The 72,089-nt window shown below is 43.7% G+C and overlaps 1 long non-coding RNA gene across 1 annotated transcript; it reads left to right on the forward strand.

Moving 5' to 3' along the window:
- Positions 1–11,574: 11,574 nt before the first annotated feature.
- Positions 11,575–55,324, forward strand: LOC132210058 (uncharacterized). The gene is made up of 3 exons (XR_009446237.1): positions 11,575–11,747; positions 39,526–39,679; positions 52,300–55,324. It is a non-coding gene; the product is annotated as an uncharacterized LOC132210058 (long non-coding RNA).
- Positions 55,325–72,089: the final 16,765 nt, after the last annotated feature.

Genomic DNA, 72,089 nt, shown 5'->3' on the forward strand with positions numbered 1-72,089 from the left:
TGCTCTGTTCGTGACAAATGACAACATCTTCCGGTCCCAAACCATTTCAACTGTCCCTCCCACCCCCTGGGTGACATGTCCATCATGGGCACCGTCTGGTGTCACAATGACACTACACATGAACTGGAGAAGCAGCACCTCATATTCCGCCTCGGGAGCCTAATACCCACTGATCTCAATGTGGACTTTACCAATTTCAAAATCTTCCCACCCCCGACCTCATTCCATGACCAACCCTTCCTCTCATCCCCGTCTCCTTGACCTGCCCATCTTCTCTCCCACCTATCCACTCCTCCTACATCACTGTCCAATGCCCACCACCCCCTACCTGTGCTCACCTATCACCTTCCCACCTACCTTCCCCAGCCCCATCCCTCTTCTCGATTTATTTCAGAGCTCCCTTACCCCTCCCCATTTCTGAAGAAGGGTCCTGATCCGAAATGTCAACTTTCCTTTTCGTCTGATGCTGCCTGGCCTGCTGTGTTCCTCCAGCTCCACGCTGTGTTCTCTCTGGTGCTGCCTGGCCTGCTGTGTCCCTCCAGCTCCACACTGTGTTCGCTCTGATGCTGCCTGGCCTGCTGTGTTCCTCCAGCTCCACGCTATGTTCTCTCTGATCCTGCCTGGCCTGCTGTGTTCCTCCAGTTCCACACTGTGTTCTCTCTGATGCTGCCTGGCCTGCTGTGTTCCTCCTGCTCCACACTGTGTTCCCTCTGACTGTAGCATCAGCAGCTTTTACGATCCCAAAATGACAAAATATCTGTTTTTAGTTGTGGCAGCCGAGGGATAAATATCAGCGAGGATGTGAGGAAGAACTCCTTAGTTCTTTTACAGAATAATGTGAGTGGATCTTTTACATCCACTCGAGAGAGGAGACGGAACGTCAGATTAATGTCTCATCTGAACACCATATCACTGAGAGTGCAGCACTTCCTCAGCACTACACTGGTGTATTTGCGCTTTCACCAAGAAAGTGGCAGCGGGAGAGGCAGTGCTCAGGCTCCTGAGCCCCGGTCTCGTCCACTCCTTTCTTCTGTCTGCTTCTCTTTGCCTTTTCTACCCTTTCTCAATCTTTTCTTTTACTTTTCCTGTCTTCTTTTGATGGGTTCGGCTGCAGCAGCAGTGAGGTGGGCCCAGCAGCAGGGCACACCTCATGGTGGCTGCAGTGGTAGAACATTGGTAGGCCTGGCGCATAACTCATGGTGGCAGCGTCGCCGAATGGGCAGCGGGGACTCAGGCCTGGCCGATTGCTTTGTGCTGGTGAGCTCAGTGTTGTTGTGGGCGTTGGGTTAGGGCTCGACCCATGGCTAGCTCTGGCTCAGGTGAAGTCATGGTAGAGGACACCTGGAGGAGGTGATGATCGTATTTGAGACCCAAACCGCATTCCAAAGATCCCAGAACCTGAAACAAAAAGGAAATGTAAAGATGAACTCTATTGCGACGTTTTTTAGCTTTACATTCTGTGTTTTGGTCTATTTTCTGTATTTCAAGATGGTGCCGAACAGTGGTGACACTGAACAGCACTTTTCACTAATTTGTAATACACAGTAATTAAATCTACATAAAAGAAGTCTAAATCACTGGGAATGTCAGCCTGGATTCCAAGATTCAGTACTGGGGGAAGGATTTATCATTGTGACCTCAGCCTCAGAGGTGAAGATGGTATCAACTGGTCTCATTGAACCTTTTAACATCAGGGATATAAATGTAGATAAGTGACATCTCGTTACCTGATGAGAATTGAACCAAGAGCAGGATCAAAATTATTTAGCTCCCTTGTCATACTGGCTATCTGTATCTGTTAAGATCAATATTGACACTACAGTAAGAGAATGAAAATGAAGTTCAGTGCCATGATCTCATTGAATGGTGGAGTGGACTCCTTGGCTTAATTCTATTCTTCACCTTACTATCAATATTTTTCTGAGACCACAGTATTTCTTTTTGTTTTACGAACAGAACAAGGCATCTTTCCCAGCACCTGTATGCGAGGGACATCAAATATGCCATGGGTTTGACAAACAGAGTCAGAGTAGCAGACAAACAGAGATGGTTGACAGAAATTGTTGGTGGATCTAATGACCTTGCTGCAATGCTATTAGACATGGTCCCGAGCAGTGCTGTCAGCCAGAAGTACTGACAACCTCACCGCATATCCGCTCCATTCCCACTTGAAATGAAGTGGAGAATGAGGGATATTTTTTGTTTGCTAATGGCTGTGTCTTTGAGGTCTTGACTTCTGACTGGACTGACCCTTGTGCGGAGGTATATGAGCTTCAGCGGTTTTCTGATTGAAATAGGTACCTGGAAGTGATTACTTTTGACAGTGACGGATGATTGATGCCACCAATGCACTCACTTAAATATAATATTATATTGCAGTGTTTTTAAAGAAAAATACATCCCTTTGGTGCACTAGCCAAAAGATAAATGTCCTAGTGTACACTTTTACACTCACAGTAAAAACATTCATCAATTGTAGTTATCCACAGCCATTCATCTATATTCCAACCACAATTTCACAGCAAGCCTGTAGTGGGGAATGAATTAACTACCTTCTTCAGAGTATGTCTTCAGCCTTCACTTCAACTTTATTTTCTTAACTGTAAGTGTTTATTCAAGCTTTGAGACCGAGCTACCAGTGTTGAGGATGGTGCAACTTTCCCACTTCTGGCAAGAGCCATACAAAGTTGACCTTACACCCCACCCCCCCAACTCCCCGCTGCTGTCTGTGTTGGAACTCGTATGATTCCCGTGCACCCATCTCCCCCTCAGCTCGGTAACCGAGATTAAGCCCCGGCTCGGCCGCATGTCAGTTTTAAATTTCGCGACCTTGTTTCCAAATCGCTCCATGGCCAGTAATATTCATGAGAACAGAAGCTTGCTATATCTGTCCTAATGTGTGCAAGAATGGGCAGTAAGAAAGGGGTCACTTCTATATTGCGTTTTTCACAATGTCAGGACAGCATAAATGAGGTATTTCTCTGAGGTGTAGCCACTGTCGGTTAAGCACATTTGTACACAGCAAGATCCTGCAAACAGCAGTGAGGTGGAGATCAGTTCGATGCAGTTTGAAGGTGTGTCTGTTCCAGCCTTTCCCTCCTTCTACGCATCTGCATCACTGATTGATAACCATCAGAACCTGCTGCCTGTATTCTAACTTGCAACAAAGATTGTTTAACTGATGACCCGAAGATCTGCACTGGATCCAGCTACATTGCAGATTTAAACTCCTTATCCATGATTCCAAATCACTGTAAGGAGGGAGCCCTTCTTCTCACTTTGATCTTCCTAGCTCTGCAGAGTTCTGCAATTTCTGGCTACTTCTGCATCCATTGTTTCACCTTTGAAAGCCATGTATTTAGTAAGTTCTGGACGTTAAATGCTTGAATCTCCCCTATTTCTGTCTCCTCCTTTAAAGCACTCCTTAAAACACATTGACCAAACCTATGGTCACTCCTGGACGAAGAGCTTCTTCCGTGGTGTCGACATTGAACCTTATTTGATAACAGAGTGAAATGTTGTATGTACAAAATCGTGGCCATTATTGACACATGGGAGACGGTGCTTAGAATTATTTGTTTTAAAAATTAAATTTTAAGTAAAAAGATCAGTAGATGAAGGTTTTCTTTTTGAGAATATCACAGTGATAAAGGAAGATAACAGCTTTGCTTCGTATGAGATGCCTTGTATTCGATCAGACAGCCTATTAAATCAAGACTATGCTAATGTGATTAAAATAAGAAACAATTGATCAAACTGAAATATGTAACAGTAAATGCCATAAGAAAGACCCTTTCGAAAATTGGGATTTTGAGTTGACTTTATCTTTCAGCAGATGTGCACCATTCCTTTTTGTGTATTTCTCCAGATGCATTCAAATTCCACATTTCTAAGCGAGTGTCAAAAATTCTAAAAACAAAAGTCGACAAGAAGATAAATTGCTTTTATAAACATGACTTTGTTCCGACTAATCAGCCTTTCTTTCATTTCCAAATGGAATGAAATCTTGTCACATATATGTTCAAATCAAATTGGAATCGGTCTGTAATCTCTGCTTCATGACTGCAGAATTTTAACCCTACTTGTTTCAGATCTAATCTGAACTGAGAATGCAAAGTGCTCCAAATTTGTGGGAGTTAAAATGTTGCCTAACTTCAGATGAGCATCCATTTGCTCATCTGCACTGTTTGCTAAAACTTCTATTTCTACCTGTGTGTCATCACCCAGCTTCTGCTCTATCTCAGTCCATCTCCTGCTGAAACTCTTGTTCTTGTCTTCAATGCCTTTAGACTTGACTATTCCAATGCGCTCTTGGCAAGTCTGCCACATTCGCCCCTCCAAAATTGTTTGGTCTTCCAAAGCCCTACAGCCCCACATCCTTAATCAATCTTCAAGCCTTGTTCCCCAATCATTTCACACTGATTTGCACTAACTGGTTCCCTCTCAATCAACACCCTCTTTGTAAAATTTTCTTCAAGACTCTCCTCACCCTGGTTTGGTTTACCCACAAGTCGTTCTGATTCTGATTCTCTGAACATTTCAGCTTGGTGTACTCCGAAGCACTCATTGTGCACAGTGACCTGGCAAAGAGTATAAGCTCTTCAGTGCTGAAGTGTAAAGGTGGTTGGCAAAAGAATTGGCAATGACATGAGGGTAAACACCTTTAAGATAGCGAGTGGTTAGGATTGGGAGTGGCACAGTCTGACAGCTGGGTGAAGGCAGATTCACTTGCAGTTTTCACTTGGGATGAATCATTATTTGAGCAGGACTATTTACAGGGTGAAGATGAGGGAACTTGTTGCATGGTTGTTGGGGAGAGCTGGCATAGATGTGATAGGTCAAACCACTCCTTCTGTGCTGTAACTATTCTGTTTCTATAACCTCCTCCAGCCCCAAATGCCTCCAACATATCTGTTAGTATCTATACAGGCCTTGAGACTATCCACCAATGATAGCCATGCCTTGACCCAGATTTGTGGAATTCCCTCCATAATTCTTTCCACCTCTCTCCCTTGCTTTTTTCTTTAAGACACTGCTTAAAATCTTTCTGACTGAATCTTTGGCCATTTGGCCTCATATCCTCCAATATGGCCGGGTGTGAAATTTTCTTTTCTCACCATCTTGTGAAGCTGTTTTATCAGGTTATAGGGGCTACGTAGACGTAACTTTGTGATTGTTGAGCAAGTTGAAATTGTGCAAGTTGACCTCAATTTTCTATCAAGGGTTTCTGGCTGATACGTAAAAGGATGGTATAAATTGATAGGCAATAGAGATGGGTAAGGGTGAAGTAATGCCCTCTGGCAGGCCATGGTGAAGCGACAAAATGTGTGCTTCGATGACAGCACAGCCTGCTCCTCCACGTTGTCTGTTTTAAAAATGTGCCTTGCAGGATGTAGCTTTTAGGTAGGTGTGCATTCTTCTTGGCACCCTTAAGGCCAGCTCCTCCAGGGAAAACCCTCCTTGCACTGGGGTCTTGACAGATTCAGCAGATGCAAAGGAGGGGCGCACGCGTGTATGAGCTGTGGACAGGATGGCTCGTAGCATACTTCCGCAAGGTGAGGAACGTGTGATATCACAGCCCTAGAAGGCTGTGCCCTATCTGAGTGACCAAGCCAGCATACACTCTCATTGCAAGCCCAACGCAGGACTCTAGCATCATCTCCACTAATATCATTTGTATTCCTCACATACTGTGGGCACTGGAGGAGAAAGGAGGTATTATCTTCTCCTCTATCCATCACCGAGCCGCCTCCCCCTCTCTCCCTATTTATTTCAGAACCCTGTCCCCAAACCCCTCTCTGATGAAGGGTCTAGGCCCGAAACATCAGCTTTTGTGCTCCTGAGACGCTGCTTGGCCTGCTGTGTTCATCCAGCTCCACATTTTGGTATCTATTTCCAACGTGGTTGTCTCAATGTGAAGGGAGGCTCTTAGGTCTAAACACTTATAGCCCAGCTTTCAGTGTCTGTCTGCACACATGCTGTCTATTAGCTCTACCTCCTAACCCACACAAGTGAGGGGGAAATGTTCAACTGTAATTGCTAGGTTAAGGGGCAGTCACCACACACTTGGTAGATTGACTGCTGCAGTCATTACCAGAAGCTGTCATAGAGCAGGGGAGGTGAGCACGTGTTTACTACTGTACATAGTAGCCTTGCACTATGGCAATTACATAATCTATCCTGTGCTTCTGCCAGACCCACTGTTTGCCCTTCATGTTGCACAATATTGGCAGCCTAAAGTAAGAGGAAAATACTTACATTGATAGAGCACCTTTCACAACCGGGGCATGTTTTGAAGAATTTTTCAACCTATCAAGTATCCTTTTTGATGTGTACCTATTGTAATGCAGGGAATGTGCCAACCAAATGATATACAACTAACCCCACAAGCATCGCCATGGTAACACACAGATAACCTGACTTTTTCAAGTGATGTTCACGAGGGATAAATATTGACCAGGACAAAATCTCCTTCCCGATCTTCCCATTGGATCTTTTATGTTAACTTGAAAGGACAGCAGGCCTCCTCAGATAAGTAAAACAGTGAAACTTGCGAATGACATTTCCTGGTTCAACTCAACTCAGCATGTGAATAGCTAAGAGTAGGAGAGTACAAAACTCGGGGGGGCATAGGTTTAAGGTGAGAGGGGAAATCTTTAAAAGGGACCTAAGAGGCAACATCTTCACGCAGAGGGTGGTGCATGTGTGGAATGAGCTGCCAGTGGAAGTGGTGGAGGCTGGTACATTTACAGCATTTAAAAGGTATCTGGATGGGGACATGGATAGGAAGAGTTTAGAGGAAAATGGGCCAAATGCTGGCAAATGGGACTTAGATTATCTGGTCAGCATGGACAAGTTGGACCGAAGGGTCTGTTTTTGTGCTGTATAACCCGATGACTCGATGCCTCATATAATACTGAATGACACTCCAGTAGGAGCCTGTTGATTTTTCACTGAGGGTCAGTTTCTCATTTTGTCTGACACGTCAGCACTCCCTCAGTACTGCTGTGGACCATCTGTTCAGATGTTAACGCACAGGCCTCTGGAGTGAGACTTGAACTCACAAGTTTCAGATTCCAGACTGTAACCAACTGCACCACAGCTGACACAGTCCTATCAAGATTCTCCTGAACCTTACCTACCTCTTCACCTCATCCCTCTCTCCTGAGGTGCCCTTATGTGGCTCAGTGCCAAATCTGTTTGATTACACTCTTGGAAATCAAGAAGGGCTGTACAAACATAATTTATTGTTTTTGAGTTCCATAAATGATACAGAATTCACTTCCTGATGAATTCCCACTGACGGTGCAGCCATTTCTATTTGCTTTGGGGTTTTGGTCCGAAATTGGGTGGAAGGAGACTTGGAGTCACAATGTCTGCCCAAGTCAATGGGATTAGAATGGGTTATTTATCCCTTGACTCTGTTCCACTTTACATAGAAACATTGAAAACTTTCGGACTCTTGGCCCAGCACCTCCTTAAAAGATTTAAGCTGTATTTTGGTATCAAATTTTATTTGATCACTGTTCCTGAGGTGTAATTGGAGAGTGTACTTTACGAAACAATTGCATAAATCCACAAGGTTGCACTGGACACAGATCAACTTGACCTCATCCGCTCTAACCGCACTTCTTTTCTTCTTTCTTTCTCTTGTCTTTTTCTTCGCCTTTGTGCTTTTTTTTTCTTCTTCCTCTCCTTCATTTCTTTCCCCCTGACTCCTGGCCTCCAGTGACCTCTGGTGAGGTGTGATGATCCCTGGCCTCTGGCGATGGCTCCCAGCCTGGCACAGCAGCCTCCCGGCATGGTGTGCCACCGGCGCTGTGTGGAACCAGGGCCTGGTGCAGACTGGAAGCTAAGTGCCAGTGTGGTCTGCTGTACTGAACTGTTCTCTGCAACTCTGGGCTGTTACTTTCTGTATCATATAAAATCTTGTAACGAAAGAAGCTATACCGAGGTACTTTTAGCCTAAGTTGGTGCTGTAATTGACCACATATAAACTTTTCACTATACTCATTGAGTGCATGTGGTAGTAAGGGCTATTCTATTCTGTTCTAGTCTATCTCATTGCATAGTTTTGCAACTTAGCTCATTCCTTGACCCAGAGAGTGGTGAGTCCGTGGGATTCCCTGCAACAGAAAGTGGCCAAGGCAAAAACATTGAATGCTTTCAGGAAAGAGTTATACGTAGCTATTAGGACTAAACAGAATCACGGGGAGAAAGCGGGAACAGGGGACTGAGTTGGATGATCAGCCATGATCATATTGAATGGTGGAGTGGGCTGGAAGGGCCAATTTGAGGAGTTTACCCAATATCAGAGGGGCTATCTTCTCAAAGAACATATACACTGAAGACCCATTTCATCTCTCAGCATCAAGCAACGTTTGATGTGGAACTTTTTGATGAAAGGCTGGGGAATTCTGTGATCAGCATTTATCCCTCATCCAGCATCATAGAATCCCTATAGTACAGAGGCAGCCCATTGGGTCCACACCAACCCTCCAAAGAGCATCCAACCCAGACCTAGATAACAAAGTGTGAAGCTGGATGAACACAGCAGGCCAAGCAGCATCTCAGGAGCACAAATGCAGTTCCCATTATCTCTCTCCAACCCAGACCTACCATGTTTCTGTAACCCTGTATTTCCCATGGCTGACCCATCTATCCTGCACATCCCTGGAACACTGAGCGGAAATTTAGCATGGCCAACTCACCAAAACTGCACATTAGACCGTGGGAGGAAACCCACACAGGCACAGAGAGAATGTGCAAACTCTACGCAGACAGTGACCTAAGAGTGAAATTGAACCCAGGCCCCTGACACTGCGCAGCAACAGTGCTAACCACTGAGCCATTGTGCCACCCCCGCATTCACTTGACAGCAGATTATCTGCTCATTGTTTTCATTTTGTTTGGGAATGCTTTTTGTGTGCATGGTGTCTCCTGCATTTCTGAATATTACAGAAGGAACTATGTTTGTGTTGTGCTTTAGGATATCCTAAAGGAAAGGTAATTAAAATGACTAAATAGATACAAGTTATTTCCTTATAAGATTTAAATCAGCAGAGTGACCTCTTAAAAGCATTACTGAAAACCAACATAAACGTTTTGTATTTATTAAGCACAGTCCCACACTGTAGCCACTCTATAATCACCTCCAAATTGTTGGGCGATCTTCAAAGTCAGTGATATTGCGTGCCTTGAAAGGTTGCTGGTTTGATGTAGAGTCTCAATTACTTCATTCCTGTATAGTTCCTACAGTATACAAGAAGCCTGTTTTTTTTTATTAGTTACCTTGACTTTCTGATCAACAGAAACATACTGGCAGTGTGAAGTGATGCTTGAAGGGTTTGTTTCATCTGCTAGTTGACAGAATGCAGAAAACAGGCTTTTGCTTAAATTGACTCCTCAATCATTGGAGGGAAAATAGAAGGAACTTAAGAAAGAAATGCAATTCGCATCCAACTCTCCAAAGCTAAAGTGACACAGGAGTACTTGAAAGTCCTTGCTGAAATTTCATACAGATTAATTACACTCATTACAGGTACAAAATGGAAAGGAAATTCTATTGAAAAGGTTTTGGTGATTTAAAAGTGCCCCACGAGGTCAGTAAAGGTTTGCAACTTCGCTCAAAAATGCACTGTGGCTGAGTAAACAGTAAGTGGCCGGCGTTGCCCTCTGGCCTGAGTCCGATCTTGTTTCCTGTTCTAGAGGCAAAGACAGGGGGAGAACCCCTGGCACTCAGAGGGCACAGACCTGAGACGATTTGTGAAAGAGCCAAAGAGGATCGAGGGGACAATTTTCTTGTTTTGCCCAGTGAGATGTTATGATCTGGATTCAGCCGCAGCTAGCAGATTCAATGATAAGTTTCGGGGAGGAATTGGATGAAAATGTGATAAACGAAATGCCTTGCAGGTGTCCAGGGAAAGGATGGAGGGGTGGGATTAGTGGTATGGCTCTTTACAACAAGCTAGCATGGCCACAATGAGCTGAATGGCCTCCTTCTGTGTTGGGTCAACTGCTTATCATTTGGACTTTATTGGAATTCAATGTGGACAGTGGTAAAACATTCCACGCTGTGGAATTTGAGATCTTGTGGAGAAGGGCTGGGCATTGGGGAAGATGTTAAGAAGTGGGTGTCACACCTCATTCTTAGCTGCTGCATCCCCCAGGATGGATGGAGAGCCGGGGGTAAAGATTTCTGTCTGGTAGTTGCAAGGGACCTCAGTGCAGAGAATTACCATGAGCGGAGTTTACTTAAAACGTAGAGGCTACCTACAGAGGAGCATGGCCAGCGACTAGGGGTTTTTATGCCTTCCCCACCTCATTGACAGGGGAGGGTTTGCAGGATGCAAGAAAGTGGAACACAGAGAATGAGGAAATCAACAACTGCTGGATTGGAATAACTATATTTAAAAGAAAACACTGGAATATCAATCAAAGGTATTAAATCAAGGGGAAAAAAGAGAGAGCCTTCAAAATCAGACCAGCAATTATTTTTGAAAAAGAAAACTATTCCAGCCTTATAAACAATTGGTGCATTTTCAAGTAAACAGCCCGAGGAAGTGAGGACAATGCAGTGCTGGCAGAATTTTACACCGTTTCTCTTTAATGGGGCTTGAAAAAAAATCATTGCAGTGTACGGATGAGATGGTCATGGCCCAGGAGCTTCAGTTCGGAAACATTTAAATGAGTTTCACTTTCGTCTGTGATTTTTTTTGCTGTTGTTTGGACAGTTTTGAATGCCAAGCTATGTAAATCAGTAACTGAGTTTTGCCTTGCGAGAAGTTTACTTTACATAGAACATAGAACATAGAACAGTACAGCACAGAACAGGCCCTTCAGCCCACAATGTTGTGCCGACCATTGATCCTCATGGATGCACCCTCAAATTTCTGTGACCATATGCATGTCCAGCAGTCTCTTAAATGACCCCAATGACCTTGCTTCCACAACTGCTGCCGGCAACGCATTCCATGCTCTCACAACTCTCTGCGTAAAGAACCTGCCTCTGACATCCCCTCTATACTTTCCACCAACCAGCTTAAAACTATGACCCCTCGTGCTAGCCATTTCTGCCCTGGGAAATAGTCTCTGGCTATCGACTCTATCTATGCCTCTCATTATCTTGTATACCTCAATTAGGTCCCCTCTCCTCCTCCTTTTCTCCAATGAAAAGAGACCGAGCTCAGTCAACCTCTCTTCATAAGATAAGCCCTCCAGTCCAGGCAGCATCCTGGTAAACCTCCTCTGAACCCTCTCCAAAGCATCCACATCTTTCCTATAATAGGGCGCCCAGAACTGGACGCAGTATTCCAAGTGCGGTCTAACCAAAGTTTTATAGAGCTGCAACAAGATCTCACGACTCTTAAACTCAATCCCCCTGTTAATGAAAGCCAAAACACCATATGCTTTCTTAACAACCCTGTCCACTTGGGTGGCCATTTTAAGGGATCTATGTATCTGCACACCAAGATCCCTCTGTTCCTCCACGCTGCCAAGAATCCTATCCTTAATCCTGTACTCAGCTTTCAAATTCGACCTTCCAAAATGCATCACTTCGCATTTATCCTTTGATACCGTGAATTGACTTATGAGTATTGTATAGAACATGCAAATCACATTCCCTAAAAAAATGATTTACGTCAATGATGATGTACTGTAGACGTGAGGCTGGAAAATTCTTACTTCTTGCCATTCTTCATGCAGTCAAAATGTCTTTAAAAATATGCAGGAATTTGATCCAGAAGGTAAGATGCGATTTGCTGGTGTGAACATTATTTCAAACTACATCGATGTGAAACCATAGCAAGCATTCAATGGCATAGCCTTTGGTTTCTCCTTGTATTGTGGTGATTCGATGGGGCAGGCTCAGTGGCTTAGTGATTAGCACTGCTGCCTCACAGCGCCAGGGACCTGGGTTCAATTCCATCCTTGGGTGACTGTCCATTTGGAGTTTGCACATTCTCTCTGTGTCAGTGTGGGTTTCCTCCAGGTGCTGCAGTTTCCCCCCACAGCTCAAAGATGTGCAGTCTAGGTGGGGTTGGCCATGCTCGAATTGTCCAGGGATGTGCAATCCAGGTGCGTGGGAAATAACATGTTTAAGCAGTGGGTGGGATGCTCTTTAGAGGGCCAGTATGGGCTCACTGGGCCAAATAGACTGCTCCCTGCTTAAATATATGTTAATATGGATTATAGATCAAAAGATGTGCAGCAGATTGTAGGGGAAGGTCTGCATCTGCGAGCTTCTGTCCATTATCGCACACATACCATCCTGACTTGGAAACATATCAGCTTTTCATTCGTTGATGCTGGGTAAGAAACCTAGAACTTAATTGTGGAGACTGTAGGCACACTAATAAGCAAGTATTTCATATTTGCTGTGGAGAAGGATATGGAGCCGAGAGAGCTTGGAGAAATAAGTAGTGATATCTTGGAAAGTGTCCACTTTACAGAGGATATGTTCTGTAAGCCTTAAAACACATATAGGTGGATAAATCCCCGGGGTCTGAACGGGTGTATCCCAGAACTCTGTGGGAAGCTGGGGAAGTGATTGCTGGGCCCCTTGCTGAGATATTTGTATCATTGATAGCCACGGGTGAGTTGCTGGAAGATTGGAGGATGCAATCAGTGTCACATCACAGTTACCAATGTACCACAATGGTCACAACTGTGGTACTATCTCTTAGAGAACTGCCAGGAGTCACACTTTCAAACATCAGAGGAGCTAGAACGCTCAGGAGCACCATTAGCTCACTGACCTATCATTGCAACCAGGAGAATGTGTACACCCGAAAGCTTCTCACCAATGGCTGGCAAGTGGCAATGTCACATAACCCTCCCTCCCCCCTCCCCTATCTGAGACACACCCCATTTTGAATTCTGTCCTGGAGAGTATGAGGCTTTTGGACAGGTTTATTAGCTAACAACCCCTAACAAACAAACACAGAAAATAGAGCAGACCATTCAGCCCTTCAAGCCTGCTCCACTGTGTAGTACAATCATGATTGATCATCCAACAAGAACGTTGCATGCCCAAACCTCATGAATGATGGCCTCTGTCTCCACACTGAAGTGGTGTATTCAGCTGGCAGGACTGGAACTGTTTCCGTTTTAGCAAAGTTCTTTGAATTTACTGGATGCTATTTTTTTCACTTCGTGTCTTTCCCCAGTAAAATGCTAACTCAGCTCACTATTACTTCTGATCATGGGTTCCTGAAACTGATGTTTTCAATAGTATTGTAGGATGTCTTCCTGTCTGAAATCTCCATGCCTCCTTCCTGTGCTTCCAGGCAACTCAGGACTTCTCCCCTTCAGACCTGACTGTTTTAGAGACTTCTAAACCATCAGCACCTCTGCTGTTGCAGACTTTTTGTCACAGTGCCCATGATCCTTTATGTCTTGCAGCCCAACTCTCTTTCTCTCTCTGGGTTGTAAAACTCAAATCAGCAAGTATCTTAGCAACTGCTGGAAAAGCTCAGCAAGTCTGGCAGCATCTGTGAAGAAAGAAATGTCAGAGTTAATGTTTCAGGTTCGATGACCCTTAGAGCGTTTTGAGGAAGGGTCACTGGACCTGAAACATTAACTCTGACTTTTTACCTCACAGACAAATCTGTTTTTGTTCCAAATTTACAGCATTCGCAGTACTTTCAGTTTTTAGTTAGCATCTTAGCAACTACCTCTTTTTTGGGCCTGTTAGTTATTTAGTTAAAATAACGTGATTTCTTGGAAATGCTGCCTTGGGCTTACTGTTCAAAATGGCTTTCTGAGCATTTGTTTGAAACAAAAGAGCCAGACCTTAGGAAAGCTAACAATAAAAATCTGCCGATGCTGGAGAATCTGAGATAACAAGGTGCAGAGCTGGATGAACACAGCAGGCCAAGCAGCATCAGAGGAGCAGGAAAGCTGACGTTTTGCGTCTCGACTGCTGTGTTCAATAAAAATCTGTTACACTTCCACTTTAGAGTTCCCAAATGCTGTAATAATAAAAATATAATTAACCTTAATCAAACCTGTAAATAACCTTAAAAAACAGATGTGACAAGCTATATTGAATTTTCAGCTTTCGCCATTCAGCCCATACTATAAACTGGTCACAATGTACATGCTCAGTTTGAAAAAAAAGTCAGTTATATTCATACTGAGCCATTCACATCTCAAAACTCTTTATCAGCCAACCAACTGCTTTCTGCAATAGAGTAGACTAAGTCAGAATACTGATCAGAGATAATGGGAACTGCAGATGATGGAGATAACAAGGTGTGGAGCTGGATGAACACAGCAGGCCAAGCAGCATCTCAGGAGCACAAAAGCTGACGTTTCGGGCCTCGACCCTTCATCAGAGAGCAATAAGTCAGAATACTGAATCTCAGAGCCAGAATCATACAGCTTTTGTTATTAGGAATGGAAGATTATCAGGGAAATGCAGGAAAATAGAGTTGAGTTTAAAATCAGATCGGCCACGATATTATTGAATGATGGTGCAGTCTAGTAGGGTCAAATGGCCTAGTCCAGTTCCTTGTTTGTGTGTCTCATTTTGATTAGAATTAGAATTAACTTTATGGTCACATGTACTCACATGAGTATAGTGAAAAGTTCACAGGTCGCCAGTAATGGCACCGTCTTAAGTACGAAGATACCCAGGTACAGATTCTTCAATACAAGTTCTTAGGGAAAAAAAAAATCAGAAAAGTAAAGAAATGAAAGGTCCAGCATTACAGATCATAGGAATAATTTCTAAAATAGATCAATAAATACATCAGAAAACATTCCTTCCAACCCAGTCCATACTGGCTCTTGGCCTCCAGGCTGTGCTGGACTTCACCTCGAGGCTCTTGAGGTTGGGAAAACCCTCTGGAATCATCTCAAGGGTGGAAGCCCATGCTGAAGCCGCACTGGGCAAGAGAGACCCACCTACACCGGGCCGAGGAAGATCCCCAGACTGGGCTGAGAAAGACCACCACACCGGGCCAAGAGAGACCCCTACGCTGATGCAGGAGGATGCCACACTGGCCCGAGAGACCCCCCACCACACTGGGCTGAGACACCCCCACACCGGGCCGAGAGAGACCCCCACACCGGGCTGAGTGACTCCCACACCGGGCTGGGCGACTCCCACAGCGGGCCGAGAGAGACCCCCACACTGGGCTGAGAGACACTCCACACTGGGCTGAGCGACCCCCACACCGGGATGAGAGAGACTCCCACACCTGGCCAGGAGAATGCCACACCGGGCCGAGAGAGACCCCCACACCAGGCCAAGAGAGACCGCCACACCGGGCCGAGAGAGACCCCCACACCGGCCCGAGAGAGACCCCCACACCGGGCCAGGAGAATGCCACACCAGGTCCATGCTGAAGCCAGGAGCCTGAGTCACTTTGAGGCCGAGAATTCAGGATATCCCCAAGAAGAAAGAAGGAAAAAAAAAGGAAAAACGAAGGTCAGAGCAGATGAACTCTGGCTAATGAGTCCACTAATGTGTGTACCTTTGAACGCCCTCAATTAATAAAGTCACTTTTAAAATCCAGTCTGGGCTGCACACAACGTTATCAACGTTACCCAGAGCACAAGCCTGAATCCTAATTCTCGCCGAGCTCTGTTCACTCACCCTGTGCTTGCTGGCCTGTTGAGTCCCTTTGCTTTGAAATGCTTGCCTCTCATTCTCGTTGACCTCCGTGGCCTTTCCCCTCTTTACCTCTGTCATCCCCTACAACTCCCTGAGATCTCTGTGCTCGTCTCCTTCTGGCCTCTTACACCTCCTGAGTCATAACGTCCCCAGCGACGGCTGTGACTTCAGCTGTCTGGGCTGCAAGCTCTGGGATTCTCTCTCTAAATTTCTGAAACCCTCTCCTTCTCCCTTGACGCTGCTCCTTAAAAGCTCCCTCATTCACCAAACTGTGCTTGTGGCTCCTTCTGTAGCTCAGCAATGAGTATGTAGCTAAAGTTGCCATAATCTTATCAAACCACAGGGCTGCTTTCTCATTAGAGAGAGATGACTGGTGGTGGTTTAACCTGAGGATCACCACGCCTCAGGTCAGGGGAGAAGTTGAGACGGAGAGTCCCTCATTATAATCTTGGCAGATACAGCAATTTAACCCTCACCATTAACTACAGTGGCAAACCAGTTGTCCAACCAACTGAGCTAATCAGCCCCAATTTTATTTAACATTTAGTAATACTCCTGTGAAGCTGCTTTGGGATGTTTTATGCATTAAAAGTGCTACACCACTCTTTGAGGGATTGCTAGGTGCATGGACTAATCGTTTAACACAAAAAGGTGTTAAAAAATCATAGATAATCTATGGCTGAAAATTTTGCAATGTTCCAGTATAGTTATAAACATTATGTTGTATATTGCCAAAACATCTTTGCAACTGGAAGCGGTATCCAAACATTACAATTATGCTGCTTAGTAATAAATTGCCTGTGTATTACTAGCTGCCAGTCAAGGCTGTTGAAAATACGGTTTCTCATATGAACACAAGCTATTTCTTATTCAGCAACAGTGGAGAAAGAGGTGAAACAGAATATTGAAATCATCAAATGGGTTGTTTGTCCTTTTTTTTGGTAGACAGGACATTCCTGGGCAATATTCCAACTTGTTGGGTGGATGCCGGTGTTGGTACTGTACTAGAACTATAGCTAGAGATAGAGATATCTACATCTTCATTCTGACACACTCCCATGTTATCAGACTGTTTCTGCTAGAGCTATTGAAGGTGGGTCAAATGTTTTGACTCACCTTGGGGGGAATGCCCACAATAACCTAGTCTAATGGGTAGCCCAGTTTAGACTGAGAAGAGGAGGATTTTCCGCAGGAGGGTGGTGAATCTTTGGAATTCTCTACCACAAGGTGCTGAGGAAGCTCAATCATTGAGCAGCTTCAAGTCAAAAATTAATAGATTTTGGGAGACTGGTGTCATGAAGGAATATAGAGATAGTGGGAAAGTGGCGTAGAGCTTTACGATCAGTCATGATTTCTTTTAGTTCAAACACAGGATGTGGGTATCATTGGCTAGGCCAATATTTATTGCTTGTTCCTAGTCACCCTTGAGAAGGTGGTGGTGAGTTGCCTTCTTGAACTGCTGCAGTCCGTGTGTTGTAAGTAGCTAATACCATTAAGGACAAAGTTTCAGGATTCTGAACCAGCAACACTGAAGGTACAGAATATATTTCCAAGCTGGGATGTTCAGTGGCTTGGAGAGTTTCCAGTGTCTAGGTTGATGCTGGTGGCCTGTCTGTTCTTTCTTTATACTTTGTAGCAGTTTTTGAAACAATTTCTAGCTCGCTAGGCCATTTCAGAGGTCAGTTAAAAGCTAATCACATCGCCGTGGGTCTGGAGTCATATGTAGACCAAACCAGATAAGGATAGCAGATTTCCTTCCCTAAAAGACACAAATGAACCAGATAGGTATTTACAGCAATTGAGACATGGTCACTATTAGATTAGATTCTAATTTCCGACTTATTAATTGAATTCATATTTCACTGTGCTGGGATTTGAAACCCAACAACAGTGCATAGTCTGGAGTTTCTGGATTACTATAATCCCTGCACTACCATCTCTGCTATGTTTGAAGGGCCAAAAGACCTACTGCTACTCCAAGTGAGATAGAAAGGCAGCTATATGTTCCCCTGATAACATAGAATGTGATTGTTTTCAAGTCACAATGGTAATAGAGTCACACAGCGTGGAAACAGACCCTTCAGTCGAACTCGCCCATGCCAGCCAGGTCTCTCAAACCAAATTAGTTCCATTTGCCTGTGTGCTTCCCATATTTCTGTAAACCTTTCCCAATTCGTGTAACTCTCCAAATGTCTTTTAAATGTTGTAACTGCACCTGCATCTACCACTTCCTCTGGCTGTTCATTCACATATGAATCACCCTTTGCGTTCCACTCCCTCTATAGAGAGAGAGAGACAACTAGTGGTGAGCTTAACCTAGGGGTCAACACACCTCAGGAGAAGGTAACCTCATCCTTCATGGTAACCTCAGCAGGAATTGAATCCGCACTGTTAGCATCGTGCTATATCAGAGATCAGCTGTCCAGCCAACTGAACCAATGGACCTCCAATGAATTTTGTTAAGCATTTATTGAGAAGGGGTTCATGTGCCTGATCACAGGTGGAGTGATATGATGCTGGTAAAAAAAGCAAATAAGATATCCCAGTAACTTGTAGAATAGGCAGAAGCCCTCTTCATATCAGTGCCTTTGGAAAACAAAACATCTACTAACTATGTAGAATGCCAGAAGGCAAATTGTATGCACAGAGGTGCAGTGTTAGCGCAGGCATTTTATCATGGTTTAACTGTAAAGAAAATAAACAGTTTGTATTGCCTCTGGATTTGAGCATTGCATCTAGAAGGACAGACTCTTTTTGCTGGGTAAGTAGTGAATACTGTTCCCTAGTCATTTCATTTATTGTCAATCTGGGAAGAGCCCATTGTGTTAGAAAGTTCTCGGTTGTCATAATATTGGCCCAGAATTTGCTGAAGGGAAAGTCCCCCTGAATTGTACCTTTTTCACCCCAACACCGCACTCCACTCCCTCTCAACCTTACCCTGCAGTTATCAAACAGAATTAATACCAAACCGTGTGAGGGAATGTGAGGTTGGCTGAACTTGGTTTCAGCCCCTCTGTTTCTTGCAGTCTGTTTCAGCCCCTCTGTTTCACGCTTGGTCAGAGAGGTCAATATTCAGGAGTACCTTAAAGAAGGAGAGAGAGGTAGTCAGATAGAGAACCTGAGGGAGGGAATTTCCAGAACTTAGGGTTCAGGTAGCTGAAGGCACCAATACTGAATGGTGGGCATTTACAACTGGAGATGGATGTGGAACATGAGCCAATTAAGTCGACACCTTCAAGGATTATACTGCAGGAGAAGGTTATAGAGGGACAGATGGGGTGGGACCACGGTAGAATTGGAAAAGGATGCAAATTTGAAAGTCGTTGTTGGAACCAGAATCAATGTAAATCAGTGAATATAGGAGGTGGGGCTGACAGTTGACTCAGTGCTAGTTAGGCGTATTTTGCACGGTTAACCCATTCATTACAAATAGGTCAGCATCACTGACAGGGAAGTTGAGGGACCCAACACCTAGAACAAGACACCTAGCAGATGTCCATTTTGGGACCTTCTGGTTGTAGTAAAGATGAAGTCACCATAGTTGCAGAGGACTGCATTCTCAGTAGAGAGAGATGACTGGGGATGGTCTAACCTAGAGGGTGCCAAACCTCAGCTGAGGGGGTGAGGTCGAGAAGGCAGGATCTTCTTGATAACCTCGGTTGGTACAGGAATCGAACCTGGCTGTTGGCATCATTCTGCACTGTAAAGTAACCTCCAGATGACTGAACTGATCCACCCATGGTCAGGTGCCATTGCAAAGACATACAGTCCCGGCCCAACATTGCACCAGATGTCAAAAAATATATTTTCAATCAATCTCTTTGGATATTTCACAACAAATCTTCCAGGGCAGATAGAACTTGACCCAGATCTAGATGTAGGGACAATACCACTGCACTGCAAGTCCTCCAGAGAGCAATGGATGATCACGAATATATCATTCTGTGGATTGTGAGCCCAATCCTCCTCCTCAGTTATGGTTGGGCTCTATTTAGGCACCTCCTTGCACATTCTCCCATTTCGCCATCTCCCTGGAAGCCATCGTCAGTGCTGCCAACTGTAAATCATTGTGTTGGAAAAGAAATGCTTCCATTTCACAAGCAATGAGCTCATTTTAGTGTCAAAATAATTCTTAATTCCTCATGACACCTTTTAACTTTAAATCTCTTGTCGAAGAGGTATGATAATTACCAAAGCTGTACTTGACAGAAAATGTGTCAGATTCCATTAGGACTTTAAAATGTCAAATAAAGACGTGAGTGTCACAGCTCCTAGCAGTCTGCGAGGCTGCTGATGGAATGTTTCGTCTGCAATTACTAATAAGTAACATTTTTGCTGTAAAAGTTTCCAGACAAGAAATGGCATTTCCTTTATGAAAGATGACATTGGACTTCTGGGAATTACATTTCTATCTTAAAAAAGTAGAAGAATTCAATTTTCTTTTGGCTCATAGTGCATCAAAATGGTTCACCTGCCTGAAAAGTGCAAATGTGCCTCAATTGACATCTGGGAAGAAGGAGACACTGAAGGATGAATGAATCATTGACCTCTGAAGAGCTTGGATTCAGTTTGCAAATAAGGTGCAGGATTAGTTTATTCACCAGAGGAACGTCTCTCAATGACTATCTCCAAAGTGGCAATATATTGAGTGTCGTCCTCTTGCAGGCAGGTGACAATAGCACCACCAATCCCCACCAAACTTTCAGTTCATGGAGCTGAGGAATGTAATAGACTATTCCATTCTATAATCATACGAGTTATTTGAACACAGCCGTGACAGATAACTTGTCCCTCTCTACAAGCAGTAATTTCAGTGAAGTCATTTTGTCATATTGAAGTCCAAAATAGTATTTGATCTTAGTGCCGCTCCCAAGGATGTTACAAATTGAATGCACTGATAGGACACTGCCTCAAGGATACTTAAGACAAAATATTTTACTTTGAAAGGAGGATATTTTGAAATAGTGGCACTGAAAGTCAGTAGGAATGTAAATCGGCCAATAGCATTGCTTCCATCTCTTGTGCTGTCATCTCCCAAGTCCCTTAATCACCTGTCCGTGATGTCCTTCTGTTCCTTGTCTGTATGTTGTCCCGATTGAGACATCAGTCTCAGGCATAATTGTCAGTGTGTTAGGGTGGTGGTACTCAACAACACTGTTACCTCCTCAGCTGCCTCTGTGCATGTATAACCTTGGATTAAAACATACAAACTGGGAGCAGGAACAGGCCATCCAGTCCTTCGATATGATCCTTTATCTCAACGCCTTGATCCTGCTTTCTCTCCATGCTGCTCGATGGGAGCTACCACTGATTCCTGCTTCATCCCCCACCTTAAACATTCCCTCCCTCCACCACCAGCGCACAGCAGCTACACTGTTAACCATTTACAAGATGCACTGGAGCAACTTGCAAAGGCAGCCTCACCAGCACCTTGCAAACCTGTGACTTCCATCGCTTAGAGTCACAAGGGCGGCTAACACATAGGAATGCCACCACCAGCAACCTTCCAAATGTGACTGAATCCTTGTTCCGTCATCAGCAAAATCCTGGCTGCTGGGTGTACTTGTGCCTTACAGTGGTTTAACATACCACAACCTTCTCTAGGGTAACTAGCCATGGCCAATAACTGCTGGCCTTGCCAGTGTTGCCAAACTACCACGTGTAATCAAAATAATTACCAAAACATTAACAAGATTGAAGCTACCATCACCGATCCCGTTCCTTACCTTTTTACTGACCCACACTCTCGGTGCTGATTCAATCACCTCCCTCCCAACTTGTTGGGTCTACCTCAGTTTATCCAGATTCCCCAGGTCCACTGCACTATGATTTATTCAAATTACCCAGATCCATTGAACTATGCTTTATCCTGATTCCCCAGACCCATTACACTGCAATTTATTCAGATTCCCCAGATCCACGGCAGTACAATTTATTTAGATTCCCCAGGTCCACTGCACTGTGTTTTATTCATATTCCCCAGATCCACTGCACTACGGTTTATTCAGATTCCCCAGATCCACTGCACAGTGTTTTACACAGGTTCCCCTGATTGACTGCACTACGATTTATTCAGATTCCCCAGATCCACTGCACTATAATTTATTCAGATTCCCCAGATCCACTGTACTATGTTTTCTTCAGATTCCCCAGATCCACTGCACTATGATTGACCCTTCATTACTCCCAAGAGCAATGAGGGAGAGCTTGGCCAGCTGTGAGCGCATCGCATGAAATGAGTGAAAAGAGAGGATGAAAACTTCTCTAGGATTGCTGTCTTATTTGAGGAAGTCATTCTTTCAGCAGTTCAAATGTTATCTCCCCCAAAGTGCCTGTTATGAATTTCTGGCCTAAGTGAGCCCATGTTGAGGGGAAACTAGATGGAGGAGGAAGGAACAGAAGCTTACAGTGTTAGGGTGAGATGAAATAAGGGGCAAGCCAGCAGACTTGAATGGAGCATAATCACAGCATGGGTGAATGGGCTGAATGGCCTGTAGCTGTGCTGTAAGACTCAGTGTAGTGCAATGTCAAAGACCTGTGCTGTAAGAATGAATAGTTCACAGTTCTGTGCTAAGTGTTTTGGGAACCATGTCGCGACTAGGGGAAAAAAAACACAGATGAACAAAGCAAGCTGTCTTCAAGTTTTTTACTGCAGCGGCCAGATATAAAAGTGTTTAACATTTATTAGATAACATCAGTATATTGGATTTACATTGAACAGAGCACATCTGCTTTCAAATTTTAAGGGTCCCTTTTGTCCTCATAAAAAAACTATCTTTAAAAGTTGTTTACAATTGCATCCTCATCATGAACAGCTAAAGGGATCTCGACCATATTAAGGTCGTTGCCATGGTGACACGGATTTTATTTCAGCCCAAATGAAAGCCCTTTTTATTAAATCAAGATTGAGTTTTGGAAAAGGGAGGGAACCTGTTTGAACGTGTGGGCAGGAGGCTTCGGCTTGTGTTTTACAGATAGTCAGAGTCTTTACACCATTGAAATTCAACCTGGGCTCTGAAGGCAATCGAATGTAAATGTTTTAAATAGTGCAGGCTGCCAATATTTTCTTAAACTTAGCTTGCCTTGTCTTCAGAATCTGAAACAGCTAAAAGTACCTTAATACACTGAGCTAAATCCTGTTACTGTACTTCAGGCTTGTGCTTTCAATTTCAAAATTGAGCCTCATGAATTCAATCTGACTTGCTTTGTATCTATCTGTCTGTCGGATATGAGAGAGAGAGAGAGTGTGTGTGTGTGTGTGTGTGTGTGTGTGTGTGTGTCTGTGTGAGTGTGTTGGATCTGTGACTGTGTTTGTGCTGGTTTGGTGTGTGTTTGTGTGTGTGTATGTGCGTGTTAGATCTGTGTCTACGGACATGTTCATGCCTGCGTGTGCATGAATGTGTGTGTGTCTGTGTGTGTGTGTGTGTGTGTGTGTGTGTGTGTGTGTGTCTTTGTGTGAATGTGTGTGTATAAATGTGTGTGTCTGAGTGTATGAATATATGAGTGTATCCTTATGTGTGTCGTACAACAGGCAATTAAGATGGTTTACTGGTTCTCTTGCTCCCTGTATTTTTTTCTGCGAGCTTGAGGAGTCTGTGTTTCATGTAGACACTGTGCAGGCTGGACTGCAATCCTGTTTCATTTTCTAAGGGGTCTGCTCCTGGAATTTGGGGTGTACTTCAGGACCATGACCCTGATTTTTCACCACCAAGGGCGGAGAAGCTTGGGCAGATGGGAGGATAGGTCTTTGGCTTGGCCTAATCAAGGCGGATATAAACAGGCCTAGACCGTGGAGGGGGCTTTTCGAACAGACTGTCTGCTCTACCTCAATGGTTGCATCCGCATGGAGAGAACTGCTAGCACCACTTGAACCTTGTTGCCTTCACCCGAAACAACATTTCAATGCAATTTCAAAATTGTTATATATGTTTTAAGTTTTGTTACAATGTACCTGTAAGGGACACTTATCCTTTAATTTAGTTTAACTTGATTGATTTTGGTTATTTTAATTAAATTGATTAATTTTTAAAAAGTTTAGGCGAGACTAAAACTCTGGTTGTCGGATTTGGAGGTACCTGCTTGTAATTTGTGTTTTTGTCAATAAAAACATATTGAGAATGCAAAAACTAGGCTCTAGATTTATCCTTCATTGCCTGGCTATATGCAACAGTCTGAAGGACTGTTAAAATTTTATTGCCCTTTATTCCTTTATAGCCTAGCTTTTGCTTACATCTTTTGCTTGCGTCAGAAATAGGTATCACAGATAAGCATTGAGCTGAACTGATATAAGGCGTGTGAATTGCATACATTTTAAAACCACTAATTTTTCAGTTTGGATTTTTGAATTTGAACTAGTCTGTTTTATGTGCATCTGAAGAGGTTTAATGCTTGTCTTGTAAGTATGTTTGTAGCCATGGTGATAGCCTTGAAAAGAAAACCGAGGAAGTTATTATGAGAGGATAATGGGAATTTGTTTACATTGGGAGAACTTATAAGTGAACAGGCCAGACATTAAGCTTTTAGATAGCTCTAGAATAGTCTTTTAGGCTTAAAGAAAGCAGCCATGACTTGGGAAAATTAGGAAAATGGTTCTTTTTTAGTTTCAGCCCAGGGAGTTCTGCAGAAGTTTTGATTGAAATTGGATGTATAAAGCAGTTACCCATGAGAAAGGGAGAAGATAGTTTAGAATTGTCAAAATGCATTCCCTCAGTGTAGCAGCTGGGTGTAAATATTCCTGACCAGAAGTGTATTGTTAACCCATGGAGGAGTTATGTAAGGATGAAAATGTCTGGGCTCAGTTAGATAACAAATCAAGGAAGAGGTTGTTTATTACACAAACTGGGAGTTGAAATCAGGCTTAAATTACTCTTTTGAGGTGACAGAGGAGAATCTCTGGTGTGTAGTGTAATGTAAGGGACTACTTTTTGGGATTAATAGCATTATATGTTACAGGTTGGTTCAAAATCTTTAAACTTGTGTGATATGCATCTCATTTAGTTTATTCTCTTTCATCTTCATTTCTTCTGTGGAATAAACTTCTGTGTTACTGTTAAACCAAATCTGCAATATGTTTCAGTGAGAGACCGCCACATCAACACCAAAAACTCCACAAAATATGATCTGCAGATTTCAACCTGCATCTTATTTACCCAATAATAACATCAACTGAGATTATAATACTGGTAACATTTCTCATTCTGAATCCCTTCAAGATGATCTATACCTGTCAATACTTACAGTTGCAATATCATTCTCGTTGCCAGAAATTTAAAATAATCAGTCTAAATTGCAGTTGAAGCATCATCCAATGAACTTCCTATGTCCGAACAACATAACAATATGCCCCTTTCTTGAAAATAAAACCACTTTCGATAAAAGACTTCCAATCATTATCTGTTTCGTTCTAACTAAGGAAGACTAAGGTAAAAATTTTCTTCTTTTCTTCAAACCCGGTCATTATCCCACCTCTCCCTCTCTGTGTGTCACTTTCAGGCTGATCTTCGTCATCTCATAGCCTCCTGAATATCGCAGATTTAAATTGCTTTCCCTTTGGTGGCTGTGCCTATGCTGTGGAACTTCCTGTCTGCATCTCTCCAACTCTCCCTCTCTCCCTCAATACCTCCTCAGCAGGCTTTCTGCCAAGATTCTCTTTATTACCACTCCTGAAACTCACTCCTTTGTGAAAAGAAATAGAAGCCGCCCATTTAAGACAGAGATCAGGAGAATTTCTTTCTCACAGAGGGACGTGATTATTTGGAACTCTCTGCCTCAAGCAGCGTTGGAAGCAGAGCCTTTGAATTTGGTTAAGGCAGAGGTAGAAGGATTCCCAAGAAGCAAGAGGATGAAATGTTATGTGGGATATTGGTGCATGTGGAATAATCAGATTAGTCATGAATATATTGAATGATAGAGAGGGGACAAGAGCCCTACTCTTGCTCCGTCTTTGTCTGTTTGCATGAAGCACTAGGGAATGTTCTACTGTATTAAAGAGACAGCTTATCTTCACATTCCTGAGGGCAGTTAGGGATGGGCAATAAATGCTGGTCTCCCATGAATGTGAAAAAAGGAAATAAAAATACAGGATGTATTTATTATCACTGAACATAAAGCGAACATCCCTCCACAGGAGTTTCTTCTCTCAGAAGGCTGGGGGGCTTTGGAACTCTTTGCCACAGAGAGCTGTGGGGACTGAGTCCTTGGGTATATTTAAGGCTGATGCTGATAGATTCTCGATCAGTTGGGGAATCATAGGTTTTGGGGGAAAGGCAAGTGGGCATGAGGAATGTAGATCAGCCAGGATCCTATTCAATGGTAACACAGGCTTGAGGGGCTGAATGGCCTGCTTCTGTTCCCATTTCTTATACTCTAATGGTCTTTAGGATGTGGCCAAGCTATTTCCTTGAAGTATTGTTTGGTCCATGCTAAGTAAAAACTTGACTATTTCCCCAATTAATCCTTAATTACCAAAGATTTCCGATGCCCAGGTTGTCACACAGAGGGCACAGAAGGCCAAGATTCTCCACACCGACTGCCAATCCTTGTCTGGTTTGCTGAGCCCTGAGGTATTAATGTTATTCACGTCCTGTGCTATATTCTGAAATACCTCGCTTTCTAAGGACAGAGTAGGTACACCAAACACTTCAGAAATAAAAGGTCAAGGGATGAGAATAGGCAAGTGGAAATGTTGGACCAAGATAAAAAGCAAATGGTTCAGACCTGTGGAGACCAAAGCAGAGTTAAACTTTTCAAGTCCAATATGACTCTGTCTTCAGCAATATCCCTGGTTCTGAAGAAGTCACATCGGACTCAAAATGCTGGCTCTATTTCACTGTTCGCTGGTGTTGCCAGACCTACTGACTTGGACCAGCCTGTTCTGATTTTGTTCATTTTATTTGCTTATGAGTATACTGGCTGGGCCTGGAGAAGGCCAGGCTGTCTGCCTGAACCACTGAAGTCCTTGGGGTGTAGTTTGGCTCACAATGCTGTTAGGCCGGGAGTTTCAAGATTTTGACCCAGTAATTCTTAATGAACAGTGATATATTTCCAAGTCAGGATGGTGAACAGTTTGGAGGGCAACTTGTGGGGGTGGTGGGCTTCCCATGTATCTGCTGCCTTTGACCTTCTAGATGGAAGTATTCCTGGGTTTGGAAGGATATTCGTAAACATTGTGTCTAGCACTGACACATCATGGGGTGTAAGGATACCCACGACGTTGTTAGAGAGTGCGTTCCAATGTTTTTGACCCAGTGACAGTGAAGAAGCAGCAATGTAGTTCAATCATTTATATAAAAAGAAAGTATTTGGACTTCGGCAATGGTTTTCACCATTTCAGATGCCTCAAAGCATTCCTTCAGCCAATGAAGGGAGTTTACACTTCCATTTAAAGGGGTCATTTTTTTGGGAATAGATGGAGGATATTAGATTAGACTCCCTACAGGGTGGAAACAGGCCCTTCGGCCCAACAGGTCCATATCGCCCCTTGGAGCATCCCACCCAGACCCATTCCCCTATAACCCACACACCCTTGAACACTGCGGGCAATTTAGCATGGCCGATCCACCTAGCCTGCACATCTTTGGACTGTGGGAGGAAACCGGAGCACCCGGAGGAAACCCACACAGACACGGGGAGAATGTGCAAACTCCACACAGTCACCCGAGGCTGGAATTGAACCCGGGTCCCTGGTGCTGTGAGACTGCAGTGCTAACCACGGAGCCACCGCCCATTATTGAAATTCATCCCCCAGAGTTGTGGGTGTTTCCATCTCAAGGGCAGGACTTATTCCCATTCCTAGTCTCTTGGAGGGAGTCTGATGTCAAATTGCCTTCTTGAACCCACTGTCAGCATTTTCAGGTGCTTTGTGTGTTTTAATTCCACTCCATAGAAGCCCAGAAAGATTATATTGGCACAAATGGCCATCCATTACCAGAGGTAATGACAGAGGAATGTAAGAACAGGAGTAGGCCATTCATCCTATCAAATCTGCTCTGATATTTAAACAGATCTTGACTGACCATCTACCTCTACACCAGTTCTCTCACACTATCCTCATAGTCCTGATTTTTGCCTTGGATCTGATCAATGATCGAGCTTCCAAAGTTGTCTCAGGTACAGAATTCCAACAATGCTTGCTCTGAGTTAAAGAACAAAGAAAATTACAGCGCAAGTACAGCCTGCGCCAACCCAGATCCTCTATCTAAACCAGCCGCCTATTTTCCAAGGATCTGTATCCCTTTGCTCCCTGCCCGTATATGTATTCATCTAGATACATCTTAAATGATGCTATCGTGCCCGCCTCTACCACCTCCGCTGGCAATGCATTCCAGGCACCCACCACCCTCTGCGTCAATAACTTTCCACGCATATCACCCTTAAACTTTTCCCCTCTCACCTTGAAGTCATGACCCCTAGTAATTAAGTCCCCCACTCTGGGAAAAAGCCTCTTGCTATCCACCCTGTCTACACCTCTCATGATTTTGTAGACCTCAATCAGGTCCCTCCTCAACCTCCGTCTTTCTAAAGTAAATAGTTTGGCGGCACGGTGGCTCAGTGGTTAGCACTGCAGCCTCACAGTGCCAGTGACCCAGGTTCAATTCCAGCCTCAGGTAACTGTCCGTGCAGAGTTTGCACATTCTACCTGTGTCTGCGTGGGTTTCCTCCACGTGCTCTGGTTTCCTCCCGCAGTCCAAAGATGTGCAGGCTAGGTGGATTGGCCATGCTAAATTGCCCATTGTGTTTAGGGGTGTGTGGGTTATAGGGGGATGGGTCTGGGTGGGATGCTTCAAGGGGCAGTGTGGACTTGTAGGGCCGAAGGGCCTGTTTCCACACTGTGGGGAATCAAATCTAATCTAATCTAAATAATCCTAATCTACTCAACCTCTCTTCATAGCTACCGCCCTCCATACCGGCAACATCCTGGTGAACCTCCTCTGCACCCTCTCCAAAAGATCCACATCCTATTGGTAATGTGGCAACCAGAACGGTACGCAGTAAAGAAACTGTTCCTCATTGAAGTCCTAAATGGGCTGGAATTCCAGCGGCCTGGACTAATGCTCTTGGGAAAAGAGTTCAAATCCCACTTTTTGGTAACTGGTAGAATTTAAATTCCAAGCCACTGTACATTTCAAACTCTCCGCACCCTTATTTGTTTGTCTGTACAGTCTTTTCAGCCAAACCCGTGTTTGTGGCAAAGATTAATTCTCTGAAATCAAACTCCAAATCTAAGAAGGGAAGCTATAGAAGCAGGAGGAGGCCATTTGGTCCTTTGATCCTGTTCGATATGATCATGGCTGATCGTCGATCTTAGTCCCATTTATCCTTAGACTATGACCCCTGGCTCTGGACCCTCCTGTCATCAAAAACATCCTTTCTGCATCTAACCTGTCGAGTTCTGTCAGAATTTTACAGGTTTCCCTGAAATTCCCCCTTTATTCTTCTAAACTCCCAACTGATCCAGCCTTTTCTGCTACCTCATTCCTACATCAGGAATACATCTGATAAACGTTTGTTACAACTCTCTCAATAGCCAGAACATCGTTCCTTAGATAAAAAGAATGAAACTGCACATTATACTCTAGGTGAGCTTTTAAAAATGCTCAATATACTTCGAGCAAGACATCCCTGCTCCTGTACTGGAGTCCTCTTGCTATGAAAGCCAACATACCACTGGCCTTCTTCACTACCCACTGCAACTGCATGCTTACCCTCAGTATGAGGGCTCCCAGGTCTTGTTGCATACATCTCCCCTTTCCCAATCTATCACCATTCTGACAGTAAACCTGCCTGCCTGTTTTTGCAACCAAAGTGGATAACTTGCATTAATCCACATTGCATCTTGTACCATGTCTTTGCACCCTCACCTAAATATCCCAAATCTTACCTGTAACTTCTTTGTAACCTCTTCACAGCTAGCCGTCCCACCCAGCTGTGTCTTAAAAGGATGGCAGTGGATGCTGGATCAGTTGTTAGTTTTAAATCTGAGATTATGTTAAGCAAAGCCATAAACGAGTATGGGCTAATGATAGGTAGATGGATATTCAAGCCACAGATCAACCATGATCTTGTTGAACGGGGGAACAGGTTCAAGGGGCTGAATGGCCTACTCCTGTTCCGAGGTATTGTTTGCAAATTCGGAGATATGACACGTAGTTTCCTAATAAAGGCAGCCGCATTTTGGCTGATTAGCCTTTTGTTTTCTTAATGCAATAGACTTCTGGGTGAGTGAATGGAAACTTTATAAAAACACAAGAACATAAGAAATAGGAGCAGGAGTAGGCCAGAGATAGTAGGAACTGCCAATGCTGGACATTCTGAGATAACAAGGTGTGGAGTTGGAGGAACGCAGCATCAGAGGAGCTGGAAAGCTGACGTTTCGGGTCTGGATCTTTCTTCAGAAGAGTTGGCCATCTGGCTCATCGAGTCTGCTTTGCCATTCATTTAAGATCATGGCTGATATTTTAGTGTGCTCTGCTCGACTTACCCGCCCGCTCACCACAATCTTTAATTCCTTTACAGTTCAAAAAGCCTATCTGTCTTTGCCTTAAAAACATTCAATGAGGAAGCCTCAACTGCTTCACTGCGCAGGTAATTCCACAGATTCACAATCTTCTGGGTGAAGAAGTTTCTCCTCAATGACAAAAACAGAAGTTGTTGGAAAAGCTCAGCAAATCTGGCAACACCTGGGTAGAAAAAGTCAGAGTTAATATTTCAGGTCCGATGACCCTTCCTCAGAACAGAAGCTTCTCCTCAACTCAGTCCTCAATCTGCTCCCCCTTATTTTGATGCTATGCCCCCTGGTTCTAGTTTCATCCTCCAGTGTGGTGTAGCGCGCAATGCAACTGATTTTCTGATTTATATTTGCAACAAAATAGTAGCTGGGATTTTTCGTAGTGCCATTTTCTAGTTCAGTGAAAGAGGGTTGAGAAAGTTGCATTCAGATGAACTGAGCTGGAGGACCACAGACCCTGGCACTATGAGGGAGATGAAATGATGCACAACTAAATTTGCAGCACTTTGGGTTGATGTCTGTATTTCTGCTTATTTTAATTCATTGCTGTCAGAATGTCGTGGTCAGTAACACCCCACTCCAGACTAATACCCTACTCATGATGTCATAGGAACTTCTGAATGAAATATCAGAAATATTAAAATAAAAGTAATGATGTGAATGTTGATAATAATCGGCTGTAACATTTTGATTTTTGAAAGGTATCCTGATGCTGATACATTCTCGAAGTTAATGTTCTGTGTTTATCTTTCTCTGACAGTCCATGCATGAGTAAAATGATTAGAAATTTGAAGAATTGACACGTGATTTTTCATGACACATCCAAGCGTTAAAGTATCGATTGTGCGATTTGAGGTTCCTATGGTGTTATTCTTGGGGTGCATGTGAAATATCAGAAGAGTCACTGACCCTCTCTGCGCACTGTGGCCGAAGGTGGCAATGAGAATTAAGGTCAAAGATCAGCCATAACATTAATGAATGGTGGAGGAGGCTCGAGAGACCATGTGTTTTACTCCACCCCCTTCTCCTCAAGTTCTTACAGACCTCACCAAGTCTGGTAAGGTCATGCAACAGCAGATTGAACATGATCTAATAGAGACAGGTCATCAACAAGACAACACAAGGCAGTAGATGAACATCTGACCAGGTTTTGCTACCATCCTGTCGTTCTTGGAAAGCCTAATGAACAATCCACTGATATTTGCTGCAGAAGTCTGTGTTGTATAACCTTTCAAATCAACTTTGGGTTTAAAAATCACTTCTGTAGTACTTGCACTCGTATAGCACCATTCACAACATCAGGATGTCCTGAACCTCTACAGCATTCAGTAGAGATAGTAAAACCTGCCGATGCTGGATTCTGAGATAACACAGTATGGAGCTGGAGGAACACAGCAGGCCAGACAGCAGCAGAGGAACAGGAAAGCTGATGTTTCAGGTCGGGACCCTTCTTCAGAAAGCAAAACGTCAGTTTTCCTGCTCCTCTGATGCTGCCTGGCCTGCTGTGTTCCTCCAGTTCCACACTGTGTTATTACAGCATTCAGTATTTGACTTTACATCTGGTCTTTGGCAGCTAATAACCAGATAAATAAACATCATACAGCACAGAAAAGACTCTTTGGCCCATCCAGTCTCTGATGACCTATGTACACTAATCCCACTTTCCAACACTTGGCCCACAGCCTTTTAGCAATGACATTTCAAGGTCACTTGGTCTAGGTTGCCACAGAGATAAATATCAGCCAGGACACCACAGCTCTTCTTCAACGTGATGCCACGGGATCTTTTGGATGTGCCTAAGAGGGCCCTTGGGTTGAAATCTCACCTGAAACGCAGTGCAGCACCTACTCAGTATGGCGCTGGGAATGTCAGCCAGTGCCTAACTTCCCGAGCTCAAGCTGGCTTGTCTAAGAGGTGGGAACACTCCACAGAGCCAAGCTGGAAACTCAAATTGCGTTTCCAAGAAGTTATTTATTTCTGCTTGCTTTGCTCAGTTGCATACTGGGTGCAAAAATAAGAAAATTGAAGACAGCTCATCTTGGTGTTACACAGGGAGAAAGGCAGCAGCTCATATGTAATAGATATGCAGCACTGTCCCTGCGGGCATGTAGCCTTTACTTTAGACTAATGGATGGTAATGTGAGAAAAGAGAAACAAAAGGCAAACACTGGGAAAGCAAAGCAATATATTCATGTGGGAGAAATTAGTAAATGCAATGTGCATTAAAGAAAACATCAACAGAACCTAATAAAATGGCAATAAAGGACCAATAACCACTAGAACCTAATGGAAATTTTTAAAATAATAAATGTTAATATCTTAAGAAACCCTAAGCAATCTAACAACTGGATGAACACACGCAACACAAATGGGCTCAGTGTGGGGGTTTTTTTATTTAAAATATTCATTTCTCTGGTTGTGGAAACTTGCATTTCTGCCTGTTTTGAGATCCCTGTTGTTAACTCTGAGGGTAGATCTGTTTTATGTTCTCTGGGGCGTGTTCTCTATTCTCCGTGTCTGATCACGACCCCAACCCTTTCAGCAGCTGAGGGTCATCAGGCAGTAATGTGAGAGGCTCCGTGCGCTGGCAATGTCTATTAGGCGAGATGGTGAAAAACACATGTCAGAGCTGTGCCCCAGATGCTACATCGTACTTCACCCCCAAATTCCCTTCATTTACATCATCCATTCACTTTGCTTTCTTTATGCATTCAGCTTCAAGTGTAACCAGCAGAGCAAAATCCTTCTGTAAAATAGCTGCGTAGCACCCGTGTTCTGCTCCCTGGAATATATCTAGCCCTAGTTTCACCCTTTCACTTGTGTACTGTTGAAACGAGTACCACATCGCTGCCACTTTTCACCTTGCATCCATCAGGACAAATGCAAGAATGCCAAATTTCAAATAAACACAACAATTTATTCTGCAGGAGAAAAGGGTGCTGACTGGTTGGCAGATGAACTCTAATAGGCCAAGGTTTTCTGTGGAGAAAGCAAAGGGGTGCTACTGGCTTTCCAGGCTCCTGTGTTACTTAAATGACATGCAAGGCTGGAATGTACTCCTTTTGCTTCATGTATAATGAGAAAGACATGACACCAGCTACAAACATGTGCTTGAGAGATAATGGGAACTGCAGATGCTGGAGAATTCCAAGATAATAAAATGTGAGGCTGGATGAACACAGCAGGCCAAGCAGCATCTCAGGAGCACAAAAGCTGACGTTTCGGGCCTAGACCCTTCATCAGAGTGCTTGATGTGTCCTCAGAAGGAGTATAGCTCTCACCTAATGTTGCTCTTCTGCCTGTCATCACATTAAAAGGTAGAAAATTCTTGGAGAGATTGATAGGATTTATGCTGAGAATCTGCAAAGTCCTGAGGCCACCACAGCCTCAGGGTAATGTACTGGTAATTTAGGACTGAGCTGATGAGAAATTTCTTTGCTTAGGAGCTTGGGAACCTTTGGAATTCTCAATCCCAGAAGTTTGTGAATACTCAGGAGTTGACTCTATTCGAGATTGAGTTTGGGTGTTGAGGGAAACGTTGGATGTAGGGATTGGCAGAGCGTGTGTCAAATTGGCCAAGGATTAGCCGTGGGTGCAGTATTTAGCAAAGCAGGATTAATGGGGTCTGTTGCCACCTCCTGACCTAATGCTTGTATTTCCTGCAACTGGGACACACTGAAATCAGTTTCTGTGGTTTATTCAGGCTGCGATGTGCTTTCACAGCTGACTGAGACCACTTCTGACTGTACACAGACTGTCCCCAGCTAAAGCATTGACTTTCAGAAAGGACACTGAGGGGCCCCATTAGACAAGAGTATACATAATTAATTGGAAATGAAATATGTGTGGTGCTTATACCATAAGCTGCGATTCCTTGCATCACTCAGTGATAAGGTTTCCATAAACCACAGCAAACTGATGTGTACCCAGCACTCAATAACTAGATAATAAGTTGTTTGTTTGCAGCTGCTGTGGATGGTACTGCTTTAAAAAGAAAACAGTGTTGTGTGTGCAGATGATGGGAACTTGGTGAGAAAGTAGTTCAGAATGCTTCAAGCCAGCTGTCAGCTAAAGAATAATTGTACTCGGCCATGTTTCCAAGTCTGTAATGGGCTAGTTGATGGAATAGTGCGGGATTTATGCTTGCACTTCATCAGGTGTCTTGCTGCTAATGATAATCCTGCTTGTGAAAACATAAACAATGAAACACCATTTTGGGTGATAAGCATGGAACAGAATCAGAATTGGACCTCAGTTTACCCATCCAGTGTGTTGTGATTCCTCTTGCAAGAAAATTATTCCAAGGAACGATTTTGCAGGATTAAACTTGCTAGTAACTAATTACCACTGCTCAATCCTTCAAAGAGTTCTGATGACAGAATTCCCTCCTTTAAAATATTTATTATCAGCCCCTCTGTAGACAGCTCCTCTCCACTCATTTGCTTGATGGTAGAATATTCCATTTAAATTATATCTACCTGACAAGGAAATGTGCAACATGAAATCTGTGGATGCAGTCAGGTGATAAAAGTGATTGTTGAACAACCACTGAAGCATTTACACAATATTAAGAGCGTTTGGGACTCAGAATTCTGATAGAATTTTCTGAGGACTGAGATAGGTGGAGTGTTCTGCTTCTTTTGTGAAAAAAACTCCTGCATTCTGAAGAAAAGAAATTAACTTCTGCAGTAGGATTGATGATCTGCTTTGCATTTCATGATTAACAGCATACTGATATCATACAGATGTCAACACAGAAACGCGGCTTACTCTCTGATGTAGGTTATATTTCCATTGTCGCAGGTTCAGGGAATACAGGGTCAAACTCACTTGACAACCTCCACCACTTTGGTTCTAATTGATCATGAGGTCTTTAATCCTGTGATCATGTTTTCGAGAATTTCTGCCTTTTATATTTAGTATTGTTTTAACCATTAACCTTGTTCTGTTTCCTGTACATGAATCAGTTATGAGTGATTAAGCTCAGTTATATTTTACGAATGATGCAATTGCCTGAGGTGAAAGTTTATGTTTGTACTTATGCCTGTTTCTTTTGCAGTTTTGTGTACACAACCTATATGATTTTCACATATCTGGGTATCATTTAAAACGCATGGAATCATAGAAGCTAGCAGTGCATGTTGGGGCTGTTTGGATTGTGTTGGATCTTTGAAAGAGCTGTTTAATTTGGTTCCAACATCTTGCCCAGAAGCCTGCAAATTAATTTTCTTCAAATAATTGCCTTTCAAAACTTCCTATGAAATCTGATGGCACTACATTCATGCTCCCGTTTATTTGCCACATTATTTTGGATCTGCTTGCTGACTCTCTTAGCAGCTGGAAACAATTTTTCCATATGTGCTGTCTCGGAACTCCCCACAACTTTGAATATCTCCATTTAGGTCTCCCTTTACTCTCTTTGCTGTACAATCCCACTTTGTACTCTGTGAGCGAACTGCGATGTGCAGTCAGCCATTCAAGGGTAATCATTGAAATGCAAGGTAACTCTTTTGCTGATTGACGTAATCAGGGCTGGTAACATAGCCAATCCAAACATTTGGGCTCTCTCATATACTGCTTTGAGCACAGCTTAATTGTGTGCATGGATCATCCACATGCATTTTCCAGTGTCATATTATTCCTGAGGAGAAGGTTTCTTCTGATACTGGCGTTTTGTTGAATTTGGAATAGAGTGTATCTAAAAGGCTGTTTAATTGTGGTCCCAAGGGATTTAGAATTTAACAAATTTGTGCTAATAATGCAACACTGGCCTCTTAGACTTGTGTTCCATTTTCCCCAAAGACTGAGAATTTGGCAGGCACGTGAAAAGATTTGCATAGGTTGTTTCTTTACCCTGCGTAACACTCATCCTGTTGATTCTCCTCATTTCTCATCTAGCTTATTCACTACTTAGTCTAGATTTGGCAACTTGTTCGGGGCCTCTACAGCACACAAGCCTCACTGACTTTATTACGCTGAGAAGGAAAGGCAATCTGATCGTGGCTGAGAATAAAAACCACCAACCTACCGCATTGATTTTAGTGAAATGATGTTATCCTGCTGCAATGAGATATCCCCACTTTGCAATGATGAACAAGGCATTTTGTAGTATAATTCAGTTCAAGGGTTACAAGGACGCAGCTGTCGGCATCCACAGTTAAAATAGCTATTAGTAGTTAATGGACAAGTTAAGTTAAATAAAAAAGGATTAGCAGTTCCCTAAAACCTGTACCCCCTTAGGAACAATCCTGTTAAGTCATAGAGGAGCCTTTGTGTAAGGAATACAATGTAGTGACTGTGTAAATCTTAGATGGATATTTTACAATGAAGTAGTTTTACTGCCTGCAATCAGTAACCGATGACAGTCTGTTAAATAAACGTGTTAGTAGTTCATATGTAAGACATGAAAACAAAATCCAAAGCAGCATTAAGAAATGGTAATGATCAGGAATAAAACCTTACCGATGATTAGAATGACAAGAGCAGTGGTGTTAATCAGCTGTCTCAGTCAACTCCTCGGCCTGACGAAATGATCTGCATTTACAACTGTTGGTGATTTTGTTTCGTTTGCACAGTTTTAATTCAGTCCAGGTTTGTTGCAAACATTTGTGACAATCTGGTGTCAAGGAGATTTGTGTTGGCTCTAATTTCAAGGGGATTGGAGTATAATTGTAGAGAAGTCCTACTGTAATGGTACAAAGGGGCGGTGAGCAGTTTTGGCCCCTTATTTCAGGTTCATTGGAGGCAGCTCAGAGAAGCCTCATGGGGATGATCCCTGGTATGGAGGGATTGTCTTATGAGCAAATATTAAACAGGTTGGGACTCTACTCACTGGAGTTTATAAAGGTGAGAAGTGATCTCATTGAGATATTTAGGATTTTTAAGAGGCTGGATAGGGTGAATATTTAGTGAATGTTTCCCCTCATGGGAGAGTCTAGGACCAAAGGGCATCATCTCAGAGTAAAGTCTGAGATGAAGATGAATTTCTCCTCTCAGAGGGTTGTGAGTCTTTGGAACTCCTTTCCACAGAGAGCCGTGGGGGCAAAGTCCTTGTGTATATTTAAGGCTGAGGTAGATTCTTGATCAGTCAGGGAATTGAGAGTTATATGTAAAGTACAGGAAAGTGAACATGAGCAATGTCAGATCGGCCATGATCTTACTGCATGGTGGAGCAGGCTCGAGGGGCTGAGTGGCCTTCTCCTGTTCCTATTGCTCCTGGTCTAACAGACAAGGAGAAACTGTTTCCATGAGCAGGTCACTGATTTCAAATATCTCACAAAAAATGTCAAGGGGAAAATGTTTTAAAAACAGTTAGTTGTTGGTGATGCTGGGAAATGCTACCTGAAGGAGCCTGGAAGCAGATTCAACAGGGACTTTCAGAAGGCAGTTGGAGAGATACTGAAAATACTGCTGGGGAATGAGGAAACAGTGAGTGGCACCGATTGGATAGTACAGGCAAAATGGGTTGAATGGCCTCCTTGTATTCTTCAACAGTTCTATTTAACACTGAATTTCACCTACCGCATCCCAAAACCAGCCGGGCTCGTCCCCGCCTCCTGAACCCGTCCTTCCTCCCACCTATTCCATCGTCCCACCTCAAGCCCCACCCCCAGCTCCTACCTACTAGCCTCATCCTACCTCCTTGACCTGTCTGTCCTCCCTGGACTGACCTATCCCCTCCCTAACTCCCCACCTACACTCACCTTTACTGGCTCCATCCCTGCCTCTTTGACCTGTCTGTCTCCTCTCTACCTATCTTCTCCTCTATCCATCTTCTATCCAGCTCCCCCTCTCTCCCTATTTATTTCAAAGCCCTCTTCCCCTCCCCCATTTCTGAAGAAGAGTCTAGGCCCGAAATGTCAGCTTTCCTGCTCCTCTGATGCTGCTTGGCCTGCTGTGTCCATCCAGCTCTACACCGTGTTACCTCAGGTTCTCCAGCATCTGCAGTTCCTACTATCTCTGAATATTATAATGGTGATTGAGTGACATAAAATTCACTTGCCAGAAACAGCCTGACTTATCACCACTCATTAATCTTCAATTTGTCGATTACAAGGAAGAAAGGACAAAGAACAATACAGAACAGGAACAGGCCCTGCGGCCCTTCAAACCTGCACTGACACAGTTTGCCCTTCCACGCTAAAACTGCCTTCACTCACAGGATCTGTATCCCTCTATTCCCTTCCTGTTCATGTATTCGCCCTGGTGCTTCTTGAAAGCTGCTAGTATGTCTGCTTCCATCACCTCCTCTTGCATCGCCTTCCAATCACTCAACATCCTCTGTGTGAAAAACTTGCTTTGCACATCTCTTTTAAACTTTCCCCATCACTCCTTGAACCTGTGTCCCCTGGTAACTGACCCCTCCACCCTAAGAAAAAGCCTGACACTTGCCGCTCTATCCGTGTCATTCACAGTTTTATACATCTCTATCAGGTCGCCACTCAACCTTCTGTGTTCCAATGAAAACAAGCCCTGTCTAGCCAACCTTTCTTCATCGCTAAGATCAGTCAATATCCTGGTACACCTTTCCTGTACCCTCCCCAAAACATCCACATCCTTCCAGTAGTGTGTGGTCGAACTAAAGTCCATAAAGCTGCAGCATAACTTGCCTATCCTTATACTCAGTGCCTCCTCCAATGAAGGCAAGCATGCCATAGATGTTTTTTACTCCCTTATCTATCTACGCTGCCACCTTCAATGAACTGTGGCCTTGCATACCCAGATCCCTCTGCATATTAATACTCCTAAGGGCTCTGCCATTCACTGTATAATTTCCACCTGTACTTGACCTTCCAAAGCGCATTCCCACACATTTGTCAGGATTAAGCTCCATCTGCCATTTTTCTGCCCATGCCTCTAACTGATTTATATTCTGCTTTAACCTCTGATAATCCTCCTCACTGTCCGCAGCTCCACCAATCTTTGTATTCTTTGCAAACTTACTAATTAGGCCAGCTACCTTTCCTCCAAATCCTTTATGTAGATCACAAACAGTAGGGGTCCCAGCACTGATCCCTGTGGTACACCACTAGCCACAACTCTCCATTCAGTAAAGCATTCTTCCACCACTACCCTCTGTCTCCTATGGCTAAGCCAGTTCTGTATCCATCTTGACAGCTCACCCCGATACCATGTGACTTCACCTTTTGCACCAGTCTGCCATGAGGGGCCTTGTCTTAGGCTTGACTGAAGTCCAGCATCAACTGCTTTTCCCTCACCAATCATCTTCGTCATCTCCTCAACAAACTCGATCAAGTTAGTGAGGCATGACTTCCTGCACACAAAATCATGCTGTTTGTCGCTAATCAGTCCATCTGCTTCTAAATGCATGTCGAATTGTTTCTGTGTAGAATTATGTATAGATCATTTTTAACATTGTTTTCCTCTCTTCCTCCAGCTCAGCCCCTCTATCATGGACACTGTTCTGAAGGGTACATTCAATGCTACTTTAATTAACCCACTCCTGAACTCGCTGCCAGTCCCAACACATCCTGACCCGCCATTATTCCAGGACATCTGACCCAGATCTGACTTTCAAATCATGTCAAATGGTAAGTCATAGAGTTATAGTGTCATACAGCAGGGAAACAGGCCCTTTGGCCCAACTCATCCATGCTGACGGGGTGTCCTATTTGCCTGCAGTTGGCTCGTATCCTTCTTAACCTTTCCTATCCATGACCCTGTCCAAGATGCCAGGCAAATCCAAGTAACTCACCTCAGCTCTGAGACCTGGACTTTTAGGACAAATCCTAGTGTGTGTGTGTGTGTGTATGTGTGTGTGTGTGTGTGTGTGTGTGTGTGTGTGTGTGTGTGTGTGTGTGTGTGTGTGTGCACGCGCATGTGTCTGTGTGCGTGCACAGGCGTGGGTGTGTATATGTGTATGTCTGTGTGTGTGAGTGAGTGTATGTATGCCTGTGTGTGAGTGTGTGTGTGAATATGTGTGTGCATGCGGGCATGTTTGTGCTTGTGTGCGTGTGAGTATGTATGTATGTGTGTGGGAGTGTGTGTGTGTGAGTGTGCGTCAGTGTGTGCGTGTGAGTGTGTGTGAATATGTGTGTACAGGTGTGTGTGTGTGTGTGTGTGTGTGTGTGTGTGTGTGTGTGTGTGTGTGTGTGTGTGTGGAGGGCTTACCAGTCTTTTAAGTCCTGTGGAACCAGGCCATGAACCGGTCTGTATGATTCATACAGTCTGGTTCCTGTGCTATTAAGGGAGATAAATCAGCCACCAAGTTCTCAGTAGAGCTATAACTGCCCGGTTCATTCTTATAAATCTCCTGAGGCAGCAAGAAATTAGTGAAGTCAGTTCATTGATCTTGTAGGGTTATTGTTAAATTGGCAACGGGACAGTTCAAAGAAGTTTTGGAACTGGCCAATGTGCCTCTTAGAGTACATCATCTGATGACATGCTGTTATTATGTTGTCTCTGTGTTTTCATATTCAGCCTGTTAATCTAATGGCTAACTGCTCCATTCTCTTAGCACTGAGTATTCACTAAAATGTCTGCACCTAGTTATTTATATGTGTACATACATTGCTTTCCTTAGTCTTTCATCAGGAGGGGTTCTTTACTTCTTCAGCTAATCAAAATGAAATAACTCATGCAGGACTTGGCCAAATCCCAAGAATGTATAAATCAAGGTGCAGTTTGTGTGCACTTCACAAAGTCTTCAGAGCGTTACTATTGTCGAAATGTGGAGTTGCGCACCTTTATTACAAGATTGCTATCGCGTTTTGTTACAAAGACACTTTGTAGCTGCATTCTTTTAATGTATCAAATTTAAAAACATTCATTTCTATAAAATGGGTGTTGCTGGCTAGACTGGGATTGAATGCATATCCCCAATTACCTCGAGGGTAGCTGAGAGTCATTGCTGTTAATCTGGAGTCACATGTAGGCCAGATTAGTAAGGATGCTTGTTTTCCTTCCCTAAAGGATGTCAATGAAAAGGTTGGATTTTTTTCCCCCAACAATTGCTTCATGGTCAACATTAGACTCTAAATTCCGGATTTTTGTTGGAACTTTTCTATCAGCCATGGTGGGATTCGAATCCATGTCCAAGAGTTAGACTCGGGGTGCCTTGGTTAATAGTCTAGTAATGATACTGCAAAGGCCACCACCTCCCCTAGATTACAGGTAAAAGCTGTTCGGCCCATCTGGTGTTTATGCTCCACGTGAGCTTCCCCCGACTATTCTCTGTAAATATATCCATCTATTCCTCTCTTGTTCATCACTTTATCCACCTTCTCTTAAATGGACCAATACCATTCAACTGATCCACTCCACGTTTTGCAAATTCCACATTCTAGAACATAGAACATTACAGCACAGTACAGGCCCTTCGGCCCTCGATGTTGTGCCAACCTGTCATACCAATCTCAAGCCCATCTAACCTACACTATTCCATGTACGTCCATATGCTCATCCAATGACGACTTAAATGTACCTAAAGTTGGCGAATATACTACCGTTGCAGGCAAAGCATTCCATTCCCTTACTACTCTCTGAATAAAAAAACTACCTCTGACACCTGTCCAATATCTTTCACCCCTCAATTTAAAGCTATGCCCCCTCGTGCTCGCGTCACCATCCTAGGAAAAAGGCTCTCCCTATCCACCCTATCTAACCCTCTGATTATTTTATATGTTTCAATTAAGTCACCTCTCTGCCTTCTTCTCTCTAACAAAAACAGCCTCAAGCCCCTCAGCCTTTCCTCGTAAGACCTTCCCTCCATACCAGGCAACATCCCAGTAAATCTCCTCTGCACCCTTTCCAAAGCTTCCACATCCTTCTTATAATGCGGTGACCAGAACTGTACACAATACTCCAAGTGCGGCCGCACCAGAGTTTTGTACAGCTGCAGCATAACCTCTTGGTTCCGGAACTCGATCCCTCTATTAATAAAAGCTAAAACACTGTATGCCTTCTTAACAGCCCTGTCAACCTGGGTGGCAACTTTCAATGATCTGTGTACATGGACACCGAGATCTCTCTGCTCATCTACACTACCAAGAATCTTACCATTAGCCCTGTACTTTGCCTTCTGGTTACTCCTACCAAAGTGCATCACCTCACACTTGTCTGCATTAAACTCCATTTGCCACCTCTCAGCCCAGCTCTGCAGCTTATCTATGTCTCTCTGCAACCTACAGCATCCTTCGTCACTATCCACAACTCCACTGACCTTAGTGTCGTCTGCAAATTTACTAACCCATCCTTCCACGCCCTCACCCAGGTCATTTATAAAAATGACAAACAGCAGTGGACCCAACACCGACCCTTGCGGTACACCACTAGTAACTGGTCTCCAGGATGAACATTTCCCATCAACTACCACCCTCTGTCGTCTTTCAGCAAGCCAATTTCCGATCCAAACTGCTATATCTCCCACAATTCCATTCCTCCGCATTTTGTACAATAGCCTATTGTGGGGAACCTTATCGAACGCCTTGCTGAAATCCATATACACCACATCAACCGGTTTACTCTCATCTACCTGTTTGGTCACCTTCTCAAAGAACTCAATAAGGTTTGTGAGGCACGACCTACCCTTCACAAAACCGTGCTGATTATCCCTAATCAAATTATTCTTTTCTAGATAATTATAAATCCTATCCCTTATAACCTTTTCCAACACTTTACCAACAACTGAGGTAAGGCTCACTGGTCTATAAATACCAGGGTTGTCTCTACTCCCCTTCTTGAACAGGGGAACCACATTTGCTATCCTCCAGTCATCTGGCACTATTCCTGTTGACAATGACAAGTTAAAGGTCAATGCCAAAGGCTCGGCAATCTCCTCCCTGGCTTCCCAGAGGATCCTAGGATAAATCCCATCCGGCCCAGGGGACTTATCTATCTTCACCCTCTGTAGGATTTCTAATACCTCTTCCTTGTGAACCTCCATCCCACCTAGTCTAGTAGCCTGTATCTCAGTATTCTCCCCGACAACATTGTTGTTTTCTAGAGTGAATACTGTTGAAAAATATTCATTTAGTGCTTCCCCTATCTCCTCTGACTCCACACACATCTTACCACTACTATCCTTGATTGGCCCTAATCTTACTTCCGTCATTCTTTTATTCCTCAAATACCTATAGAAAGCCTTAGGGTTTACCCTGATCCTATCTGCCAACAACTTCTCATGTCTCCTCCTGGCTCTTCTGAGCTCTCTCTTTAGGTCTTTCCTGGCTACCTCGTAGGCCTCAAGAACCCTAACTGAGCCTTCACATCTCATCCTAACATAAGCCTTCTTCTTCCTCTTGACCAGAGATTCCACCTCCTTCGTAAACCACGGCTCCCGCACTCTACAGCTTCCTCCCTGCCTGACATGTACATACTTATCTAGGACACACAGGAGCTTTTCCTTGAATAAACTCCACAGTTCTAATGTGCCCATCCCCTGCAGTTTCCTTCCCCATCCTGTGCTCCCTAAATCTTGCCTAATCTCATTGTAATTGCCTTTCCCCCAGCTATAACTCTTGCCCAGTGTTATACACCTATCCCTTTCCATCACTAAAGTAAACATAACAGAATTGTGATCGCTATCACCAAAGTGCTCACCTACTTCCAAATCTAACACCTGGCCGGGCTCATTACCCAGTACCAAATCTCATGTGGCTTCGCCCCTTGTTGGCCTATCTACATACTGTGTCAGGAAGCCCTCCTGCACACGCTGGACAAAAACTGACCCATCTATAGTACTCAAACTATAGTGTTCCCAGTCAATATTTGGAAAGTTGAAGTCTCCCATGACAACTACCCTTTCTCTCTCACTCCTATCGAGAATCATCTTTGCTATCCTTTCCTCTACATCTCTGGAACTATTTGGAGGCCTATAGAAAACTCCCAACAGGGTGACCTCTCCTTTTCTGTCTCTAACCTCAGCCCATACTACCTCAGTTGACAAGTCCCCAAACATCCTTTCTGCAACTGTAATACTGTCCTTGACCAACAATGCCACACCTCCCCCACCCCCCGACTTTTACCATCTTCTCTGTTCTTACTGAAACATCTAAATCCCGGAACCTGCGACAACCATTCCTGTCCCTGCTCTATCCATGTCTCTGAAATGGCCACAACATCGAAGTCCCAGGTACTAACCCATGCTGCAAGTTCACCCACCTTATTCTGGACACTCCTGGCATTGAAGTAGGCACACTTCAAACCAACTTCTTGCTTGCCGGTGCCATCTTGCTTCCCTGAAACTTTATTTCGGACCACCCTACTCTCAACCTTTTCTACAGTCGAACTACAATTTTGGTGCCCATCCCCCTGCTGAATTAGTTTAAACCCACCCGAGCAGCCTTAGCAAGTTTCCCCCCAAGGATAGCGGTACCCCTCTGGTTCAGGTGAAGACCATCTTGCTTGTAGAGGTCCCACCTACCCCAGAAAGAGCCCCAATTATCCAAGAATCCAAAACCCTCCCTCCTGCACCATCCCTGTAGCCACGTGTTCAACTCCTCTCTCTCCCTATTCCTTGCCTCACTAGCACGTGGCACGGGCAACAAACCAGAGACAACAACTCTGTTCGTCCGAGCTCTCAGCTTTCATCCTGGCTCCCTGAATTTCTGCCTTAAATCCCCGTCTCTCTTCCTACCTATGTCGTTGGTGCCAATGTGGACCATGACTTGGGGCTGCCCCCCCTCCCCTTAAGGATCCCAAAAACACGATCAGAGACATCACGCACCCTGGCACCTGGGAGGCAACACACCAACCGTGAGTCTCTCTCGTCCCCACAGAACCTCCTATCTGTCCCCCTAACTATGGAGTCCCCAATGACTAATGCTCTGCTCCTCTTTCCCCTTCCCTTCTGAGCAGCAGGGACAGACTCTGTGCCAGAGACTTGTGCCCCACTGCTTTCCCCTGGTAAGTCCCCTCCCCCCAACAGTATCCAAAACGGTCTACTTATTGTTGAGGGGAATGGCCATAGGGGATCCCTGCACTGCCTGCCGGTTCCCTTTCCGTCCCCTGACCGTAACCCATCTGCCTTTTTCTTGTACTTGAGGAGTGACTACCGCCCTGTAACTCCTCTCACTAACCCCCTCTGCGTCCCGAATGATCCGAAGTTCATCCAGCTCCAGCTCCAGTTCCCTAACGCGGTTTTCAAGGAGCTGGAGTTGGGTGCACTTCCCGCAGATGTAGTCAGCAGGGACACTGGTGGTGACCCTTACCTCCCACATTCTGCAGGAGGAGCATTCAACTGCCCTGACCTCCGTTCCCATTATTCTAAATTCCCAAAGACTTAAAAAATAAAGAATAAACAATAAACTTGTTACCTTACCAATCAGGCACTCAGAACCATTTCTTTAGTTAGAGGAGGGGGATGGGTGGGAGGCACTACCTGGGTAGTGTTTCGGGTAACGAACCACACAAATATATTACCTCACTCACTCACCAGTCCCGTGTCGGCTCCTGCTCAGCGTCCCTCCGCCTATTCACGAGGTAAGCTTTTTATAGATTCAAAAACAGTGACTCACCGGCTTCCCGACAGGCTCCTGCTCCAAGCTCCCGCTTGCACTGCTGCTCAACTAGAAATAGCCACTCTTTGGGTAAAGGACCCTTCTCCTAGACTGGATTTATTTGTGACTACCTTCTTATATTCATGGTCCCTGGCTTTAACCCAGAAGAAACACTGGCCAACTTTTAATGCGCTAGAATGGGATCCCACCCATTGGTTGCCAGGGAGCCCTGCACTGCCCATGCTGGTGAAGGTCTGCTGGAATTAAATGTGAAGTATCACTCCTTCCCTTGGGATTTAGGAGCCTGGGAGCAGGAATCCCACTTCCCCTGAGTGTTGCTGACCATTCAGAGGCACCAGGGGATGTGACTGTTGCCAGAGGTTGACCATTACACAGGGGCCCAAGCCATTGATGGCGAGTTGGTGGAGGGTGGGCAGGATAGAGGGCATGAGATCACCGGCTGTCAGAGTGTGGGGAGAGGGTCAGCAGGAACATTATGAGGTTGCTTCCAGTGAGCCACCCCTTCCTGATGTTAGGTGCCTCGAACAGGCAGAACCCCTCTAAATATTACCAGCGTTTCTAATGTCTCTATGTTTGAACAATCTTGTGACCATAGGTCAAAGTCACTGAAAGGCTTGCTGTGCTCAAAGTCCATCCATTCTGTTCAGAACGATTAGGGGACAATTTGGTGAGGGCTTGTAAATATTGGGCCTTTACTTCCACCAAGAACCTCTGTCAAAGACCAGCATCTCACAGAGATAACAAGGTGTAGTGCTAGATGAATACAGCAGGCCAAGCAGCATCAGAGGAGCAGGAAGGCTGACGTTTCATGCCTAGGCCCTTCTTCGGAAGAAAAGGGTCTAGGCCTGAAGATGCTGCTTGGCCTGCTGGGTCCATCCAGCTCTACACCTTGTTATCTCAGATTCACCAGCACCTGCAGTTCCTGTCATCTCTGAAGCATCTCACAGAGTCGGGTGACCAAATGCCTAGCTGGATAAGTGGGAATCCCCAGAACAGGAAATTGGGATTAGGTTCTTCATGGATGCAAAATAGGGCTTCATGAGTTAACTGCCCATATAATATCCCAGCTGCCTTGGTTGGTGAAGTGTCAGCAGTGGTATTTAATATAGATCCCATTTCTACCTTCGCCTGCAGCTAGAAGTACATTCACTAAGTCCCTCCTGCAAGCTTCTTCTCCTACCCTGGGCTTGTTAGTAGATATTTTTGAATCAACCAGTTCAGAGACGTTGCAGAGAGGTAAAGGTGAGATTGCTGCAGTGTTACTGGATCAAACGGCTGCCCTCTCATTAGAGAGTGACAACAGCATAGCACTGGTGCAGGTGAGACTTGAACCCAGGACCTCCATCCAGATACTGGGACAAGACCAGAGTGTCACAAGAGCCTGTAAGACTCTTTGACCAATCAATCTGGACCCAACTAGAAAGCAGATATATCACCCAACCGGCTTGTTTGTGGGATCGCACTGTCCCAATTAGGTGAGGAACTATTAGTTACTTCCTTTGTGAGAAATTTTGGGAGAAAAAAATTGAAGGACACAGACTGGCACTTGTGCGTTACTATGACAACCAATTTTTCAGCAGCCAGTAGATATGTTACAACCACATACACCCGTGAAGCTGGGTCAGTTTCCCATGCCCGATGGTGGTGGGCACACTCTCCCATCCCTCAATAGCAAGGGTTGGGAATCATTTCCTTTATTAAGTGCAAGGAAAACATTTCCATGAAAATGCTTGTGGAATTAACTTTAAAAACAAAAATTTCGACAATCCAGGAATAGACATTCAGCCTATCTGGTCCAATGTGGGTTATATCTACTCAATATTAGCATCCTCCCCATCCCGCTTCATCTCATCCAATCAATGCAACTTTTTATTTCTTACTTGTGTTAATTCTGTTCCTCCATAAATGCACCTATGCTTTCTAATTCAACGATACAGTTTGTATCAACGATTTACAGTCCCTCTTGGAAAATATTCTACATTCTCCCCACCCTCTGGGGTAGAGCTGTTTTCTTCAGCATTCTTTCTTGGATTTATGAGTGACTTTTTTAATGTTTATGCAAATTAATGCACAAAGCTTCTTTAAATAAGCTGCTCACAGACTGCAAAATGTTTAACTTCCTTTGGTTTTCTAGAGTTGCTGCATTTGCTAAGAATCTCAATGACTGCCTCCTCTCAGTTACAAATGGATGATCACAAAAGCACTTTCTGAAATAAAGTGTGGTATTTCATGGGGTTTCTGAACATTGGCTGAAGCAATACCAGCGCCTCTCTTTGCGAAGGTGGAAGAGCTCACAGAGTCTAACGGCCAATCAGGCACCTAACTGGGCAGTGTAGGGTCTTTTCCAGGATTGATGGTCCCAGGCAGAGTTTCCATCCACCAACCTGAGGCTCTTTATTACTCTGGAGTGCCACCATCAACTGTGGCTGCTGCCGGTAATGCACCCACCTGAAGCTCAGGGTCACGAACAAGCCCAGGCCATCAAAGATTAGAGCACGAGTAGGCCGTTTGGCCATTCAAGCCTACTATGCCATTCTGTATGATCATGGCTCATAGTCCAACTCAGTATCAGTATTTCTGAAGAAGGGTCCTGATCTAAAACGCTAACTTTCCTGCACCTCTGATGCTGCCTGGCCTGCTGTGTTCCTCCAGCTCCACACTGTGTTCCCTCTGATGCTGCCTGGCCTGCTATGTCCCTCCAGCTCCACACTGTGTTCTCTGTGAAGCTGCCTGGCCTGCTCTTTTCCTCCAACTCCACACTGTGTTCCCTCTGATGCTGCCTGGCCTGCTGTGTTCCTCCAGCTCCACACTGTGTTCTCTCTGATGCTGCCTGGCATGCTGTGTTCCTCCAGCTCCACACTGTGTTCTCTCTGATGCTGCCTGGCCTGCTGTGTTCCTCCAGCTCCACACTGTGTTCTCTCTGATGCTGCCTGGCCTGCTGTGTTCCTCCAGCTCCACACTGTGTTCTCTCTGATGCTGCCTGGCCTGCTGTGTTCCTCTAGCTCCACACTGTGTTCGCTCTGATGCTGCCTGGCTTGCTCTTTTCACACAGTTCCACACTGTGTTATCTCTGACTCCAGCATCAGCAATTCTTAGTATCTCTGAGTATCCTGTACTCATTTTCTCCCCATACCCTCTTGTCTGTTTCACCCTAAGGCCATTAGAGATCCCAGAGTGGAGTTTGGAGGAGTAGGAATGTGTGGGGTGTCACCAAGGAAGTCAGAGAGGGAGGGAGGTCTGCAGCAAAGGCAGTGGGCTGGCTATCAGTGTCCTTCCTTTCTGGGGTCCCTCCTTTGGACACTGAGTTCTTTTGATCACTCCTGGAAACTCTCAATCCGAAAGGATTTCCTTTCCAGGACTTCCACATGGCCTGTAGGCCACTCAGCCCTTCAAGCGGGCTCTGCCATTCAATAAAACTGTGGCTGATCTGGTGTCAACCTCAGTTCTACATTGCTGCATAGCCTCATTCATTCTTCAACCCTTGTGTAATCAAAAATATGTCTGCTTTTCAGTGGAATAGGAAATCTTCAGTTGCCTGTGTCTGAAGCTGTGCAATTCTGTGCCCGTGCCTCTCCATCCCTCAAAGGCCCTCTCCTCCTAGAATATGGAAGATAAAAGCCATTAAAATGTTTGGTCATATCTCCCTTTATGACTGGGTTTTATTTTTTTAATAGCAAATGTCATAGTTTTATAGCAAAAACACTTTAGAAGGCTTTATTATGTTAAAGGCTCTTTGTAAATCAAAGTTGTTGAATTTAATGTCTGTATAGTACATATTGCCTATAATGACACAACAGTTGTACTTATCTAAATACAGATTTATGTTAAAGTAAAACAAAACCACTACAGTTCAGAACAATGCTCCTAAACATAATGTGATCGGGTTTATAATATGACGCTCAGTGTATCACTGATCACTGTGCGTGCCTTAATTAATCAATAATTGTCTCCATAAAGTATCAAGGGATTGCATTGGTAGTGACTTCTTTAAATTATTGAGTTGGTCTCAAATTGCAGAACTATACGGGAGCATCATATTGAAAAGCAAAGAAAGAAGGAGGATAACGGTGCAGTCAGGAAGGAGAAACAAGATTTGCAGCCATGTCTGGTTCCAGGGTCACGGGTAGTTGGAGTTAACTCCCTCCAAGGCATCCTAATCCTGTGTGTCAATGAAATGGCACGCTGCTCCCTTCCAACTTTATTGCTTTGCTGCTCAGCTTTAGATGAGAAGCGCACACAGCAGCCTGAAAGAACAGATAGTCCCAGAGCAGGGGATTAACAAGCTGATTTCTGTTGAAGTGAAACCATGTCACAAATCCTTGTGGAGTCTGACGCGTAGGTTATAAAGGGAACAATTGAAGGCTGAAATCAAATAAGATTTGATTACTCAATCAGCTAACAATTGGCAAGTTGCTGACAGAATACAAATATATGGGACCAAGGAACTGGAGAAGGCCATTCAGCCCCTCAAACCTGCTCTGTCATCAAATACAATCATAGCTGATCTGTAGCCTAACTCCATATACCTGCCTTTAGCCCATATCCCTTAATATCTTTACTTAGCAAAGATATTGCACCTCAGGATTAAAATTCGTGCCTGGTCTAACATCAACTGCTATTTGTGGAAGAGAGTTCCAAACCTCTACCACCCTCTGTGTGTAGAAATACTTCTTAACATCTTTCCTGAATTGGCTGGCCGTAATTCTGAGACTATATCCCTAATTCTAGAATCCATAACCAGTGGAAATAAGCCCACTAACTCTATCCCTTGTAAGTCTGCAATTGAACCACACTTTGCAATCTTGTTATCATGTCTAACCCCAAGGGTTATGGGGAGAAAGCAGGAGAATGGGGTTGAGGAACTTAACAGCCATGATTGAATGGCAGAGCAGACCCGATGGGCCGAATGGCCTAATTTCTACTCATAGAACGTAGAACATAGAACAATACAGCGCAGAACAGGCCCTTCGGCTCTCGATGTTGCACCGACCTGTGAACTAATCTAAGCCCATCCCCCTACACTATCCCATCATCATCCATATGCTTATCCAAGGACTGTTTTAATGCCCCTAATGTGGCTGAGTTAACTACATTGGCAGGTAGGGCATTCCACGCCTTTGCCACTCTCTGAGTAAAGAACCTGCCTCTGACATCTGTCTTAAATCTATCACCCCTCAATTTGTAGCCATGTCCCCTCGTACAAGCTGATGTCATTATCCTCGGAAAAAGACTCTCACTGTCAAACCCCTATGCCTTATGGCATACTCCTATGCCTTATGGCCTTAAGATTAACTTTAAGACCAAAACTGTGCCATCACAGTGAATGCCTATTTCCAGCTCTGTAACATTGCCCAATTCTGCCCTCTGCCTCAGCTCATCTACTGTTGAAACCCTAATCCATGGCTTTATGTCGAGACTTGATTATTCAAACAAAGTCTTGGCCAACCTCCATATTCTCCCTCTGCAACCAAAAGTTCACCCCTAGAATTCTGCCAGCCATATTCTAGCTCACCCTGAATTCTGTTCACCCAGCACCTCACTGACCCACACTGGCTCCTTGTCAGGCACTGTCTCAATTTTAAAATATTGTCTACCTCAGTTCCCTTCAAGCTCATGCTTCTCCGTTAGTCTGTACTCTACCAGGGATGGCAGGACTATCCTGTGAGGGGAGGTTAGTTCAGTTGGGCCTGTATTCACTCACATTTAGAAGAAAGAGAGCAGATGTGATTGAAGTGTGTAAAATTCTAACGGGGCAGACAGACTAGAAGCAGAGACCATGTTTCCCCTGCCTGGGGTGTCTAAGAACAGGAGACACAGTCTAGGGATACAGGGTAGATCATTTAGGACTGTGTAGGAGGATTTCTTCACTCAGAGACTGGCAACCTGTGGAATTTGTTACCAGAAAAGTTAGTGGAGGCAAGGTCACTGAATATATTCAGGAAACAGATACTTTTGGACATTAAAGGCTTAAAGAGAAAATGGGAATGTGGTGTTGAAGTAGAGGATCAGCCAGGTTCATATTGGATGGTGGAGCAGGAAGGAGGGGTCGAATGGCCTACTCTTGCTCCTGATTTCCACAGCCTTCCAAGATATTTGCTCTCATTTAGTTTGAGCTTCCTAGGCATTCCTGATTATAATAGCTCCGCCATCTCCTTAGGTAAGCCATAAGACATTGGAGAAGAAATTAGGCCATTCGGCCCATCAGGTGTGTTCCAACATTCAATTGTGGCTGATAAGTTTATGAACCCCATTCTCTTGCCTTCGCTCCATAACCTTTGATTCCCTTAACAACCAAGAACCTATCTATCTCCATCTTAAATATACTCCAAGACCCTTCTGAGGCAGTGAGTTCCCTAGATACACCATTTTCAGACTGACGACCTTCGCAATCTAACGACAGGTCATCAACCACAAACATTACCTCTGTTTCACTCCACTCTAGATACTGCTGAGTTTTTCAAGCACTTTTTATTCCTTCTTACTACAGTTTTTCAGCATGCAAGGTATTTGAAGTTTCCCCTATTTGATTAAGTGTCAGCTGTTAATCTGTAATGATCTTGCAAAGAGACTTGAGATGTGTTAATATATCAATAACCCTACAATAGTACAAGTCACCCCCTGTGTTGTTTGCAACTACTGCCTGGGTCAGGAGACAGTCATTGGTATTTTATTTCCTGCCTGTGATTCCGCAGACTAAGGTAAACAGATGAAGAGAAGTGGAGTATTTTTTGAGACAAAGAGAAACATACACCTCCTCACCACGGCTCTCAAAGAAACTGCCTTAAAGTGCTTCAAATGGAAGAGATTCTTCAAAAAGAAACAGCTGTCCCACGTAAGCTTTCAGCGTTGTCGTCATTTAATGCAGATTATTTCGCCTGTTTGCACCCATCTGACTGATTTTGCAATTGAAATGGACCAGCCAGAGCCACTGTACAGAAACAAGGCTGTATTTGGGACGTTAATCTTTTTTTCTGATGATTCTATTAGTTAGTCAGTCTTCCATGTCATTATCCAGGAACAAAACTAATAAATAAATGGTGTTTCTCTTACCTTTGCCTTTCTCTCTGTAAGTGTTTGATCTTTCCTGAAGGTTTTTTTTGCACTAGGATTCACAATCTCTCTCTGGGTCTTTCAGACCTTTGCCCCTTCAGATGCAATTGCATCTGGTTTCTCCTCTCTTTCAGCCCAAATCCTCCGAGGGGATGGGTTCCCCCTAATTCTTTCCCCTCCCAACCACATCCCGGTCCCAGCATCACCCAATCCCTTCACCTTCACCTGGTCCCTGGAATTTCTGTCTTAAACTCTTCAAGCTCTCTACTTGTCTCTCTCCTCTGGAAGCCACTCCTTTGAAAACTATGTCTTCCACCACACGTCTGCCCACCTAATAAATAGGTGTTAGATGGCTGACATGGACATGACGGGTCGAAGGGCCTCGTTCCCTTTCTAAGTGGACCTTTCAAATTTCAAATCTAATGTTGACCTCCCTTTTGTGCACCTTCTGTGTGTAGCCATAACTTTGCAATCCCCACTCTGTGCAATCACTCTGCAATTTTAGCACAAAGTCATGCGGCATCAGATTTTAGTCTAACAGGTTTATTTGAAATCAGATTTCACCTGATGAAGGGGCCATACTCTGAAAGCTTGTGATTTCAAATAAACCTGTTGTACCATAACCTGGTGGCGTGTGATTCCTGACCTTGTCCACCCCAGCCCAACACCGGTACCTCAGCTTCATGATCTTTGTATGGTAAGATCTGCCTGTACTGCAGGCAAAACAAAACTTTTCACCGTATCCAGGTACATGTGACAATAATAAATCAAATCAAAATCAAATCAAATCAAATTTCTGTACAGTAAAATTCTATCACTCTATCTTTGTATGTCTTCATGGATTTTGGTGTCAAATTCCACTGACTATTCTTACCATCGATGTGCTATATACATGCAAGTTGTTGAGTATTGATTCCTGCACAGTGCTGTGGGATGGTGAAGTTTTTTTCTCATTCTCTGACATACAAACCCCGCCAGGCTTGATTACAGTAGAAATGGTATCATCTCACCAACCCAACATCAAATCCTTCCTAAATCCAGGAATATAGAAACATGAGTCAAACAATTGAGGAGACAGTGACCTAAGTATTGTCACTGGACTATTACGGCCCCCAACCTGATAATGGAAATCTAGATTTGAATCCATGGTGGAGTTTGAATTCAACTAAAACGAATCAATGACAACCATGAATCCATTATTGATTGTCAGAAAACCCCATCTGGCTCATTATTGTTTTTATGGAAGGAACGTGCCATCCTTACCTGGTCTGGCCTCCATGTGACTCCAGACCCACAGCAATGTGGTTGTCTCTTAACTGCCCTCTTGGTAATTAGGGATGGGCAATAAATATTGGCCTGGCCAGTGACACTCCTGTCCCAAGAGTGAATTAAAGAAAGGTTGGTTGGCTCCCATCATCATTACCCTAATTTGGTTGAGTGTTTAGCACTGTTGCCGCACAGCGCCAGGACCCTAGGTTCGACTCCACTCTTGGGCGACTGACTGTGTGGAGTTTGCACATTCTCCCCGTGTCTGTGTAGGTTTTCTGCAGTGTTCCAGTTTTCTCCCACAGTTCAAAGATGTGCAGGTTAGGTGGCTTGACCGTGGGAAATGCAGGGGTAGGATAAAGGGTTTGGGTCTGTTTGGGATGCTCTTTGAAAGGTCACTGTGACCTCAGTGGGGCAATTGGCCTGCTTCCACACTGTAGGGATTCTATTCTACTCAGTTTGAGAAGCCAACACTCAGGGTTGGGCTCATTAGCATCATTCAAGTGAAATGCTAGTGACGGCCAGAGGACGCCAACAGTTTTAGGGACACTCTGAGACAGAACATACTCCAGAAAAAGTTTCGACTTGTGGGTGAACCCAAAGCTAGCTGATCATAAGTCATGGTCACCAGTAAATCCAATGGGATGTCTAGGAGAAACCTCCTTACACTGAGGATATGGATCTTACTATAACATGCGGCATTGCAGTGAATTGTATAGATGTACTTAAAGGGGAAGCTGGGTTAACACAGACAGAAGAGGAGATTAGAAGGACACGTTGGCAAGATGAGAGAAGGTAGGACAGGAGGTTTCTCCTATGGAGAATAAAAACCAGGGGCTGAAGGGCTTGTGTCTGCCCTGGAAATACACTGTTGGCAGTAAAGGGTAAGAGGGGGCCTCCAGAATCACAAACCCCTCTTACGGCCATAAACAATACCTGTGCACGTGACCCATATAAATCACATCAAAACTGCTCTCCCCACCCCCAACAAACGGAGATGTCATCATCGTTTTTCAAGTAGCTTCTAGAAATCTCTTCTCCACCTCCTCTGCACTCCTCAAAATCTTCAGAATTTGTTCCAGACTTCAGGTTCAAACTTAAGCCATTGTAATGGAGGGGTTTGGGGTAGGATGAGCATGTTTGACAGCATGTTGATTCGGTTGTTTAGCTATTTCAATAATCGAATGGAAAATGAATGAAATCTTCATAACTTTAGCCATCAGAGGTGAATGTGGGAACAAGGTGAATGCTGACTTACTTCCTACAGTAAATGGATATTAAATGTTCTTTGGTTCTTTGACCTTATGGTATAGTTATGTTTTTTTTGGTTGCCCATTGCCTCATATGCTTCATGTTATGAGTTAGTAACAAATGATTGTGATACATGTATGCAGAATGGCATCTCCCCTTTGCTGTGACACATTGATCTGCTGTACAGCCAATAAACTCAACATTGATTGAAACCCTGGATCACTTCTCATTATTTTAACAAAGTCACCCCATCCTTCTTCCTGCATTCCCTTAGTGTGAACAATTAGGAAACACTAATTCCCTTTGTGTCAAGAAGCAAAAGGTGCATAAGAAATGGAAGTCTGATTGCTTGAAAAGAAAATCACAAAGAGCTTATCAACTTAAAACAAAACTCTCCTGATTAATATTTATCCCTTTATCAACATCACATACAAAAAGATAAGTGATTTGGCAATTTGTAGGAGCTTGCTGTGTACAAATTGGCTGTAAAGTGCGTTAGGACAATTTGAAGTTGTGAAAGGCACTACTTAACTTCAAAATCTGCCTTTCTCCTTGATGAAAAGATAAAGTCATCAGTGTCCTACTCTCTCATGAGAGAGATGACTGTTAGTGAATTAACCTGAGGTTGAGGAAGGAATCCTTTACAGTAATCTCAGCCAGTACAGGAATTGAACAGGCCAAGCAGCATCATAGGGGCAATCATTTCCGATGAAGGGTCTAGGCCTGAAACGTCAGCTTTCCTGCCCCTCTGATGCTGCTTGGCCTGCTGTGTTCATCCAGCTCTACACCTTGTTATCTCAGATTCTCCAGCATCTGCAGCTCCTGCTATCACAGGAATTGAACACATGCCTTTGGTGTAACTGCCCATCACATCCCAGCCGTCAGGCCAATTGCTCTTCCTTGTGGTAACCAGCAGCAGTGCCATGGTTGTTGGGCAATGGGAGGGAGTTAAATCAGGGCCATTAACCAGGATCCAAGGGACCCTGCTATTGTCTCATAGGCCTAGTGGTGGGACTGGGGGACCCAGACCTCAGCAACATTGAGTCCATGTTTTCTGCTGCTCCCTCTGTCCAGCAGTTGAGGGAAGTCTCGACTGTAACTGGTACCCATAGCATGCTCTTCTTCCAGAGCTACCTGGGCACAGGCAGACTGTGGAGGAAAGAAGTCTTATAACTCAGTAGCTTGCACTGATGAATCAGTCTTTGCCAGCCTTCTCACTCACCCCCACGTCCGCTCTGCTCTCAGAAACCCAGTTCCTTTCCTTTCGAGATGTGATTCCAGGTTGTCTCACCAAAACCTGCCAAGCTGTGATTTCACTTTTCATACGTGGAATGTGCCAACGATGATCCTTGAGTAATGCTTTAAAGTACTAGGCAGGAGAATTTTTCATTGTGTAGCAAAACTTTCATTTCAGAATTCAACAGAATCTTTCTGAATTTCCTTATCTGTGTCATAATCTCCTAACCAATATTTATCCCTCAATCAATGTCACATGCAAAATGTCAGATGATCTGTTTGTGTATCTAATCTTCTATATTCTCTCAAAGTACAGTCCCATTTGCAATAGCCTCAAGTTTTTCCTCATAGATTCATATGTTATTGTGTGACTGTGGGACTGCACAAGGGGTCAGCAACTTCCCCCAAATGGTGCTCAAAATTGTGCCAGTTTTGAGGTGTTCTTCTTCTCAAGTTTCTGCTCAAACTCACTTCCGTGTTGATAAATGTAAAATGTGCCAAGAAGCTGCTTCTGCAATTCGCCAACATGTTACAGTTGATTTATTTTAGAAAGAAGTTTGCTTTAGAAAGTAAACATTGATGATAGTCAAGAGAATATTTTGTGCGGTTTGACTAATGCAACTGGAAAAAGGGGATAGCCCTTACGAGTAACCCAACAAGTGAAAAATGACTTCTAAAACAAAATGATATGGAACTGTTTACACAAGTTGTGAGAGCTTGCAGTGGCACTGATTCCAATCCGGGGAAGAGCCAGATTCTAGCACAATGAGCTGATTCTTACCAGAAATCAACTTAATGTCAGATATAGTCAGATATAGTTAGAAGGAGTTCAATATCGTTCTTAGCGCTAAAGGGATCAGGGTCCAGGAAGAAAGCCGAATAAGGTGCTGAGTTGGATCATCAGCTGTGATCAGGTATGGCGGAGCTGACACAAAGGACTGAATGGCCTGTTCCTGTTCCTGAATCCAATGCCAATGTTTCAGCCCAGCTATGCACCCAGTCAAAGATCCAAGAACAGTACAGCACAGAAACAGGCCCTTTGGCCCTCCAAGCCTGCACCAACGCAGTTTGCCCTTCCACACTAAAACTGTCTTCACTTATCCTTCTAATCCCTTCCTAGTCATGTGTTCATCCAGGTGCTTCTTGAGTCAAAGGCTGTCAAGTCTGCAACTGCCCTGCACGGTTCTTCTCAATAGCCCCCAACATGTTGGACGGAGGGAAATTGACAACCAGATTTCTCCGTAGAGGTCTGGCCATCCTGGTGGACTGAAGGTGGTTCACTGCTCCTGGTGCCCTGAGATGTTGGTGACCATTGGAAGTCTGGAGCAACAAGCAATGAGCTAGAGTCACCCAGTATCCACTCATTTTCAGGTCAGCAGTGATTATTATCTAGTTTCTATCTGGCAGGCCAGAGAATGGAAAACCACGTATTTGGGAAGGAAGGCCATTTAAAAGTGTGGATGCTCATGTGTGAATCCCATCTCACTGTTAAACATTCTGTTGGAAAATGGAACTTTGTGCTCTCTACATTGATCATCTCATACAGTTTTCTCAACTTTCCCACCAACATCCATGTTGACTGTGGCATGGGAAGATTCTGCCCAATGTTTTGTGACTTAATACAAAAGATTGCCGAAACTGGATTTTACAACCCGTGATCAGGATGTTTAATAATGAAAGATGTAAGTGTTTTCTTACCCTCAGAATGTACAACCCAATTAGATAATTCTACAGTGAGTTTTTGTGAGTTTAAACACAAAGATTATTTATTCTCATACACTTACACCAAATTTTAACACAATGTTTCACCTGCTGTTGTATATGCTTTCTCTCAGGCACACAATGGTTAGATACAGATGTAGGTAATACCTTGTTACACATTATGGTTAATTTACCATCTCTATTTACCTCATGGCAGGCTTGCAGCTTCTTAGATGGTTTTGATATTTTAAGGTTGAGGTGAGGACCTTGTAAAGGGAAGGATGAGTCCCTCATAATGAAATTCTCAGGGGGTTAGCTGGTCAGCTCCTCCCTCATGTCTTTATAGTTACCCTGTCTCAGCCGTAATACCATTACATCTGAGTCACCATGTTGTGTACATACAACAGTTTAAAAGGTGAACTCTTTTAAAGGCAAAGTACTCATTTCACAGTGAGCTGACTTTTTGAATACGACTGAAAATCTTCTTTGACTGTTTGAAAGGACAACTACTTATCTTGAACTAAATATAAGCCAGACCAGGTAAAGGCTGCAGATTAGCTACTCCAAAGGGACATTATTTGGAGAACCAGCTAGCATATTTGCAACAATCCTCACTTTTACTGAAGTTCGGGTTTTTACACCAGATCTTACATTATGGATTGAATGCTTGCCTTCAGTTGATTAGTCTTAGGTAATAGTGTCCTACAGTGAGAGAGTATTACAGAACCAGAACGTCCATACCAATCATCAAACACCTACCTACTCTAGACCCATTTTCTAGTACTTGGCCCGTAATTTCTGTGCAGTAGCATTTCATGTGTTCATCCTCTTAAATGTTGTGGTAGAGAGCTCCAGAGAGCCCCTACCCACTGGGTGAAAAAATATTTCTTCAAATCTCCTAACTTTGTCTGTGAGATTTAACTGTTGTGTTTTTATAGTTTATTCACACACCGTCATACATGTCCACATTCACACTCACACTTCAAGACATTATTTCCAATCTTTGAGGATAGATTTCACTTACCTTGCTCAATGATCTAAAAGGTGAAATAATCTCTGTTGCCCTTTTTCACAATGACAATGAATAAATCAAGGGATGTAAATGAAAGGATGAAAATACAGTAAGTAAATGAGACGTGAAAGAAAAGCAAAATCTGGAGCAAAGTGATTGACTGTTGACTGTTCTCTTGATGCATTTTCACACTGATTTATAAAAGAAAATTATACAAGGCTGGCAGCAAAGGAATTGTTTTGGACGCAGAAAAAGTCTGCTATGGCCATGAGTTCTTTGGTCTTAATAACACCCATGCATTAGAAGCTGCTTTGGAGTTCAATCTCATCAAAGTGAAGAGTCTAATCTCTTGTTGACGATTTCAATCTCTTCATTTTGACAACTACAGCACTCAGGTAGCGATGGTGCCATGGTAATATGACTGGCATTTTGATACAGAGATTGCACGATAATCCTCTGGGGCCATACATTCAAATCCCATCATGGTAGCTGGTGAAATTTAAATTCAATTTGTAAATCTACAAAAAGGAGCAAAAGATGGCCACTCAGTCCTTCAAGCCTATCCACTCACCATTCAACAGGATCATGCCTGAATGAGTTCTGAAGAAGGGTCATGTGGCACTTGAAACACTAAGTCGGCTCCTCTCTCCACAGATGCTGCCGGACCTGCTGAGCTTCTCCAGCATTCTCTGTGTTTGTCTCAATGCCTTGTTCATTGTCGGCTCAACATTGCCACCCACTGCCTGATGTTTCAAAAACTCTATCTGCCTCCTCTTTAAATACTTCTAGTGATCTAACCTCCACCGCTCTCTGGGGCAGAAAATTCCAGACATTTGCTACCCTCTGGGAGAAGACATTCCTTCTCATCTGGAATATAAAAGCACTAGCCTCGGTCAGGGTGACCATTGAAAACTGTCAGCATTTTATAAACTCATCCTGCGCCTTTCATGAAGAAAATCTGCTGCCCTTACCTGGTCTTACCAGTCAATGCCTCCAGACCCACAACAATAGCATTGACTCCTAAGTGCCCTCTGAAATGGTTTGGAGAGCAATTCAGTTCAAGGGCAATTAGGGGAAGGGCCAATAATTACAGGCCTTGCTGACAATACCCACAACCCGTGATTGAGTGCAAGCTTATACTTTCTTTAACCTTCCCGTCTGCTGTAAGAGAAATGCTCCTAGTGTCTCCAGTCTTTCCCCAAAACTGAATTAGTTCAGCCCGAACAAAAACAGAAGGTGCTTGGAAAAGCTCAGCAGGTCTGGCAGCATCAACGTTTCAGGTCCGGTGACCCTTCCTCAGATGCTGCCAGACCTGCTGAGCTTTTCCAGCAACTTGCTGTTTTTGTTCCTGATTTACAGCTTGCGCAGTTCTTTCGGTTTTTATTTCGTCCCAAATACTGTTGAAGCAAATCTCATCTGTAGCTGCTCCAAGTCCAAAACCTATGAACTGCTACCCCAGTGGCAATAACACTGAGGTCATGGTGTTGCTCTGCCTGCCTCACATAGGACACAATGTACAATAGAAAGCCCAGCCCAAAATTTCAAAATACTTACTTTGTAAACAAGTAGAACTAATTAGAATATATAGGCTGCCCCGATTGACCAGATTAAACCCCTAATGATGTTGGTGAGGACCGCCTGCAAAAATCAGGGCTGCAATAACTTCCTGGGAATTTTTGAAGGCAAACCTTTATATTTCCCTGACAGTGGTTGCCGTGGCAACTTTAACTAGATCATGGCAAAATCACACATTTACTTGAAAGGGCAGCATCTGTTATTTTTTTCCTCCCTTTCAGAGAATGTGAGAGATAGAAAGAAATGTCAGGAGTCAATGGAAGTGTGTGCTGTGAGTGAGCAAGCAAGAAAAGTGGAATTGTGATCAGAGAGGTACAGGCAGGCACAGCATCTAATTTCCAATTAGCTCCCTGTGTATTGCTTTGTGCACGGCCAAGAGAAAAGTGATGGGCTGATAATCGAAATATATTTGAACACGTTTGCTTTTGTTTCTAAAACAAAATTCTGAAGCAACACAGGGGCTTGATGACCGGTAGCCAAAAGTCATCCAATCACATTGGAGAGCATCCATTTGTTTTCTGATTGCCTAGAGCATGCAAAGGCTGGAAGCCATAGGTGACCGATAACTCAACTGTTGGGAATGAGATGGGAAGTCAGGAGATGAAACCAGTTGGAAACCTTGGGAGGGGTGAACAAAATTCATGACTATTAGCAACAGCGCAGCAACTTTGGAGAAAAATGTTTTCACTTGGGTAGGGATTATGATAACTTTCTAAGGGGCCTCTGTCTTTAGTCTATATAATTGGAAACAATCCACATTGCATTCAACTGTTTCATTGGGACTTTTAATTTATTCTGTGGCCCACATACACTGTGCATGACTGATACAGGTAACAGAGCCAGCGTCTCCACCCCCAGCATTGTGAATATCTGTTCCATCCCATGTTCTCATCTGGGTTCTTCGGAAATTGCTATGTGCTCAAGCTGGACTATTTAGTACCTGCTAATCTATGTTTATTGTGGGGCTGTACTTGATGGTAATACCTACAGAACAACAGATTCCAAATCTCTGCAGCATCTGACTTCTCCCTGAAACTCTAACACATGACAGCAAGGCTTACCTCACTGTATCATCATCATTGCCATGGTGCTCAAAATGTATTTCTTCAGATTGGTTTCCTCTCCAAGTCTGGCTGGCCAGAAATTTCTCTGTCTGTCTGCTCAAAGACCATCACTAATGAATGCTTCTTAGTGATGGTGGTCTTACAGAAAAAAATAGAATTCCTACCATGCAGAAAGAGGCCATTTGGCCCATTGAGTTTGCGCCAATCCTTAGAAGAGTATCACACCCAGAACCACCCTCCCCCCACCCTCTTCATTTCTCATGGCTAACCCACGCATCTTTGAACTGTGGGAGGAAACCAGAGCACCTGGAAGAAACCTACAGAGACACAGCAAGAATATGCAAGCTCTACACAGACAGTCGCCCAAGGCTGGGATTGAACCCAGGTCCTTGGTGCTGTGAGGCAGCAGTGCTAGCCACTGTGTCACCTGTATTGTAAATGCTTAGCCGCTTTGGTCTCAAAAAGCAGGACCATCACTGCAATGAATGACTTGGATTAAACTCACTTTCTGTGTAACCCCTGAGCTACCCACTTGCCTTTTATTAGATATGAAGATGGACACTGCATTTCTTCAGGTTGAAATCCATCACCCATGGTTCAGAAGCCCATTAATTTGGTCTCCTTGTAGCTTTGCGTTCTTATCCACACAGCTAACTGATTTTGATTTGATTTGATTTGAATTATTGTTGTCACATGTACCTAATTACAGTGAAAAGTCTTGTTTTGTGAGCAGTATAGGCAGATCGTAGGGTACTTAGACAGAGCAAGGTGTATAAGGTTACTGCTGCACAGGAGCTGCACTAATGCAAGATCAACAGTAGCTTTGAAACTGTGCTTCCTATTTGAGTGCCATTCTCAAATTTGGATGGACAATCTCTCTATTCCAAATTATTAATAAGGATGGGAGAGACCCCTTCCCCATCTAGCTGTCTCAGCAATCTACAGTCCATATCCAACCTAGCAGCCAAAATTTCCTTTTTCCCACATGTCTAATATTTTTAAAGTCAACAGATACTTTTAATAAAGGCCATTTTTTACTTTTAATCGTCTCTATTCTTTTTCCCTTGGATCACTTGCATTAATGTGAGTAAAGGAATCAAGGATTATGGGAAAAGGCAGGAAAGTGGGCGTGAGGATTATCAGAGCAGCAATGGTCTCCGAATGGTGGAGCCATAGATGGCTTAATGGCCTGCTCTGCTCTGATGTCCCGGTATTAACGGAGAACATGGGTAGCTTGAGTGTAGCTTTGCTCATTGGACAATAACGAATCCATCCAATAGCAACTCCAGAACAGATTTATTTCAATGTGGAAGGTGGCCATTTAGACCATCCTATCTGCACTTGGTCCAAACGAACAATTCACTCAGTGCCATGCTCCTGCCTTCTTCCCTCAACTCTGCACATTGTTCCTTTTCAAATAACCATGTATATCGCTGTCAGATTACTCAACTGAATCTGCCTCCATCACACGCTTGGGCAGTGCAATCCAGACCCAAATCATGCACTCCGTAAAAAAGTCACTTTTATACTTCTTTTTAATTAATTGACATCTGTGGCCTCCCATTCTTGATGGCAATCATTCAGGATAAATGTGAGGTGTTGCATTTTGGTACAACAACAGGGGTAGGGCTTATTACAATCAATAGTAGAGCTTTGGGTGGTGTAGAACAAAGGGATCTGGGGTACACGTATGTAATTATTTAAAGTTTGCGTCACATATAGACAGGGTGGTTTGAGTACAGGAGTCAGGAAGTCATTTTTAGATTGTGTAGGATATTGGTGAGGGTCTTCTGGAGTCCTATGTCCAGTTCTGATCCCCCAGTTATAGGAAGGGTACTATTAAGCTGGAGAAGGGTCAGAAGAGATTTACCAGGATGTTGCTAGGTATGAAAGGTTTGAGTTATAAGGAAGTGCTGGATATGCTGGGACTTTTTTCACTGGAGTGTAGAGGGTTGAGAGGCGACCTGATAGAAGTTTATAAAATAATGAGGGGTACAGATAGAGTTAATGGTAGCTGTGTTTTCCCTAGGGTGGGGGTTTCAAGATTAGGAGGTAAAATTTTAAGGTGAGAAGAGAGAGATTTAAAAGGACATGAGGGGCAATTGTTTTGCACAGAGGGTGGTCCACTTGTGGGATGAATTTCCTGAGGAAGTGGTCAAGGCAGGTACAATTACAATGTTTAATATACATTTGGATAGATGTGTGAATAAGAAAGGTTTGAGGGATATGGGCCAGGAGCAGACAGGTGGGACTGGTTTAGTTTGGAATTATATTTGGCATGGGCTGGTTGGACTGAAGGGTCTGCTTCCATGCTGTATGACTCTGTGAGTCTATGACTCTAAGTGAGAATTGCATCTCCATAATTCCTCTGTCTTGACGGCTCATGATTTTGAATATCTCCCTTAGATCTCCTCTCAGCTTTCTTTTCTATGAGGACAACAGTCCTCTGCACTCCGAGCTATCATCATAACTGAAATTTGTCATCCATGGAATCATTCCTTTTGGTACCATCTGCAAAGCATTCATGTCCTTTCTAAAAGTGTGGTGTCCTGAACTGGATACAGCAATCCATCTGAGGTTGAACGAGTGCCTGTAGAAGTTCAGCAGGGTTTCCTTGGCTGTGCCTTGCATTGCTGTCATCCTATTGGCCAACTTTGTGTGTGGCTGCAGCAAGCTTTGTCTCTAAATGTAATCACCCAATTATTCCACAAGGTGCTGAGTTTCTATCTGTCCCTGATGTTGCAAGGAACGGGTTTGCCCATGTTGCTGCAGAATACTGCAACCTTTTAGACCATGTCGTACCACCTGGCCTCATGCAGAACTTTGGGCAGTAAAACAGTTTTGACCACAAGACCATTAGGAAAGTTCTTAAGGCTCTGCAGGAAAAGGAAATGATAGTCCATAGCAGATGGTTCACTGAGCAGACTGTCAAAGTCTTTCAGTGGAATTTTTTTTTATTCATTCATGGGCTAAGGGCATCACTGGCCAGGCAGCATTTATTGCCCACCCCTAAATGCCCAGAGGGCAGTTGAGAGTCAACCACACTGCTGTGGGTCTGGAGTCACATGTCGGCCAGACCAGGTAAAGATGACAGTTTGCTTCCCAAAAGGACATTAGTGAACTGGATGGGTTTTTCCAACAATTGATAATCAACTCATGGTCATCATTAGACTCTTAATTCCCGATGTTTATCGATTCAAATTCCACCATGTGCCTTGTCAGGATTCAAACCTGGATCCCTGAACATTATCTGGGTCTCTGGACTAACAGTCCAGTGACAGTACCACTAGGCTATGTGTCCCCAGTTTTTGCTGTAACATCAATCAGGTACAAGAAACTTAGCTTCATTAGCTCCCTTCCCCCATCCCCATTTCAATTCTCTTGATGAACTGATTAGGAAACATTCAACAAGATAATAGTGATGTACAGATTCAGAGACACTAGTATCAATGTATGTTGCTGAAAATGCTGCGTAGATGGTATATTGGGAAATGGGAACAGGAGAAGGCCATCTGACCTTCAATCCTGCTCCATTAGTCAATACAATTATAGCTGATCTATATCAAATCTACATTCCCTCATTACCTCCAAATCTCTTCATACCCCAAAATCTGACTGCCTCTGTCTTGAGTAGACCCATCGACTAAGTATCCATAGCTCTCTAGGGTAGGAAATGCTAAAGATGCATGTACGCTTCACTCTTTGAATGAAGACTTTTCTCATCATCTCAGTCCTAAATTCTTGACTGTTTATTCTGACACTTTGAGCTTTAATGAAACCATGCCAATATGAAGTCATTGTGTGATTAAGTCTGAAAAAGAAACCTCCTCAACTGAATGCAATCTTAAGTCTTATGGGGAGAAATTGAGTAGGTCAGGCCTGTATCTTTGGGATGTAGAAGAATGAGAGGAGACCTTATTGAAATATACAAGAATCTTAGGGGGCTTGACAGGGTAGGTGCAGAAAGGTTATTTCCCTCGTGGGAGAGTTTAGCGCCAGAGGGCATCATCTGAAGACAAGAGGTTGCATATTTAAGATACAGATGAGGAGGAATTTCTTCTCTCAGAGGGTAGTGAATCGGTGGAATTTTTAACAAGGTGAACTATGAGACTGAATTAAATATATTCAAGACTAAGATAGATTTTCAATCAGTTACTGAATCAAGGGTGCAGGGAAAAGGCAGGAAAGTGGAGTTGAGAATTATCAGATCATATGCATATTGAATGGCACAGTAGACTAGATGGGATGAATGTCTTATGGTTTTATGGTCAATCTTGTGGTTAAGTTGAGCAAATCTTTCCTTTATATGCGTCACCAGCTGAGAAACAACACTTCATAAATCTTATATTAAAATTTTACAGAATTCACAATATTTGTGCAAGGCTGCGATTAAAATTGCTGTTGCAATCCAACTTAAAGAACATAATAACTGACATAAAATGATTCTAAGATCCAAAAAGCTGGTGTGCACCATATTAAAGAGTTAATTATAAAAAGTTCACTGTCTTCACATTCTGTGTCATTTACTTGTGTTGAACATGGTAACCTTACACACTTTTTTTTCATAAGCTTCTTTTGTTGGGCCGCTAATTTGCAGGTGTCTGATCCCAAGTAGCGACTCGTAGTATGTTAATTAATGACACTCTGTCAGCCTACAATGGTGATGTATCTGCATCATTTAGGAAATGAAGTGCTTCTAAATGCATAATTTCAAAAAGCAACGAGTAGATTTAAATGAATGCAAGCCGTAAAGTGATTCAAATCTATCATGATGTATGCTCAATTTTTCTGACTGGTCACTATCTTCACGGCTATTTAAGCAAGCATTCTAAATGGAAATGTACTTGACTTTCTGTAATCAGGTGTAATCAAACAATGTTAGAATTCAACTGACATTGAAGGCTGCGATTAATTTTTCAATGGGATGGAAGGTATGTTTTCTGCATAATGGCCCGTCCCACTGTCCTCCCCATGGTTGTCGACAGAAATGAAACAAAGAGAATAAATTTTAACCAAACTCTTGAAAAGTAAAGTGAGTCGGTCTCAGCAAACAGTAAAATTGTGTTTGGCGCTGCACGACTGTTTTAACAGCCTCTGACATTATTAACTGATAGTAAAGATAATATCAACGTAGTCCCAGAAGGCTACTCACTCATTAAAGAGAGGAAGAGACGACCGGTGGTAATTTAACCTGAGTGCCTCCACACATCAGGCAAGGAGAGATGTGGAGAAAGAGAATCCTTCATGATAGTCTCAGCTGGTAGGGTATTGAATCCATGCTGTTCGCATCACTCTGCACCACAAACCAGCCAGCTAGCTAACTGACCCACTGATAATGCCTGCCTTAATGATTACCGTTGTCCCACTACTGGCTTTGCAAACTCTCTTGCCCTTTCCCCTATCACAAGCTTCACTCTTCCTTCTTCCCTCGCAGGTCATTTCTTTATTCATTACTGAGATGTGGGCCTCTCTACGTTGACTGCTTGTGCCGTTTGTGAAGGTGGTGGTGAGCTGTGACAGCCTATTGGTTAGCTGCATGACAATGTAGAGAGCAGGGCCATCGACTGCTAAAACTCCATGGTGGGAACTCTTCAGATCTGACAAAGTTCAGCTTATTAATTCTGTTTCTCTCTCCCAGATAGTGCCTGATTATTTTCAGCATTATTGTTGTTGATGTATGTGAGGTTTTGCCATTCACATTAATTTCCCGCATCATTTTAATCTCCTAATGGGACTGTGGAGGGATTTCCCAGAGCACTTTTTGCCCAAGTCAATCCTAGTGGGGGGGGGGGGGGGGGGGGGGGGGGGGGGTGGGGGTGTCTGTGAAAGTGGGTCACAGTTATGGGTGGAGTGGGGAGTAGATAAAATATGGTGCATAATTCATCAAAAACATTGCTAGATGGGCCAAAGTATCTTTCCTCAGTGCCATTGTCCGTGTCTGTGTGTCGCTGGACATTCCGCGAGAGAAGCAGAACTGAAAAATAACAAGTCTAAAGCAGGCTCTAGGGCTTACTCCCAATCCCTATTCATTGCAACACAGAAACCCTACAGGTCATTCAGCCCACGCTGACCCTCTGAAAGCCATCCCGCCCAGACCCACCCTAGAGCCCTGCCTTTCCTATGGCTAACCCAACTAGCCTGCACATCTTTGGGCACTATGGATACTTCAGAATGGCCAACCAGCACATCTTTGGACTGTGGGAGGAAACCTGAGCACCTGGAGGAAACCCACGCAGACACAGAGAGAATGTGCAAACTCCGCACAGACAGTCACCCGAGGGTGGAATTGAACCCAGGTTCCTCAAGTTGTCAGACAGCAGTGTTAAGCTCTGAGCCACCATGCTATCTGCTCATATGTAAACACATGTATAATTTTGGAGTTGATATATGAGCCAGTCTTCGTGTCCTAAATTCCATCCTGAAATTGTGTTAACTTTATGAGATGCAAACAATTTTAACAGGCTTCCTTCATAGTAGCTTTGCACTTGAGTTGAGGAGAGTAGAATGTGCGTAACTCATTTTTCCTCTGTTTTATTTGATCAGTCTGTTGGGCAAAGTGAGCATTTACTGTCCACTCCTGAGGGGAGTGATAGGGAAGCCATATGTTTGAGCTGCCACAATTCCCATGATAATGAATTACATTTATGGAATATCTTTAGAGTAAGAAAATAATCCAAGACATCTAACAGGGGCAGAAGACCATAAGAAATAGGAAGAGGTATAGGCTATTCATCTCCTTGAGCCTGGTCTGCCATTCTGTAGGATCATGGATGATCTGACATTCCTCACATCCACTTTCCTGCCCTTTCCCTGTAACCCTTGATTTTCTGACTGATCAAGAAGCTCTCTATCTCAACATTATATATGCTCAAGGATCTTTTCCCAACAGCTCTCTCTGGTAAGGAGTTCCAAAGATTCACAAGCCTCTGAGAGAAGAAATTCCTCCTCATCTCAGTCTTAAGTTGGCACCCCTCTATTCTGAGGCTGTGGCCTGTGGTCCTAGGCTCTCCCATGAGAGGGCAGCATCCACTCCATACACTAAGACAAAACTTTAAATACATCAGGAGCCATTAGGACAAGTGAACTTCGTTAAAGGGATGGGTTTCAGGGAACATCTTAAAGAGAGAGGAAAGAGATAAAAGGGGTTAAGGGTATTAGGAGCCAAGTCTGTTCAATTTAATCATCTCATTGAGACTTTGTTTTTGAATTTAATTTAGTTTTTTGGAAAATTTTAAGGGTTTTTTTTCAGAAACGTGCTCAGCTCATGTAAGGGACAAGGAGACAGAGTGAGACTGGGGCAGTATATGTCTCACGTACATTCTAAAACTCCTGTTACACAAAGCAAGCCATTGTATAAGCATCAAAGAGCTAATAAAACTGTCAGATCCGAGAATCAGGTGGTCAGGGATCTTGAAACTGCTGAATTATGTAGCGAAGAATTCTTCCAATGTTTTCAATTCATTTTTGGGATGTCAGTCTTGTGTCTTTTAATGAAATTCCACACTTTTTCAGTTAAACCCAGCGAAAAGTTTTCAGGTTATGTATGAAGTGGGAATGAAGCTGAATGGATTTTCTCAACTTAAATGTTACAACTTAGGATTTCTTGGAATTTTTATTTTAGGTCAGGCATTGAAAAGACTGACTTGAGCCTAAAGTCTAGGCTGATGTTAGTAAGGATGTCTTGAGGCCGCTGATGTGTAAATGAAAAATGTACAGGTTTGGTGCAGAAAACAAGGCAATAGCAAGCACTAGCTGCAGTGCTGTTTTGGGCAGCTGCTGCGCTGAGTGACCTCCCTGTATGCTGTACGAGTTCAATGGTGCAATGGGAGAGATGCATTTCAGAAGTACCATCTCAGGATTTGAACTCCCACTTTGCCTGCCTTCTCTGGTGGGAGACACAAAACCCTTTCAAAGATTTTCAAAGATTTTCTCTCACCGCCTGGCCAAGCATTTATCTTTCCACTAGCATTGCTTGAAAGAAGGATGGTTGTTTATTCATTTCATTGCTGCCTGGGGGATCTTGTTGTGAGCAATTTTCTACCGGTCCTATGTTATAACACTTGGAAAGCACTCAGTTAGATGTAAAGTGCTTTTTAAAGATTCTTTTTTGAGAATTCATGTGGCTCTCACTGGCTCGGCCAGCATTTAAAGCCCATTTAAAGCCCTTTAATTAAAAGGCAACTGAACCTGGAATTGCTGGAGAAACTCAACGGGTCTGACAGTGTCATGTGGAGAGAAAATAGAGTTAATGTTTCTGAAGGGTCAATGGGCTCAACATGTAAACACTGCTTTTTCTTCAAAGATGCTGCCAGATTCTGCAGCTTTCTGTTTTTGTTAACATTTCCAGTGATTCAGTTAGCCATGTTGCTGTGGGTCTGGAGATACCTGTAGACCAAGACAACAGTTTCCTTCTCTAAACAGCATTACTGAACCTGATGGGATTTTCCCTAACGATTGAAGACAGTTTCATGGTCACCATATGACCCTGAATTCCAGATTCTTATTGAATTCAAATTCCACCATCTGCCATTGCAGGGTTCAAACCCAGGTCCCCTGTGCATTACCTGCCTCTCTGTATTAATTATCTCATGTCAGTACCACTGTGCCATCCCATTGACGCATGCGCTGTTTGAAAGGGCAGTGTGTACAGATTAAAAGTCACAGACAAAAAGGGGAACACAATAAACAGAATCTTTGGAAAGGAAGAATTGTGTATTGGGACCTAAAGTGTGAAGGAATCACTTGGAAGGGCAATGAGATTAATTGGAAAATTCTTGCAAACTGCAGACCAACTGAATTATCTTGTTCTGTGGTATACAATTATATTATTTCACTTGGATGGGATAATGTACTAATTACTGAAATGAAAGTCAATGCTTTCTAGGTGAGAAAATAAAGACAGAAGCAAAATGACTACACTGTTTCAAAATTGTATCAGAGATAATGGGAACTGCAGATGCTGGAGAATCCAAGATAACAAAGTGAGGAGCTGGATGAACACAGCAGGCCAAGCAGCATCTCAGGAGCACAAAAGCTGACATTTTGGGCCTAGACCCTTCATCAGAGAGGGGAATGAAGGGTCTAGGCCCGAAATGTCAGCTTTTGTGCTCCTGAGATGCTGCTTGGCTTGCTGTGTTCATCCGGTTTCACACTTTGTTACACGGTTTCAAAAGTGATATTTTGAGCACAATAGTTTTTTTTTGGTAGGTAACATTCTGGTGCAGAGGGCAGTGAGCTAGTTCAGTGCAGTAATAAGACCATTTGGCCAAGTCTGTTTCGCCATTTAATCATGGCTAATATGTTTCTCAACCCAATTCTCCTTTATTCTCCCCATAACCCCAGATCACCTAACGAATCAACAATCTCTCTTAATGACTTGGCCTCTACGGCCCTTTGTGGCAATGAATTCCAGATACACCACCCTCCGCCTGAAGAAATTCCTCCTCATCTCAGTTCTAAAAGGTTCTCTCTTCACTCTGAGGCTTTGTAATTGGATCTTAGTGTCTCCCACTAGGAGATATATCTTCTCAGTGTCCACTCTATCCAGCCTCTCAGTATTCTGTAAGTTTCAATCAGATCCCACTTTGTGCTTCTAAACTCTGTCGAGTACAGACACAGAGTCCTCAACCATTCCTCATATGACAAGCCCTTCATTCTCAAGGTCATTCTTGTGAACCTCCTTGGATCTCTATCTATTATTAATAGATCCTTCCCTAGATATGGAGCCCAAAACTGGTCAAAATATTCAAAAACAATCTAACCAGAGCCTGCAACAAACTCAGCAGTGCATCTCTACTCTTGTATTCAAGCCCTTTGGAAATGAATGCTATCATTACATTTGCCTTCCTAACTACCAACTGAAACTGCATTTTAATCTTAAGAGAATCCTGTTATCCTAGGTCCCTTTACCTTCATTTTTTCAAAATCTTTCTCCATATAAAAAATATTCTATGCCTTTATTCTTCCTACCAAAGTACATAATCCTACACTTTCCCACATTGTATTCTGTCTGCCACTTCTTTGCTCACTCTCCGAGCCTGTCCATGTCCTTCTGAAGGCTCATGGACTTGGTGGGTCATCAGCTTTGGCAGTGATAGTGTCTGGAACGGGGATCCTGCACTTTGCCTGAAGCGTGGATTTTTGGCAGAGTTGTTGTTGTACTCAGAGGAAACCTTAAGGCCTGTGATACTTTGCAGAGACCATGCAGAAGCCCTGGAGTTGTGTTTGAAGACCTCTTGTACTGAAAACTCCATTTACATTATTTCTTTTTATTCTTTATGTAGCTCAAAATTGCATCAGATGTTCACGGTATCTTTGCAGATGTACG

Source organism: Stegostoma tigrinum, chromosome 1 (assembly GCF_030684315.1).
Source record: "Stegostoma tigrinum isolate sSteTig4 chromosome 1, sSteTig4.hap1, whole genome shotgun sequence".
Lineage (NCBI taxonomy): Eukaryota > Metazoa > Chordata > Chondrichthyes > Orectolobiformes > Stegostomatidae > Stegostoma > Stegostoma tigrinum.